Source organism: Pelodiscus sinensis, chromosome 30 (assembly GCF_052426305.1).
Source record: "Pelodiscus sinensis isolate ZL-2025 chromosome 30, ASM5242630v1, whole genome shotgun sequence".
In the NCBI taxonomy this organism is placed as follows: domain Eukaryota; kingdom Metazoa; phylum Chordata; order Testudines; family Trionychidae; genus Pelodiscus; species Pelodiscus sinensis.
Window position 1 is genome coordinate 12,594,047 of NC_143081.1, and position 69,384 is coordinate 12,663,430.

Sequence of the window (69,384 nt, forward strand, 5' to 3'; positions counted from 1 at the left end):
CATCGACAAGATAACTTTCCGGTCAAAAGCTGACAGAGCGATTTCAACAGAGAAAAGGATTATAAAAAGCAGGGCGCTTCGCTACGGAACTTGGGTTCATCTGCCACCGTCTTGAGAGGAGCATCGGATCGCGACCGACAAAGGCCCCGCTCCCCCTATGCTCGATCTAGCTGGCCACGAGATTGACACAGACGCTGGCCTGGTAACTGTGATATCATCTGGCAGAACTGTGTCTGCATGAGGAATTGTGTGTGTGATTGAAAAGCACGTGCGACTGTTGTATTCTCAATAAATGCGACGTACTGCCTTTTCCCCTATGAAAGATCTCACATGCTTCATTTAAGCATAACATGGCTGGAGCACCCACATCAGGGGCTGGAGGCCATAGAAATATTTCTTTCCCTTCTCCATCCTAACTCCAGTCAGCACCTCTGACTTTCCTCTCTAATCAGCCCCACTGGGCCTACCACCCCGCATCTCCCAGCAACGCTCCCAGCTAATGGCCTCCCGCAGGACCCTCCCAATCACCAGCAACTTTGTCAGATCTCCTGGCTGTGCCCGGGTCTCAGCTGAGCGGGACGCTTCTCTGAGCACCCTTCTCGGAGACACTTTGTCATCGTCAGTGTCTTGCTAGCGGGGATGGTTTTAATGAGCTGCAATTCCCACCGGCCTCGCCTGTGACATTAGCAGCAGCATGAGAAGCAGGATGCTCTGTTGACGTGACATCCTGATGTAGTTTTAATGGATGCCAGTGTCCACGATTGTGGAATTCATCCACTCATGGGGTGCCTGCCTGCCTGAGCACGTAAGAACGGCCACGCTGGCTCAGAGGAAGCGTCCATCTAGCTCAGGGTCCTGTCCTCTGATAGAGGCCAGAGCTAACTACATGAGAGGGAATGAACAGAACAGACCAGTTACTGAATAATCCATCTCCTACAGTCCAGCCCCACCTTTCTGTCAGCCTACGATGTAAGGACACCAAAGCACGGCGCTGTGAACCTGACCCTGGTGGCTTAGTTGCTATTGTTGGCCCAGCTCCATGAACTCACCTAGATCTTTCCTGAGTTCAGTTAGACTTTTGGCCTTTGCCCGTACCCGTATGGATATGTCTCCCCACAGTACCCTGAGAGTTCATTGGTGCATGGGCTAACCTAGGGACATGTGTAGCTGGAGACCATTGCTCCTAGTTCTGCCGTCTGCCACCAATGAGACCAGCCTCTTTGGAACCCCCTTCAAGAATTTGAAGGCTGCTCTCAAATCCCCTCTCACTCTTCTCTTTTGTAGACTAAATAAGCCCAAATCCCTCAATCACAGGTCACGTGCTCCAGCTCCCTAAACATTTTTGTTGCCCTCCGCTGGATTTTGGCCAGTGTGTCCACATCCTTTCTGTACTGGGGGCCCCAGAACTGGACGCAACACTCCAGATGTGGCCTCCCCAGCGCTGAATAAAGGGGAATAATCACTTCTCTGGATCTGCTGGCAATGCTCCTCCTAAAGAACCCTAATATGCCGTTAGCCTTCTTAGCTATAAGGGCCCCCTGTTGACTCATATCCAGCTTCTCATCCGCTGTAACCACCAGGTCCTTTTCTCCAGAACTGCGACTTAGTCAGTCAGTCCCCAGCCTGTAACAATGCTTGGGATTCTTCCTTCCAAGGGCAGGACTCTGCACTTGTCCTTGTTGAACCTCATCAGATTTTTTTGTCCAATCTTTCAATTTGTCTCGGTCACTCTGGACCCTATTCCAGCCCTCCAACATACCTACCTCTCCCCCTAGCTTATTGTCACCCGCAAACTTGCTGAGGGTGCAATCCATCCCCTCATTCAGGTCATTAACCAAGATGTTCAACAAAACCATCCCTAGAACCGATCCTTGGGGCACTCTGCTAGAAACCGACCACCAGCCTGACATTGAGCCATTGATCACTACCTGTTGGGCCTGACAGTCTGTCTAGCTTTCTCTCCATCTTACTTACATTTATCCAATCCATACTTCCTTAACTTGCTGGCAACAATGCTATGAGAGACCATATGGACAGCTTGGCTAACGTCAAGGTAGATCACATACACTGACTTCTACATGGCCACGGAGCCAGTTACCTCATCACAGAAGGCAATCAGGCTGGTCAGGTGGGACTTGCCCCTCGTGAATCCGTGTTAACTATTCCTTATCACTTTCCCCTCTTCCAAGTGCTGGGGCCAATGGGCTGTGATGTGATTAGAGCCAATGTGGCCAGCTCCCAATGGGTGTGGATCAGTGTAACTCAAGAGTGGTTCTCTTCTCTTCTCTTCTCTTCTCTTCTCTTCTCTTCTCTTCTCTTCTCTTCTCTTCTCTTCTCTTCTCTTCTCTTCTCTTCTCTTCTCTTCTCTTCTCTTCTCTTCTCTTCCAGCCTCACTCTAACGTCTCCCCTGCAGGTACGGACGTCTCCTGGTGGGAGATGGTAGGGTGGGAGGTTCTTGGGCAGTGGGGTTGGGGATTCCTCTCCTCTTTCATTATGGCTACGTCTACACTGGCATGAATTTCCGGAAATGCTTAAAACGGAATACATTCCGTTTTCAGCTTTTCCGGAAAAGGAGCGTCTACATTGGCCACGGAGTTTCCGCGATAACGATGCGCTTTTCCGGAAAAGCGCGTCTACATTGGCGGTGCGCTTTTCCGGAAAAGCAAAAAGCCCGGAACCATTTTGAAAAGGGCAAAGGCCACCAGACCTTTCCGGGGGCGGGGCCGGAGCTCCGTCCAGACGCGTGGTTAAAGGGGTCTCGCCGGGCAGCCGTTGGTCTCGTGCTCCCATGCCTTGTGACCTCTGCCAGAGACTGGCACCCTTCACAGGGTCGGTGGTTGCCCTGTGAGTTTTGGGGACACCACCCTTTGGCCCCCCAGCAGCTTTTCCTGGCATTTTATTTTTTCTGCTCTGCACTGTCTGCTATGGAGCCGTGGGTGGCCATGTACCTGCTCGGGCCCCTGTTAGACCTGTACAGGTGCCTGGAGCTCGTGCTGCAGGCTGGTGCCCTGGTGTTCATGTACCAGGAGGCAGAGATTGCCTTGGACTCCCTCACCAGGGAGGTCCTGGCAACCGCGTGGCATCAGCACCCGACGATAGACCGGCCCATTTGGACTTTGGAAACGAGCACCGACTGGTGGGACCGTGTGGTCCTCGGACGATGGGACGACTACCAGTGGGTCCGGAATTTCCGAATGAGAAAGCAGACCTTCTTGATGCTGTGCACCTGGCTGACCCCCGCACTGCAGAGAACCGCCACCCGGCTGCGGGCACCCATCCCCGTCAACAAGAGGGTTGCCATCGCGCTGTGGAAGCTGGCCACACCGGACAGCTACCGCTCGGTGGCACACCAGTTCGGGGTGGGAAGATCCACCGTTGGCGTTATCGTCATCCAGGTAAGTCCCAGGGGGAGTGAGATGGGGGGAGGGTGCTCCACTCCAGGCCCAGGGACACCCAAGACTCCAGGCTGGGTCGCTCAGGGGTTTCGACCGTCCCTCCCTTGCACCGGCCCACTGGTGGGGGGGGGGCGTGGGGCGAGGGGGGCCCTGGGTGTGTGTGTGTGTGTGTGTGTGTGTGTGTGTGTGTGTGTGTACAGAGGGAATCAAGGGGGGGACCCAAGGGAGCGCACACTCACCCCTGGCTGTATGTAATGTGTTCCCTTGTGTTTCTCTGCACCCTTCTGCAGGTCGTCCACGCCATCAACGACGTCCTGCTGCCAAGAATCATCCGCCTGCGCGACGTCGATGAGACCATGGCCGGCTTCGCTGCTCTCGGGTTCCCCAACTGCGGGGGAGCCCTGGACGCCACCCACATCGCCATCCGGGCCCCGGAGCATCGAGCAGCCCACTTTATGAACAGAAAGGGGTACTGCTCCATCGTCCTGCAAGCCCTCGTGGATCACCGGGGTCGCTTCCTGGACATCTACGGCGGCTGATCCGGCCGGGCACACGACGCCCGCATCCTCCGGAACTCAGGACTATTTCAGAGGTTGGAGGCGGGCACCTACTTCCCCCGGCGGGACTTGACTGTCGGGAATGTGCCGATGCCCATCTGCATCGTCGGGGATGCGGCCTACCCCCTGATGCCCTGGCTCATGCGGCCCTACATGGGGCAGCCGGACCAGAACCGGGCCCGGTTCAACGACCGCCTCAACCGGGCCCGAAACCCAGTGGAGCTGGCGTTTGGACGGTTAAAAGCCCGCTTCCGTTGTTTGCTCACCCGTCTCGACATGGGTGAGCAGAATGCAACGGAAGTGCTGGCCGCGTGCTGCGTGCTCCACAATATTGTGGAGCGCAGTGGGGAGGCCTTCCTCCCTGCATGGGTGGCAGCTAAGGCACAGACCTTGGACCAGCCCGCCACAGCTGCCATCCACCAGGCGCGCCAGGAGGCGGTGCGCATTAGAGAGGCCCTGGTGGACATGTTTGCCCAAGCCCCGTAGCAGGGTCGCTTGGGTCACCCCAGAGTACTCCGTCCCAGCTCCTACCCTTCCCCACCTCCTCCCCTTACCTCCCCCCCCCCAATAGTATAGTAAAGCGTCGGGTCACAGCACATCGCGGCCGTCATCGAGTCTGTTCGTCGGGTGCGTCGGGTGTAGTTAGGGTTTTTCTTTTAAGTTAGGCTAGGGTTTAGGCCACCATCGCCGTCCTGAGGAACAGCCAACAGGATTTGGGACTTGTGTGGAAGGCTTACATCAGTGCCATCTTCAGTGGATCTCCTGGCTGTTCCTCTCCTGAGGCCCTGAAGGCCCAAAGGACTGACATGGCCAGGAACACCACAGTCATCCGTCGAGGGATCTCCTGGCTGTTCCTCTCCTGAGGCCCGGAAGGCCCAAAGGATCGAGGTGGCCAGCAACACCACAATCGTCCTCCCTGCGCCTAACTTATGTTTTTGAATGTGTACTGTACTGCATATTGTAACCATTTTTTTCTGCTTGTTTGTTGCTATGTAAATATAGTTTCTGGTTTACATCTTTACTGAAAAGTCTCAGTATTTCTTTATGCGCCGCGAACCAATGACCACTGAAAAAGCCCCCCCCCCCCGGTGATAGAGTCATGAATTTGTTGTCCACAGTTGTAACCCTCTTAAATTGAAGTGGCTAATTGGCATCTCACATAATTTCTGTACAGTTACTAGAGGAACACAATAACCACACAAGATTGAAATGAAAACAGAACTTTTTATTTACAAAGGAGGGGGGGGGGGGGACCTTTAACTGCGAGAAGGACGGGGGGGACCTTTAACTGGGAGAAGGAGGGGGGGGACCTTTAACTGGGAGAAGGAGGGAGGGGCAGTTACTGGGACGGGTGGCCCCTGCGAGCGCCCCTCTGGGGGCGGACCTGCCCACGCTGGGCAGACCACATTGGGGCAGCCTGCACGCTGAGGTGCCCACGAGTAGGAGCACGAGTAGAAGCACGAGTAGGAGCACGAGTAGGAGCACGGTCTTCAGGGTCAGGAGCAGGAGCAGGAGCATGAGCAGGGTCAGGGTCAGGAGCATGAGCAGGGTCAGGGTCAGGGTCAGGAGCATGAGCACGGTCAGGGTCAGGAGCATGAGCACGGTCAGGGTCAGGGTCAGGAGCAGGAGCATGAGCAGGGTCAGGAGCATGAGCACGGTCAGGGTCAGGGTCAGGAGCATGAGCACGGTCAGGGTCAGGGTCAGGAGCAGGAGCATGAGCAGGGTCAGGAGCATGAGCACGGTCAGGGTCAGGGTCAGGAGCATGAGCAGGGTCAGGAGCAGGAGCAGGAGCAGGGTCAGGAGCAGGAGCACGGTCAGGGGCAGGAGCATGAGCAGGAGCAGGGAGAGGAGCAGGGATAGGAGGGGGCATGGGCTGTGCTCCCGGAGGGATGGCGGGGGCATGCGGTCCGGCCATGCCATAGTGGATGGCATGTATTAAATGTGCCGTCAGGGTGCCCATTGTGGCACGCATCTCGCGGCATTCCTCCAGGAACGCAGCCCATCCCTCCTGCCACCAGTCCTGGTCCCCCTGCACACGCTCCGCAATGGAGGTCTGGATCCCCTCCACCGTGGTGACATGACGCCGAAGCAGCTGGTCCCGGTGTCGGAGCCTGGTCCTCCGGGCTTGGGCAGCTGGGGGTGCCGCTGCTGCTGGAGTCGCGGGTCTGGTGCTGGGTCCCGCTGCAGGGAAGAGAAGAAAGGACGGGTCAGTCAGGCAGGCCATCCACTGTCCCCACACCTCCATGCCCTCCACCCCAGAGCCCCAGGTGACCGCACAGTTGTGGCTTGGGCCCACTCAGTTCCCCTCCTGCTCCCGGGGGGTGTTGTATGTTGGCAAGAAGGACCACCCCTGGGAGTAGGGTCCTCCCTGCAGTATTGTAAGCACCGGTCTGTATCCTGGCTCCGTGCAGGGCAGGAGGGTGCTTGTGCTGCGTTTACCTGTGGAACTCCCTGCCGGTGGACACTGTGAAAAGCTTAGGGCTAATCAGTGGTGTTTGACAGGGAGCGAGATGCATCCCCACGCAGTGCCTGGGAGCACACCTGTCAGTGGCGGTCTGGGCTCTCAGATCCCATTGCGTGCGATATCTCCTGGTCAGAACCAGAAAGGGTGACTGGGTGGGGGGATGTCCCATCCTTGCAGCAAAACTCAGGGGCCCATCTCCCTCCCACTATCCCTCCCGCAAGCCTGGTAGCCCAGGGACAGGTGTGGCCGCAGTGGGGACTTCCCTCGGGGAACCTGCCAAGGCACTGGGAGCAGGTGAGCGGCTCGGTGGCGGTCCACGGTCACAGGACTGTGACGCTGCACTTATCCCAGGAGCAGCTGGCTGTGCCTCACAGCCAGGCCTGGGACAGTGTGCCATTCCCTGTGCTGCACCCCTTGGTGGAGCAGCAGGCTCTGGGCTGAGTCCCTCGGGCCCTGGCCGGTTCCAGCCGGCATCCACCCTTCCCCCTGATCCCGCTGAAATGTGTGTGAGAAGCACGGTCCCAGCCGTGCCCGCAGCTGCCTGCCACGGCCACCTGCCGCTCAGTCACCAGGCTGCACGTGGTTGCACGTGCTGCTAACTGCCGCATGCTATGTAGCGTGCAGCTCACGTGGCCTGAGTGACATGCTCTCCCCTTCCCCCCTCCGGACACTTGGGTCTCGCTCCCCCCGCCCTCCGCCCCCCGCCCTTTGGGGAGTGTAACCTGCAAAGACTCACCAGTGGGTTCCTCCCCGGCCACAGAGGAGCTGCTGGAGGGGGCCTGCTGGGTGGCAACGCTGGCCTCCTCTCCCGAAGCGCCGCCGCTCTCATCTTCCTCCTCCGGTTCGGTGGGACGAATGATCGGGGGGTGCTGGCAGGTGTCAACGGGGACAGCTGGGCCTTGCGGGGCTGGCTCGCCCAAAAATGAGTTCAGCCGCTCAAAATAGGGGCAGGCATCAGGCCCTGCTCCCCTCCCCTCCGTGGCCCGCACGTACCCCAGCCGCAACTCCTTGACCTTCGAGCGGACCTGCTCGCAGTTGCGGCTGGGGTGCCCTTGCTGGGCGAGGTTCCGGGCCAGCCGGGTGTACAGGTCTGCATTCCGGCGGCGGGACTGGAGGTCATGGAGACCCTCCTCCTCCTCCTCGCACAGGTCCAGGAGGGCCTCCAGCTCCCTGGGGGTCCAGGATGGGGCCCTGCGCTTCCGGCCCCTGGGGGCTTCCTCCTCTGCCCCGGGTGACGGTGGCTGACCACCTCGAGCTGCCATGCCTCCGCTGAGGTGGCTGGGCAGCACACTTGCCACGTCGCAGAGCTGGGAAGGGAGGTCTCTGAGGGCCTCCTGCCACGTGCGGCCAGTAGTGTGCGTGCTCTTTAAGCCCTCGGGTAATGCGGAAGTCCATGGCTTCTATGGGGTCTCCCGCCGTCCAAACCGCTTTTTTACGTTTCTTCTGCTTTTCCGGAAAAGCTGTCTACACTGGCCCTTTTCCGGAAAAGCTTTTCCGGAAAAAGGACTTATGCCCGAGCGGGAGCATCGTACGGTTTCCGGAATAGCGGCTGATTTTGTACAGTAGAGCATCGTTGCTTTTCCGGAAATTCAAGGGCCAGTGTAGACAGCTCGCGGCTTATTCCGGAAAAGCGGCTGATTTTCCGGAATAAGTGGCCCAGTGTAGACACACCCAACGTGTTTGGAATTGCCAGGATGGGGAACTTGATGGGTGGCCCATGTCATGCCTTGGGTGGGTCAGGTGGCCCCATTCATGAGTGCCTCCCATGGAACCTGCCCCTGGGGGCATCAGCTCCAGTCCAGAGCCACATACCTGGGGGTCCAGAACGATGCCTGATTGGGGATGACCTTTGGTAGGGTCCAGGCCAGGCCAGAGGGGACGCCCCCGTTCCCATGGGCACTACGCTGGCTGTTATTGGCAGCCTCAGAAGAGAGAGTCATGGTGGATTGTCCACGCTGGTGATGAAGCTGAATGTGTTTGTCAGAGCTCTGCTCTCGGTCATAGAGGGAGCAATTCAGGGCAGCCCCACAGGGATGGAGAAAGCCACGGCCTGGTTATTGGTTAGGAGGTATTTCCCTCCAGGCAGGGAGATGGGGCTGAAATTTGGAGACACTGCACCAAATTTCAGAAAATCCCTCCTTTTGGAAAATCCCTTCTTCCTCGTGGAATGAGGAAGGCAGGGCTTTCGAAAGAGCGTGCTTGCACTTCCACAAAGAATAGCAGAAGAGCAAACCTGTTCCTTGGACGTGGTGGAGTTTTTTCGGGGTACCTTCAGTATCCCAGAAAACCCCTGCGGTATAGACGTATTGCAGATGTGTAGGTTATACAGTAACCACAGAATGTGGACATCACAAGTGGGGCCAAAAATAACGACTTCGGGAAGTGAGATAATCAATATTAAGATGTTGGAATATGTGGCGTAATACGTTAACTTAAAGAGTAAGTGTCCTTGAAGAATTTTTAGGGTGAGGAGATAAGATTTGAGCATGGTAAGATAGGTTTGGATTGAGCGGGGCTTGGACCTCATAAAACAAACATTCAAGGAATCACTGTGGCTTCTACTTCTTCTACCAGAATTTATATTTGTTTGCCATTGGTCACGATTGTCACTAGAGGAGGCTCTCAGATTCCTTTCACCAGAAACCCTTAAACTATCAGAGCACAAACTGTCATTTCACTTTTGTCCTTCTCTTGGAAAAGCCTGCGCTGCTATCGATGTAGGCTTGGGTTTTCCAGGAAGCCTATAGAGACTTTAGTTGCACAGCAAATCTATAGAGATGGAGTGCCTAATTACCTTAGCGGTGTGTCTACACTGTGGTATTATTCCAGAATAACGGCAGTTATTCTGGAAAAACAGTAGTAGTGTTCACACAGTTATTGCGTTATTTTGAAAGAAAATCAAGATCAAGATCAAGATCAAAATAAAAATAAAAATGAGGGGCTCTTTTAGTGGCACAGTGGATAAAGTACTTGCCTTTGGACCCATGGGTTGACGGGGTGAGCCCTGCGTTTGACCAACCTGGACTGGGTCCCATTGGGACACAGGATGGATAAGGGGGTCTTGGAAGGTAGTGATGCTGGAGACCTTCTCCAGTGGAACAGAGGATAAGGTATCTGCCTCTGAAGACACTGGTTGTGGGTTCCTTGACTGACCTGACACCCTTGGGATGGATAAGGGGAGCACAGAGTGTAGGGAGGTTGTGCAGCTCCTGCAGTGAATCAGGTACCTGCCTTGGGAGCCACATGTTGAGGCTTCAAGCCCTGCCCTGGCACCCTTGGGATGCAGGACAGCTAAGGGGGTCCTGGGAGGTTAGGGAGCTGGTACAGTGGATAAGGGACTCACCTCTGGCCCCAGAGGAAAATGGGGGAGGGATAGCATTGGCCTGCTAAATCCAGGGTTGTGAGTTCAATGTTTGAGGAGGCTGATCTGGGGCAAAGCTGTCAGGGATGGTACTTGGTCCTGCGGTGGGGCAAAGCTGTTAGGGATGGTACTTGATGACCGCTCAAGGTCCCCTCTTGTTCTAGGAGACAGGTAAAGCTCTGTTAATATTTAAAATAACTGAGGGCTTCTCCAATCTTTCGGAAGGTGTTTGTGGACACTCCACTGCTGCTATGTCAAAATAGCCCCTCCCTAAGGCCATTCTAATTTACCCCTCTGCAGTGTCTCCTGAGGCTCGAAATGGAGGTTGTGCCTCCACATTAGTGGAGCCGACCTTGGACTAAGTTTGAGGCTTCCCTGCAGTATGGACGCTCTATTTTGAAATAAGCTATTCTAGAAGATGTCTCCCGGAACAGCTTTTTCTGAAATAAGCCTGCAGTGTAGATGTACCCCACAACTACACTGAAAACTCAGCTCAGATTTCGACTAGTTGAGTGAGACCAGTTCTTGACATTGAGGATGGGATTTTGCTGCAGTTATCACTGGGAGAAATACTTAGGAAAGGAAGACAGCCATGGTAGAAAGAAAGGGATGGTATAGATGAGAGCTGGGGTTAACTCCTGGTGGGTCTCCACACCACCGTATTTACCTGTACCTCCACAGGTATGGAGAATGAGAGCTTCCATTGGCTGCACTTCTCCATTCTGGCTAATGGGAGCTGCGATTGTCCGTACCAGTGAAGGTGCTGGTAAATATGGTGACAGCGAACACCAGCTGCTAACCCTAGTGAACCACCGCCATTGCATTGTCCATCCCTGGTCTATATGGTGCTTAGTCCTGTTGTGAGGGCAGAGGACTGGACTCGATGACCTCTCAAGGTCCCTTCCCAATCTAGTATTCTATGATCTATGAAAGCTGTATTCTTCAGCCTTGAGACCTGCTCTGTTAATTGCAGAATGCAATCAATTCCCCTACGACAGTCATTTAGAATAATTGTCGTGAGCAGTCCCTGTGAGGAGTCATACATCAACATGAACCAAGGGGGTTATTTCTCCTACCGCATTGACAGGAACCCAGAGAAAGGGCAAAGTAGGTTTTCTGGAATGTGGTGTAGACAGATCCAACCAGCCTGACAATAACAAAAGACAGTGGAGGGAGGCTGGATCCTGGCTCACAATTCCCACAGCCGGCCGCCATCAGAACACTCGCTGCTTTCACGTGAACATGGGACTCAGGGCTTCACAGTTACGACTGAAGGTAGGAAGGACTGAAAAGTCTCCCCCAACATTTTATCAAAGGAAATGAGAAACATTTTCTGGGGAAAGGGGCTGTTTGCCTCCTATGAGGAAGCTGTGAAGGTTCTCCAGACACAGCGAGCTGTTCAACATTTTGTCACTCCCCTGTTCTGAACCCAGTGTGGCTTCCCGATACCATCAGCCCATTAGCCTTGAAACATCCACCATGGCTTGGCATGCTCATGACAAACGCTTGCAATGGAGACTTCTTCTGCTGTCATTTGTAGATAAATACAACCAAAGCAGTTTGCTAGGTGGAGCGAGTTTGTTACTGATCAATGACCCCCATGGAGTGGTTTTTAGGTTCCCAGCGCATCTAGGAAAGGGTTAGGATTAAGAGTAGACTCATAGAATCATAGAGTTGGAAGAGACCTCAGGAGTCATCGAGTCCAGCCCCGTGCCCAAGGCTGGACCAACCCAACTCAATCATCCCAGCCAGGGCTTGGTCAAGCCAGCACTTAAACACCTGTAGGAGATTCCACCCCTCCCTAGGGAACCCATCCCTGTGCTTTTCCTAATATCCAACCTAGACCACCCACACTGCAACTTGAGACCATTGCTCCTCGTTCTGCATCTGTAACCACTGAGAACAGCCTCTCTCCAGCCTCTCTGGAACCTCCCTTCAGGAAGCTGAAGTCTGCTCTCAAATCCCCCTCACTCTTCTCTTCTGCAGACTACATAAGCCCAAATCCCTCAGCCTCTTCTCGTAGGTCATGTGATCCAGCCCCCTAATCATTCAGGTTGCTCTCCACTGGACTCTGTCCATTGTGACCACATCCTTTCTATAGTGGGGGGGCGAGGAATCCAGAACTGGTTTGCCGATATGCAGTTATTAACTAAAAATCTCTAACCTTTATGGAACCGTGTTTCCTCCTCACATCATTCACTCCAGATGTCTCACCAGAGCTGAATAAAGGGGAATAATCACTTCTCTAGATCTCCTGGAAATTCACCCCGATATGCTGTATTAACTAAAAATCCCTAACCTCTATGGAACTGTGTTTCCTCCTCACATCATTCACAGTTCTGCCTCCGCCCATTAGCTGCTCAGACGTCATCTTCCCGCCAGGTGTACCAAACTTCCCACTGGTGAGCAGACAATGAGAAGCCGCTATCTGTATCAATTAGCTAATGTCCTTATCCAGCCAAGCATGTAGGGCCATGTGTCTTTAGGCACCTTGTGAGGTTTTCAAGGGCACCTCGGCACCCAAACCTAACCAATTTCGATAACGGTCGTAACTGCCTTTGGCACCTGCCTGCAGTTTTAAGCCCTTGCGGCTTGGGGAAATCAGCTCTTAGTCACTGGCTTGCATCGGGGCTTCCCACTTCTGCCTTTGCGAGTCTGCCTGCGACATTTTGCATTTCTCTGTTTACCTAGAAGACCCTCAGGCAGAAAGCAGAAGTGGCCAATCGAACAGTCATCGGTGAATTCATCCTCTTGGGATTTGGGAATGATCCTGAACTGCAAACACTTCTCTTCCTGGTGTTTCTAGTGATCTACATGGTGACCATGGTTGGGAACATCCTCCTCATGGTGTTAGTGGTGGCAGATCGGCGCCTCCACACCCCCATGTACTTCTTCCTGGGGAACTTGTCCTGCTTGGAGACCTGCTACAGCTCCGCCATCCTGCCCCGGCTGCTGGCCAGTCTCCTGACGGGGGACGGGACTGTTTCCGTCCCCGGCTGCATGGTGCAGTTTTATTGTGTTGGGTTCTTGGTCTGTACAGAGTGCTACCTCTTAGCAGCCATGTCTTTCGACCGGTATCTAGCGATTTGTAAACCTCTGCGTTATGCAGCACTGATGACCAGCAGGTTCTGCCTCCGGTTCGCAGCCTGGTCGTGGATATTGGCATTTGTGGCGAGTACCTTGACTTTCAGCTGGATGTCCCAATCAGCATTCTGTGGCCACAAAGAAATCGATCATTTCTTCTGAGATTTCAACCCACTGATCCAACGTTCTTGTGATGACTCCAGCCTGATCACACGGCTGAGTATCATAATCACGTCCATCGTTGTTCCTTTCCCATTTCTACTGATCCTGATGTCCTACATTTGTATCATCACTACCATCCTGAAAATCCCTTCATACACCGGGAGGAAAAGGGCCTTTTCCACCTGCTCCTCCCACCTCATTGTGGTGACCATTTTCTATTCGACCCTCACTGTTGTCTATATTTTACCGGAGGACCACATGCTGAAGGACCTCAATAAAGTTCTCTCTCTCTGCTACACAGTCCTCACTCCCCTGGCCAATCCACTCATCTACAGCCTGAGAAACAAAGAGGTCACGGAAGCACTGAGAAAGATCCTCCATGGATTCATGGTGCTCATGGGAATTCAGAAGTCATGACCGGTCTGGCTGAAATAGCAACGGCGATCTGTAGGTCATGGGGAATGTGAGGGCACACTAAGTTTGGGGTGGCTACTTTCCCATTAAATATCACGGTTCTTATCGGCTACTGCCCTGATGGCAAACATAACTGTCATGTGCTCTGTGCCCCACACAGCCAAGTTCTGGATTCTGGTTACGTATTTCATCTGTTTTTCTGCTCTAGCAGTGTTGGGAAAACACATTTTGTAGAGTTCTGGTTTGGGATTCCTATAGGGGGCTTGTTACAATAGTTGGTCTTCCCTTTGTATCCTGGATTCCTAAATGCCCTCTCATTTTAGATCTGGGAACACTGTATTTTCTTACTCTGTGCTCTTTTTGTGACGATTAGAAAGTTTGAGGAGTCACCGAATGGATTCTTAGGTATCAACAAATAATCAACAAGTGTTATAATTGATTTTTGTTAAAGCTTCTCTTTCTAACAGCAACAAGATGACATTGTTACGTTAAAAAAACAGGCGTGGAGAAAATATTACTCAATTCCGTGTTTGTGAAATACCAAGATCTGTTCTTTGGAAGCACATTGGGTAAAATTATCGAAGTGCCTAAATGTCTTAGCAACAGAAATCCCATGGACTTGCAGTGAAGCATAGATTTCCAAGGCCCTAGTTCACTTTTGAACTGAGTCGCTCAAGGTCTTGTCTACACTATGGAGAAGACCGACCCTCTGGAAGTCGATCTTCTAGTATTCAATATAGCGGGTCTAGTGAAGACCCACAAACATGAACTGAAAGGGCACTTCTGTTGACATCAGTAGTCCTGCTCCTCACGAGGAGTAACGGAAGTGGACGGGAGTGTTTTCCCCCGTCGACCTCCCACTGTGTGGACAGTGCAAAAATGCGATTTAAGATACTTCGACTCCAGTTATGCAATTAACATACCTGGAGTTGTATATTGTAAGTCGACTTTCCCCTGTAGTGTAGAGCAAGCCTCAGAGGTTTTGCAAATTCTACCCATTGTGGAGACCATGTGCCCTAGCCTCCCATTCAAGGAAACATACAGGATCTGATTCAAGGAATGAGAACAGAGGAAGCCAGACATGGCAAAGACCACACTGTAATTCGGTTCACCCTGCTGGTTCCAAAAGCGATTGTTTGGGGTAGGGGGAGCTGAATGTTAGCTGCTAGCGGCAGCGTCTCATGACTGAGATTTATAAGCCAGCCACTGTATAATTCAGCCCTCGTGAATGAGTACTGGGTAAAGTGCCTTTCTCACGACAGGATGGACCTTCTTCATCTAGCACGCTCAGGACCTGACCAGTCGCAAAGGAGGGAGTTTGCCAGAGCAGGGGAGGTCAATTATGCCCCCCTGTGCATGGGCCCTGGGCTCTTCCTGGTTCATCAGCAGGCTGGGCAGGGCACCCTCGCCACTGCCAAACACAGCCAGCCCCACCACCATGGCTCCTCTGCCCCAGGACCACTGGGGCTCTGCTCCCAGTGTCTGCTCTGTGTCTCGGGGCTGCTGTGACCAGTCCCATGGGCCCCAGCTCTATAGTCCAGGGGCTCTCTGGCCTAGCAATCTCCGTGGTCATGCCGGACAAGAGAGTCCTGAAGAAGAGCGTTTCCACCTGTATTACTACGGTAACGTTTCACCCCGGTGATGAATCTACCCTGCGGTGTCCTCCCTTGGGTGACTGGTGACTTTCAGATTCTCTTCCATAGAGGCCCTGCCCCATTTCTACTGACCCTGCTCACCGCCGTCCTAAGAATCCCTTGTCCGGCCACAGGCAAAAGGCATTTTCCACTTGTTCCTCTCACCTCATGGTGGTGACTCATTTTCTGGGGGGCCTGGCAGCTGGTTTTCTGCCAAACACTGTTGGGAGCCATGAGACCTGGCCAATGAGTTCTCCACCTTCCGGGCTCCCCCCCATGCTCAGTCCCTTCAGGGAAGCAACAGATGGTAGGAGAAAAAGCCAACAGGGAATCTGTGGACATCAGCAAAACTCAGGCCAGCTCGAGAAAATAGAACAGTGCATGGCTGTTCACAGGGAAAGCAGATGGCAGAACAAGGAGCAGTGGGCTCACGTTTTAGTGGGGGAGGGAGAGGACTCTCCATCCCTTGTCCCAGCTTGACCAAGCCCTGGCTGGGATGTTGAGTTGGGGCTGCTCCTGCTTTGGGCAGAGGACTGGACTCGATGACTCCTGAGGGCTCTTCTAGCCCTGGGATTCTAAGGAGAAGATAAGGTCACCCCTTGGGTGCAGCTAAGTCTAGTGACCTTGACTTCGATTTTCAGAGGCCTAAGTGAGGTTTAGGACTTCACTGAGGGTATGTCTACACTACAAAGTTAATTCTAACTAACAGCCTTTAGTTCGAATTAACTTTGATAGGCACTACACATACAAACCGCTAGTTCGAACTTAATTCAAACTAGCGGAGCGCTTAGTTCGAACTAGGTAAACCTCATTCTACGAGGACTAAGCCTAGTTCGAATGAAGCAGTTCGAATTAAGGGCTGTGTAGCCCCTTAATTCGAACAAGTGGGAGGCTAGCCCTCCCCAGCTTTCCCTGGTGGCCACTCTGGGCACCACCAGAGAAACTCTTCTGCCCCCCTCCCGGCCCCGGAGCCCTTAAAGGGGCACGGGCTGGCTACGGTGCCCGTGCCAGGTGCAAGCCTGCCAGCACCCAGCCAGCAGACCCTGCACCTGGCACAGCACAAACCAGCTACCCGCTGCCACCAAGCCCTCCGCCTCTTCCCAGGACCAGGCTGGTGGCTCCCGGGAGCCTGCCCGGGTCCGCAAGAGGCGGGCGCCCACCTGGGCTAGTGCGGACATCGTGGACCTCATCCACGACCTCCGCACGAGGCACAGGAAAGTGGCCATCTAGGGCAGGAGAGCTGCCAGCCTGGCCACCCAGGAGCAGGTTTGCATGAAAATCAAGGTGGTCCAGTGAGACCCCCGACCCTGAGCCCTGAGCTTACAATGGCCGTACTTGGTCAGACCAAAGGTCCATCTAGCCCAGTAGCCTGTCTGCCAACAGCAGCCAACCCTAGGGACCCTGGAGGGGATGGACTGAAGACAATGACCAAGCCATTTGTCTTCTGCCATCCATCTTCAGCCTTCCACAAACAGAGGCCAGGGACACCATTTCTACCCCCTGGCTAATAGCACTTCATGGACCCAACCTCCATGAATTTATCTAACTTCTCTTTAAACTCTGCTATAGTTCTAGCCTTCACAGCCTCCTGCAGCAAGGAGTTCCACAGGTTGACTATTTGTTTTGTGAAGAAGAACTTTCTGTTATTAGTTTGAAGCCTGCTGTCCATTCATTTCATTTGGTGTCCTCTAGTCCTTCTATTGTGGGAACTAATGAAGAACTTTTCTTTATGCACCCTCTCCACACCACTCCTGCTTTTATAGACCTCTATCATATCCCCCCTCGGTCTCCTCTTTTCTAAGCTGAAAAGTCCCAGTCTCTTTAGCCTCCTTCATATGGGACCTGTTCCAAACCCCTGATCATTTTAGTTGCCCTCCCCTCTCCCACCCTCTCTCTTCCTCTCTCCCACCTCCTTTTCCCAGTCTCCCCAAGTTTTGTTCAATAAAGAGAGATTCTATTTTTGAACACACGTATCCTTTATTTTGTACATCAGGAAGGGGGGCTAGGGAGGGGTAAGTGGAAGGAGGTGAGGGAGGAATGGGGTACGAGCCCCCAATGGGGAGGACTGGGGTGGCTCTGCAGGCTCCTCGGGATGGAAGCTCTCCTGCAGCCCCCCAATTGATCTGCCCCCGGATGGCAGCCTGCGGCAAGTGCAGCCGGTCTGATGGCCGAGTGCTGTGATGTGCCAAGTGTGGGCACTCAGGGCACTCCAAGCCAGGACTGCTTTGCAAGCGGGGAACCCCTGAGAACTGTCTGTCCGGGGTGGGGGTCGGGTCCCTTTAAGCACAGCCCTCAGCTAGCCTGAGACAGCAGCTCCACTCTCTAAGTCCTAAGCTGATGCCCTGCCGGCACTGCTTCCGGCCATCCTTAACCCCGGTTCATTGTCCACTCAGTGTGGACATGATAGTTTGAATTAGCAAAACATTAATTCAAACTAGTTTTTAGATCTAGATGCACTAGTTCGAATTAGCTTAGTTCGAATTAAGTAATTCAAATTTAGTTAGTTCGAATTAGTGCTGTAGTGTAGACATACCCTGAAGGGTTTTGTAAAGCAGCTTGGTGATTTAATTGGATGAACAGAGGGTATGCCTACACTACAAAGTTAATTCGAACTAACAGCCGGTACTTTGAATTAACTTTCATCGTGTCTATGCATGCAAATTAAGTTAGTTCGAATTAGTGCTGTAGTGTAGACATACCCTGGGTTAGATTTAAAGGGGTTAAAAACCCAAGGTGATGTCATAGAATCACAGAACACTAGGACTGGAAGGGACCTTGAGAGGTCAACGAGTTCAGTCCCCTGCCCTCATGGCAGGACCAAATACTGTCTTCATCATCCCTGATAGACATTTATCTAACCTGCTCCTAAATATCTCCTCAGATGGGGATTCCACAACCTCCCTGGGCAATTTATTCCAGTGTTTCACCACCCTCACAGTTAGGAACTTTTTCCTAGCGTCCAACCTAAACCTCCCTTGCTACAGTTTAAGTCCATTGCTTCTTGCTCTATCGTCAGAGGCCAGAAAGAACAAGATTTTCTCCCTCCTCCTTGTAACACCCTTTTAGATATTTCAAAACTGCTATCGTGTCTCCTCTCAATCTTCTATTTTCCAAACTAGACAAGCCCACTTCTTTCAGGGTATGTCTACATTAGCTCGTTAGTTTGAGCTAGGTAAGCAAATGAGGGCAACCGGAGCTGCAAATGAAGCCTGGGATTTAAACATGTTCCCAGGTGCTGCCATTTTTAAATCCCCCTTAGTCCAAACTAACTGCCCACGGCTAGATGCAGCAGTTGAAAGTTAATTCGAACTAACTCCTTAGATCGCATTAACTGTTACTCCTCGCGGAATATTGTGCAGCAGATGTAACCGGTTGTACGCCATAAGGGTCAGCAAGAGTGAAAACTAGAGAGAAAAACTTGGGTGCAGAGTTTCCTCTAGGGGGCGCACTTGTATGGGTGTGAAGAAAGTCCCGCCCACCTCATTAGCAGAGCTGTGCAGCAGCAGGCAAACTGGGGAAAGTGGGATTTGTGGGAGGAACGCGGCTGTTTAAAAAAAAGGTCTACACTGCAATGCTATTTCAGGATGCCTATGGTTTCCCGAAATAGCTACCTCACGTCTTCTCAATGCATCTGCTATTTCAAAAAATAGCAGATGTGCAATTTTGCCATCCGTATGAACCTCATTCTACGTGGAGTAAGGGACGGCTCGAAATAGCTGTGTAGATGCACCCTATGTCTGTAGAAGAGACAAGTGAGGGGGGATATGAGAGCAGCCTGCAACTTCCTGAGAAGGGAGGTTCGAAAGAGGTTGGAGAGAGGCTGTTCTCATTGGTGGCAGACGGCAGAACGAGGAGCAATGGGCTCACATTGCAGTGGGGGAGGTCTAGGTTGGATGAGGAAAAACTCTTTCCCTAGGAGAGTGGGGAAGCACTGGGATGGGTTCCCTAGGGAGGGGGTGGAATCTCCATCCCTAGAGGTGATTGAGTCCCGGCTTGACCAAGCCCTGGCTGGGCTGATTGAGTTGGGATTGGTCCTGCCTTGGGCAGGGGGCTGGACTTGATGACTCCTGAGGTCTCTGCCAGCCCTGGGATTCTGTGATTCTATGATTCAGCCCCTCTCCCCCTCTCTCCCATCTCCACGATCTAGACTCACTGAAATGCTTGTGTGGCTCAGCCCCTGTGGCCAAATCCAAACCACCCTTCCAAGTGAAAGGCTGAATCCCAACTCTTGGGGATGCCCGGTTAGAACTGCACGTCTGGGCCCTCAGGTCTCCCCGTGAAACGGCCCCTCTCCTGGTGTGGAGTCCCCTGGCTGCCCCCTCCAAGGACCGTCCTTCCCTACCACGACTACTGTGGCCACCGGCAGGGATTTCTGAACAGGCCCTGACACGGGTGGTCCCCGTAGCTCTTCCCTCAGCAATAAGTCAAGGAAGTTGAGTGACCAGCCAGTCTCCATCTTATCCAGTACCATTGGGTGGCCACAAGCTGTGACAGACCGGGCCACGTCTGGGCATGGCTGAGGGCATCTCCTCAGGGCAAATTGCTCAAACTCGGGGCTCCTTACAATCCCGGACTAGAGACCTTCCCAAACAGGCCACAAACCAGTCCCACCAAGCGCTTTAGCTGCCAATCTGGCCAGCCTTAGGTAGGATGTAGGGTCTGCAAGTGTAAATTTATAAAATGATACTCAGATGTGTGGAAGGATTTATGGAAACACACACAGACTCTGATCTCATTCACACTGGAATGATCCTTCCTTAAATAACTAGGATTTCACTCAATGGACTTAGTCTGGATTTTCCTACTTCATGAACCGATTGCACCTTGCGCTCTTATTGATGCTATTTGAACAGAGGGGGAAATCACAGTGAAGGACGTTTCAATTCTTGGACAATAATCTCCACAAGAAGAGTTTCTTCAGGGGAGCTTTGAGCTCCTTGTTCCTTAGGCTGTAGATGACGGGGTTCAGCATGGGAGGTGCTATGGCATAGAAAACACCCACCACCAGGCCTGAAGGAGAGCTGGAGGGGGGTTTCAGGTAGGCAAAGGATCCAGTGCAAAGGAACAAGGAGACCACAGCGAGGTGGGGGAGGCAGGTGGAGAAGGCTTTGTGCCGGCCCTGCTCCGAGGGGATCCTCAGCACCGCTCTGAAGATCTGGGTGTAAGACACAATGATGAAGAGAAAGCAGGTTAAATATAACAAGACACCAAAGACAATGACCCCAATTTCACTGCGGTAGGAGCTGGAGCAAGCCAGCTTGAGGAGCTGGGAGATATCACAGAAGAACTGGTCGATGACATTGGAGTGGCAGAAGGGTAACCGGAAGGTGTACCCAGTGTGTATAGCAGAGTAGATAGTAGCGGTGATCCAGGCACTGAGGAGGAGTAACGGTAGTTCGGACTAGGAAGCCTAGTCCGAACTACCTAGTTCGTGCCGCGTGTAGCCGCGCGGCACGGGGTTCGAACGAGCAGGGATTTAAAAATGGCGGCGCCCAGTTTATGCAAATGAAGCCCGGGAAATTCAAATCCCGGGCTTCATTTGCAAGTGCGGTATGCCTACATTACCCTCCTAGTTCGAACTAGGAGGGTAGTGTAGACATGCCCTGAGAGGCTTCATTTGCCAAATCCAAACGAACCCATCCAAGTGAAAGTCTGAATTCCAACTGTTGGGCTAACCAGGTTGCAACTCCACATCTGGGCCCTCAGGTCCCACCATGACCCTGCCCCTCTCTTTGTGCAGACTCACCTGATTGCCCCGCTCCGGCACCGCCCTTCCCTACCACACCAGCCTGGGCTACCATCACAGAAAAGTTGAGTGACCAGACGTTCTCCCCCATATCCACTACAATTTGGTCACCACACGGAAAACCAAGCGCAACAGCTGAGAAAATGTGACACACAACAACAGTTTGGTGGGACACACTCTTGGTTTTATTACCCGACCTCAATGTGTCTGAAGGAGACATCGCCAGAGCTTCCTCTTCCTAACAATCTTTCCACTGGACAGGCATGACACTGTGTTTATTCATTCATAGACCTGGCTCTAACTCCCCTCCCACATCTAAAATAGCATAGAGCAGTCCCTTCCACAATCGCATAACTGTGTGAGTGGGGACTAGGAACGTCCCTCCTTCACACACAGACATCTATCCAACTCATCCTCACGGGGAAAAGCAAAACTTCTCAGCCCCCCAAAAATCCCAGTCAAGAATGGAGGAGACAGCATCCCAAATCAATAATCAATGGATACCCCTCCTGGATCAGACATATTCCAACCTCCTGAATGCCTACCCCCAGTAAACTCACCTAGAACAAATCAGGAAAGCAACCAACCAATCAACAAACGGAAAGAAAACAAAAGAAGAAACCATCCAGCTAACACAACCCAAACCTCCCATTCCACAGGCACCAGTTTTACATAAAACCAGGAGAAGAGGCGGCGACTTCGTCAGGTTCACTAGGGATGTAATTTGGGTGTTGAGGTTCGGTGCCTTGCGCTCAGAGTAGGATGCAGGGTCTGCAAGTGTAAATTTATAAAACAATCCACAGATGTGTGGAAGGATTTATGGAAACACATGTAGACTCTGATCTCACTCGCAGCGGAGTGATCTCTCTCTAACTAACAAGGATTTCATTCAATGGGCTTAGTCTGGATCTTCCTACTTCATGAACCAATTGCATCTTGCAGTCTCATGGATGCTATTTGGTGACCAGCTGATAAGAAGGAAACACAGGGGGGAAATCACAGTCAAGAACCAATGAAGGACGTTTCAATTGTTGGAGAATAACCTCCCCACAAAGAGTTTCTTCAGGGCAGCTTTGAGCTCCTTGTTCCTCAGGCTGTAGACGACCGGATTCAGCATGGGAGGCACCACGGCGTAGAGAACACCCACCGCCAGATCCAGTCCTGACAGAGAGCTGGAGGAGGGCTTCAAGTAGGCAAAGGACACAGTGAAAAGGAACAAGGAGACCACAGTGAGGTGGGGGAGGCAGGTGGAGAAGGCTTTGTGCCGGTCCTGCTCCGAGGGGATTCTCAGCACCGCTCTGAAGATCTGGACGTAAGACACAATGATGAAGAGAAAGCAGGTAAAAAATAACAAGACACCAAAGCCAATAACACCAACTTCACTACAGTAGGAGCTGGAACAGGCCAGCTTGAGGAGCTGGGGGATTTCACAGAAGAACTGGTCAATGACGTCGGATTGGCAGAAGGGTAACTGGAAGGTGTTCCCGGTGTGCAGGGCAGAGTAGACAATGGCAGCGAGCCAGGAACTGATGGCCATATGGATACAAGCTCTCCTGTTCATCACTCTCTCGTAGTGCAGCGGCCGGCAGATGGCGACATGTTGATCGTAGGCCATAACAGTGAGAAGGGCAAAATCAGTTGTTGTGAAGACGACATAGAGAAAGACTTGGGCGACACAAGCAGAGTAGGAAATCGACCTGGTGTCCAGGAGGGAGTTGAACATGAATTTGGGGACGCTGACAGAGATGGAGCCAAGGTCAAGGACAGACAGGTTCCCCAGGAAGAAGTACATGGGGGTGTGAAGATGATGGTTAAGGATGATGGCTGAGATGATGAGAAGGTTCCCCACCATGGCTGCCAGGTACATCACTAGAAACACCACAAAGTGCAAAACCTGCAGCTCCCGGACGTCAGAGAACCCCCGGAGCAGGAACTCGGTCACGGTGCTTCCGTTGGACATTTTCTTCCTCAGTTCCCAGTGTGGTGGCTTCAGAGGACACAGAAGGGGTGGGGATCAGAGTGAGACATGGAACAGCCTGGATTCCCGCACCAATCTCTCATGCGGTAGGTGTCCCCCATGCCCAGCACCCGTCCCAGCTCCTCCCAAGGGGCGGTGACTTACCCCCTGTTGTCTCTGGGCCTGGCTCCTGAACAGTCCCTGGAGCCGTGTCCGACTGCCCCTGCGAAGATCTGGGGGAGACTCAGGACGGGGCTGGATGAAATGCTGTTGGAGCAGGGAGTCAAGTGAAATCCCAACTCAATGGCTGTGACAGAGGAACCCCTCCGGGCACGAACCTCCGGCTGTGACCCTTGAACGAGAATCTCAGTGTGTCCGGGCCAGCTTCAATTCCAACGTCTCATGGCAGGTGGGGGCCATATCGCCCCATTTAAATTCCTTCAAAGGAAAGGGAGTTTCCTGGGGACCCATGTGTCTGGGAGGGGACCGTCACGTGAGGCAACTCGGCACAGACACTGGAGAGGGGGAAACGTTATGGCCACAGGTTTCTGCAGCTTTTTCATAAAATCACAAGAACAGAAGAACATGAGAATGGCCATACTAGGTCAGAGCAAAGGTCCATCCAGCCCAGTAGCCTGTCTGCTGACAGTGACCAGTACCAAGTGCCCCAGAGGGGGTGGACCGGTGAGAAGAATCAAGCAATTTGTCTCCTACCATCCTTCTCCAGCCTTCGGCAAACAGAGGCTGGGGCAGCATTCCTTCCTCCCTGGCTAATAGCCTTTTATGGACCTAACCTCCATGAATTTATCTAGCTTCTCTTTAAACTGTGTTATAGTCCTAGCCTTCAGAGACTCCTCCGGAAAGGAGTTCCACAGGTTGACAGTGCGAAGAAGAATTTTATTTATTAATTTTAAATCTGCTCCCCATTAATTACTTTTGGTGTCCTCTAGTTCTTCTAGTGTGGGAACAAGTGAATAACTTTTCTTCATTCATCTTCTCCATACCACTTGTGATTTTATAGACCTCTATCATATCCCTCCTCAGTCTCCTCATTTCTAAACGGAAAAGTCCCAGTCTCTTTAGCCTCTCCTCATAGGGGATTCATTCCAAACCCCTCATCATTTTAGTTGCTCTTTTCTGATCCTTTTCTAATGCCTAATTGTCTTTTTTGAGGTGAGGAGACCACATCTGTACGTAGTATTCAAGATGTGGGCATGCCGTCATTTTATATAGGGGCAGTGAGATATTCTTCGTCTTATTTTCTATCCCTTTTAAATAATTCGTAGAATCCTATTTGCTTTTTTGACTGCCTCTGCACACTACGTGGCCGTTTTCAGAGAACTATCCATGATAACTCCCAGTTCTCTTTCCTGATTAGTTGTAGCTAAATTAGCCCCCATTATATTGTATGTATAGTTGGGGTTATTTTTTCCAATGTGCATTACTTTACACTTACCCACGTTAAAGTTCATTTGCCATTGTGTTGCCCAATCACTCAGTCTGGTGAGATCTTTTTGAAGTTCTTCACAGTCTGCTTTGGTCCTGACTATCTTGAACAGTTTAGTATCATCTGCAAACTTTGCCACCTCACTGTTCACCCCTTTCTCTAGATCGTTTATGAATAAGTTGAATAGGACTGGTCCTAGGACTGACCCTTGGGGGACACCACTAGTTACCCCCTCCATTATGAAAATGTGCCATTTATTCCTGCCCTTAGTTTCCTATCTTTTAACCGGTTCTCAATCCATGAAAGGACCTTCCCTTGTATCCCACGACAACCTAATTTACATTATTTGGTGAGGGACTTTGTCAAAGGCTTTCTGAAAATCTAAGTATACTGTATCTACTGCATCCCCCTTGCCCACATATTTGTTGACCCCTTCAAAGAACTCTAATAGCTTAGTAAGACATGATTTCACTTTACAGAAACCATGTTGACTTGGCCCAACAAATTATGTTCTTCCTCGTGTCTGATAATTTTATTCTTCACTGTTGTTTCAACTAATTTGCCCGGTACTGACATTAAACTTACTGGCCTGTAATTGCCAGGGTCGTCTCTAGAGCCCTTTTTAAATATTGGCGTTATGTTAGCTGTCTTCCAGAAACTGATTTAAAGGAGAGGTTACAAACCACAGTTAATAGGTCCTCTATTTCTCATTTGAGTTCTTTCACAACCCTTGGGTGAATGCCATCCGGTCCCGATGATTTGTTAGTTAAGTTTTTCTATTTGTTCCAAAACGTCCTCTAATGACACGTCAATCTGGGGCAGTTCCTCAGATTCATCACCCACAAAGTATGGTGTAGGTTTGGGAATCTCCCTCACATCCTCAGGCGTGAAGACTGAAGCAACGAAATCATTTAGTTTCCCCTCAATGGCTTTATCATCTTTGATTGCTCTTTTTGTATCTCGATTGTCCAGAGACCCCACGGGTTTTTTAGCAGGCTTTCTGCTTCTAGTGGACTTAAAAAACATTTTGCTATTCCTTTTTGAGTTTTTGGCTAGCTGTTCCTCAAAATCATTTTTAGCTTTTCTTATGACATTTTTACACTTAATTTGACAGTGTTTATGTTCCTTTCTATTTACCTCACTAGGATTGGACTTCCACTTGTTCAAAGATGCCTTTTTATCTCTCACTGCAGCTTGCAGGGATTTTACTCTGGTTACTGAACCTTTTAATTTCTGTTTAACAAACCTCCTCATTTTTGCATAATTCCCCTTTTTGAAATTAAATGCCAGAGTGTTGGACAGCTGAGGTGTTCTTCCCACCACAGGAATGTTAAATGTTATTATAGTAACATCTGAGGATCTGAGGAAGTGGGTCTGGCCCACGAAAGCTCATCACCTAATAAACCATCTTGTTAGTCTTTAAAGTGCTACATAGTCCTGTATTTTGCAAATGTTATTATATTATGGTCACTACTCCCAAGTGGTCCTGTAATAGTTCCCTTGTGGACCAGATCCTGTGCTCCACTCAGGACTAAATTGAGAATTGCCTCTCCGCTTGTGGGTTTCTGTACCAGCTGCTCCAAGAAGCAGTCATTTAAGGCATTGAGAAATTTTATCTCAGCATCTCCTCGGGAGGTGACATGTACACAGTCAATATGGGGATAATTGAAATCCCCCATTATTATTGAGTTTTTTATGTTTATAGCCTCTCTAATCTCCCTCAGCATTTCAACGTCACTATCGCTGTCCTGGTCAGGTGGTCGATAATAGATCCCTACTGCTATCTTCTTATCAGAGAAGGGATTTACTATCCATAGCGATTCTATGGAACATGTTTGATGAATTTAAGATATTTACTTTATTTGATTCTACGTTATCTTTCACATACAGTGCCACTCAGCCACCCGGACTAACTGGTCTGTGCTTCTGATGTATTTTATAGCCCGGTATGATTGTGTCCCACACTGATTGTCCTGATTCCACCTGGTTTCTGTGATGCCTATTATGTCAAACTCCTCCTTTAATACGAGGTACTCGAGTTCACCCATCTTATTACTTAGACTTCTAGCATTTGTGCTGAAGCTCTTTAACTTGCCACTGTTTATTTTTCTGCCCTTCCCCGATGTATTAGACTCTTGTATTTGTGACTGTTTCTTGTCTGATCTGGCCCATACTTTATCATCTCCCCTCCTCTCTTTCCGACTAACACCTAGAGAATCTCCATCAATGGACTCCTCTAAGAGACGTCTCTGTCCGATCCACATGCTCCTCCACACCAAGCAGCTTTCCCCCATCTCTTAGTTTAAAAACTACTCTACGACCTTCTGAATGTTTAGTGCCGGCAGTCTGGATCCACCCTGGTTTAGGTGGAGCCCGTCCTTCCTGTGTAGGCTGCCCCTCACCCAAAACTGTCCCCAGTTTCTAATAAATCTAACTGAGTGTTCCGCACTTGTCGGCTGACGCCGGTGGCGTTTCACGGACTGAGACTGAGTGCGATCGGTTCCACGATTTCCACGAAAAGCCCATTTTGCCCTGGCTGGGGAAGAGGACACCCCGTGCCGTGCCGGGTGTGCGATCGCAGGTCACCCCGAGCTTCCCTTCCAGACAGAGTCACACCATGTACCCAGCATGTGAACCCCTCCCCACATCCCATCGCCAAACTCACCGGGCCGGTCGTGGGGAGGTGTCCGGGCGTGGGAGGCATTTACAAGTCCAGAGTCCTCAGCCCTGGTCCCTCGCTGCTTTGTGCATCTTCCGTGTCTCCTGGCATGGCTGGGTCTCTGGCAGCCCCTGCCAGATGGGGACCTGCTCCTGAGACGGGCTCCCTGCACCCCCGCGGACAGGCTGGGTGGGAGGGGAAGTACCAGGGATGTGGGACTAAAGTCCTTTCCGGCTCTGGAGCTGATCCCGGTTTGTGCAGGGAGGGGATCCTGGCTGGGCTGGATTCGATGGATAGTCACAGCCCGGCCTGGTCTAGAGCAGCCGAGGGCTCCTGTCCCTTCGCTGCCTGGAGCAGCCTGGTGCTTCGTCAACGCTGCCTAATTATCTCACAGTGAGCCAACCCCTCCTCCCCCATCTCCACGTTGCATCAGCAGCTCTGGGGAGCAGCCACCAGAGGCCCCACCACGGGGCAGGCTCGGGGGTGGACCCTGCGACGTAGGGGCCGGAGGCGACAGGCTGGCAGTTCCAGGTCATCTTCTAAGCAGGTTCGACACAGACAGAACCATGCAGCCTGTGCCCAGAGGGGCCAGTGGCCTTTGGCACTGGAGGAAGGGTGGTCTGTGCCTGGGAGTTGAAGCCAAAGAGAAACGTTCCTCCCCTGCCTGTGCCCTCTGAGAAACTTCCCCAGGGGGTTCATCACCAGAGTGAAACTTTCAATGGCTAGACACGGATCCACTCCCCTGCAGACAGCGCTTCGGGGAGAGCCGGGTGCTGAAAGATTTGGGGTCTGATTTTCAACTTCTGCTGAGTGAAAGACAATTCCCTTTCTTTCTTTCTTTCTTTCTTTCTTTCTTTCTTTCTTTCTTTCTTTCTTTCTTTCTTTCTTTCTTTCTTTCTTTCTTTCTTTCTTTCTTTCTTTCTTTCTTTCTTTCTTTCTTTCTTTCTTTCTTTCTTTCTTTCTTTCTGAGAAAGGATTGGGTTCAATAACTCTTCCAATTTGAATTTTCTTGAGTCATTTAAAAAAGCCACCACATGGTTGATATGTCCTGGGTGCACGTGTGCAAACACAGAAGTATCCTTCTTCAGCCCACAAATGCATTTCTTTGGTTCAAGATTTCACGTGAAGTTCTACCCAAAACGTTGTGTAGACGGGAGGGGAAGGTCCAAATAAGAACAAGGCTTTCTTCTAAAGAGCCTTCTGCTGGGACCAGCTGGGTCTCCCTCAACTAGTCCGTTCTGTGCTGTCGAGGGGTATTGAGCATTGACGGTGCCTTAATCTCTCCTGTTCTCTGAATGTGGTACAGAATTCTTCCATCTACTGAAGGCAGAAAAGTGTTCATTTCTCAGATTGCATTGGGCTTAACTCAAGGACTTCGGTGAAATGTAATCCTACACGCATAGAACTAGGTGGAAACCTGAAAGGACGTCAAGTCAAGTCTACTATCCTCACGGCAGGACCAAGCACCATCTAGATCAGCCCTGACAGGTGTCTGTCCAACCTGCTCTTCAATATCTCCAGTGATGGAGATTCCACAACCTCCCCAGGCAACTTATCCCAGTGTTTAACCACTCCGGGTATGTCTACACTACAAAGTTAATTCGAACTAACAGCCGTAAGTTTGAATTAACTTTAATAGTTGCTACACATACAAACTGCTAGTTCGTACTTAATTCGAACTAGCGGAGCGCTTAATTCGAACTAGGTAAACCTCATTGTACGAGGACTAATGCCTAGTTCGAATTAACTAGTTTGAATTAAGGGCTGTGTAGCCCGTTAATTCGAACTAGTGGGAGGCTAGCCCTCCCCAGCTTGCCTTGGTGGCCACTCTGGCCCAAGCCAGGGAAACTCTTCTGCCCCCCTCCCGGCCCCGGAGCCCTTAAAGGGGCACGGGCTGGCTACGGTGCCTGTGCCAGGTGCAAGCCTGCCAGCACCCAGACAGCAGACCCTGCACCTGGCACAGCTCGAGCCAGCCACCCGCTGCCACCCAGCCCTCCCCCTCTTCCCGGGACCAGGCTGGCAGCTCCCAGGAGCCTGTCCGGGGCCATAAGAGGCGGGCACCCGCCTGGTCTAGTGCAGACATCGTGGACCTCGTCCATGACCTCCGCACTAGGCACAGGAAAGTGGCTGTCTAGGGCAGGAGAGCTGCCAGCCTGGCCACCCAGGACCACATTTGCCTCTGTTTATATGGGACCTGTTCCAAACCCCTGATCATTTTAGTTGCCCTCTCCTGAACCTTTTCCAAGGCCAAAATATCTTTTCTGGGGTGAGGAGACCACATCTGTACACAGTACTGAAGATATGGCATACCATAGTTTGATATTTCCCCTGGCTTCCCCCTTCCAGCTCCCTCCTCCCAGGTTTCTGCCTCCCCTCTCCCACCCTCTCTCTTCCCCTCTCCCACCTCCTTTTCCCAGTCTCCCCAGAGGTTAATCCCCACCCAGTTTTGTTAAATAAAGAGAGTTTCTATTTTTGAACATGTGTCCTTTATTTTTTACATCAGGAAGGGGGGCTAGGGAGGGGTAAGTGGAAGGAGGTGAGGGAGGAATGGGGCATGAGCCCTTGATGGGAAGGACTGGGGTGGCTCTGCGGGCTCCTCGGGGTGGAAGCTCTTCTGCAGGGCCTCCTGGATCCTGACAGCCCCCCAATTCAGAACCCTGGATGGCAGCCTGCGGCAAGTGCAGCCGGGCTGATGGCCGAGTGCTGTGATGTGCCGAGTGTGGGCACTCAGGGCACTCCAAGACAGGACTGCTTTGCTGTCCCTCATTGAGTTAGACAAGCGATCGGGGCACCCCTGAGAACTGTCTGTCCGGGGTGGGGGTAGGGTCCCTTTAAGCACAGCCCTCGGCTAGCCTGAGACAGCAGCTCCACGCTCTAAGTCCTAACCTGATGCCCTGCCAGCACTGATTCCGGCCAGCCTTAACCGCGGTTCAGGGTCCACTCAATGTGGACACGCTAATTCAAATTAGTTTTTAGGTCTAGATGCACAAGTTCGAATTAGCTTAGTTCGAATTAACTAATTCGAACTAAGTTAGTTCGAATTAGCGCTGTAGTGTAGACATACCCTTAGTTCGAATTAGTGCTGTAGTGTAGACATACCCTCTGACAGTTAAGAACTTTTCCCTAATATCCAACCTCAACCTCCCTTGCTGCAGTTTAACCCCATTGCTTCTTGTCCTGTCCTCAGAGGCCAAGGGGAACAATTTTTCTCCCTCTTCCTTGTAACGCCCTTTTAGGAACTTGAAAGCTGCTCTCATGTCCCCTTATTATCATTTGCCATTTACTAGTAATGGACCAATGGCATTTTTGGGGTTATTTTTGGTGCTAATAAACTTGAACAATTTCTTCTCATTGTCCTTAATTCAGTTGGCCATGAATTTCTATTTGTTTCCCTTTCTTCCCTTATCCATTTTCTTCAATTCCTAACTTCTGCATTATATTAAATATGAGAAACTTCCCCTTTTCTATAATAATAATAACAACAACGACATAATAATCCCTCCATGGCAAGACTGTGAATTTTAGAGCATCTACTGAACTCCCCATTATAATATACAATTTTCTGATAATTTTCTTCTAATGTTCTTCTTCCCAGCTGATTCATCTCATAATTCTTTCCCAGATTGGCAATCGAGCCCTTTTAAAGCAGCCAACATGTAACCACGGGTCTGTTTGTACATTGCCTGCGTGATGAACCTATTTGAAATACTCGTCTAACCATGAACAGAATTGGCAGTGGTTTGAATGAGGGAAATAGAACCCCGCTCTGACCCCAGGGAGATGTGCCAGTTGAAAATCCCATGCACACCCGCAATCAAAAGCAGAAAGTTTAAGCATTACTTTAATTACACCACTGATTGGCCTTCTCTCCTGTTTAAAGTTAAGCACTTGCCCACCTCTGTTCACCACTGTCATCAAAGTGCGGAATCTTTTGCATAAAGTATGAATTTTCAAGTTCCATTCTACAAGCCTGGCCCAGCTTGGCTTTCCTCTCTCGTTGGGTGGCATGAGCCATCGTGGTAAGAACAGGTTGGGACAGGGCCATCCGTAGGATGTACGGGGCCCTATGCAGTATGTACCCCTTGGTGTCCCAAGGGGGTGGGTATGGTAGCTTGTATAAACTGGGGGTTTATAATCTTCAGCGACCTACTGAGGACAGGTTTTGAAAGCGAATTTGAAACTAAGGTCCTGTCGACTCACCCAGTAAATTCAGAAGCTGACTGGGGTTGGCAAAAGCCTGTGAAGCCGCTGGATAACCACTGCAACGGCTCTTTCCCCTCAACACAGTCAGATGTTTGTGTGGATCAGACACCGTTGGTCAAATCCAAATCAACCCGTACAAGTGAATGGCTGAATCCCAGGTGTCGGGGTTACGAAGTTACTGCTACACCTCAGACACATCTCTGGGCCCTCACATCTCAACCTTGAAACTACCCCTCTATTAGAGTGGAATCACCTGGTTCTTCCCCATATCCAGTACAAATTTGGAGGCCACAAGGAAAACCAAGCGCAACATCTGAAAAAACTGGAGACACAACAACCGTTGTGGAGTCACAACAACAGTTTGGTGGGATAAACATTCAGTTTTATTAGACAGTCTCAGTGTGTCTGAAGGAGATGTTGCCGGAGCTTTCTCTTCCTAATGGATTTTCCACCATAGCAAGAGTGACGGGGTGTTTATTCATTCATAGATGTGGCTGTCGCTAACCTCACACATCTGAAATAGCGAAGGGCAGTCCCTTCCGCATTCACATAACCGCGGGAATAGGGACTAGGAACTTCCCACCCTCACACAGAGACTTTTATCCAGTTCATCTTCTCTGCGGAAAGCAAAACTTCTCGTCCTTCAGTCAATCCAAGAAAGGAGCAGATGGCACCTCGAATACATGATCGATGGACGCCCCGCTTGGATCAAGCATATTCCAAACTCCCGAATTCTGACCCCTGCAGAAAGCCACCCATTCCTAGCTCCTTCTGCAGTCTCCCTCACACCCCTTTGGGTGAGAGCCTGTCTGTCTCTCTGGAGCCAGGGGTCCTTCCAGGGCCGCTGCCATCACGGGGCACGTGATGCTGCTCCCCTCAGGGATTGAGGGCGGCAGGAGCAGCCTGGAAGGCGGTTTGCTGCTGGGTGAGATCTCCCAGCCCTGGAGACGGGAGTCGGCTATTTAGCCCCAGGACAAGCTGGGCCTGTTTGCAGCGTGCGCCGGCCGGGACCAGTTACAGACGGGGGGGAGGGGATTTCTGCCCCCAACCTGTGCTCCTTCGCCACTTGGCCCAGCCTGCCAGAGGGGGCGTCTGTGCTATAGGCACCGCAGAGACACCCAGCAACTACGGAGAGGCTGGAACGGCAGGGGAAGAGCGGCAGGACAAGCCAGAGACGGGGCGTTACGGGCAGGCCCATGGCTAGGCAGTGACTGAAGCCTCCGGCCGTGAAACCACCCTGCCAGGTCCAGCACGGTGAGTGTGTCACTTCCCTTACAGCTGCTGAGGGGTTCATGTAGCAGGGAAATGTAACCCTCGAGTGAGGCGTTGCCATGGGAACTCTTTAGGATTCTCACCTCATTTCATAGAGTCCTAGAGTCCCAGGATCGATAGAGTCCTCAGGACTCATCCAGTCCAGCGCCTGCCCAAAGCAGGATCAACCCCCACTCAGATCATCCCAGCCAGGGCTCTATCAAGCTGGGACAAGGGACGGAGATTTCAACCCCTAACTAGGGGACCCATCCCAGCGCTTCCCCACCCTCCTCGGGAAATAGCTTTTCCTAACGTCCAACCTAGACCTCCCCCACTGCAACTTGAAACCTTGTTCTGTCATCCGCAACTACTGAGAACAGCCTCTCTCCATCCCGTTCGGAACCCCCCTTCAGGAAGTTGAAGGCTGCTCTCAAATCCCCCTTCACTCTTCTCTTCTGCAGACTAAACAGCCCCTAAATCCCTCAACCTCTCCTCTTATTTCATGTGCTTCAGCCCCCCAGCCACATTTGTTGCCCTCCACTGGACTCTCCCCAATGCACCCACATCCTTTCTATAGTGGGGGACCCAGAACTGGACACAATACTCCAGATGTAGCCTCACCAGAGCCGAATAAAGGGTGAGGTTTCTAAGGCTTTGTCTACACAGCGCGGCTATTTCATGATTCCTCCAGTATCCCGAAGTAACCACCCCCGCATCTTAACCAGCCGCCCATTATTCCAAATGTTTTTCGAAGTTATGGGTACACTATTTCAACATCCCTGCAACCCTTGTTCTATGAGGGTTAAGGGATGCCTTGAAGTAGCATGTTATTTTGAAACATGCTGTGGAGATGCGCCAAATTTCAAAATATGCCATTTTAAAATGCAATCGAAATAAGATGCGCAATTATGCAAATTGTGTATCTTATTGTGAGTGTAGGGTGCTGTGTACACACACCCAAAGACGCCACAGGAGCACCTGTCGATTCTGAAGATACAGATGGCGCCCGCACTGAATCTGGTGTTTCGAGAATAATACGTTTTCCTGCGAAATGTTGTCCTGCTGGAAACTAAGAATTCCTTTGAAATAATTTGAATGCCATACCCCACATTGGAAAGTTAGAGTGAAACCGGGGTGGAGACATTAATCGTGTCCAATAGGACTGAAACCTGAACCCCGACACGCTCTAGCAACTGTGTTTAAGGCTGTTTCAAAGGGATAACAGTTGAAAGGTAAAGCTGAGTTGAGGAGAGATTAAAGAGACTGGGACTTTTCAGCTTGGAAAAGAGGAGACAAAGGGGGGATAGGATAGAGGTCTATAAAATCATGAGTCGTGTGGAGAAAGTGATTAAGGAAAAGCTATTTACTTGTTCCCATAATATAAGAACTAGGGGCCTGCAAATGAAACTCACGGGCAGCAGGTTTAAAATGAATAAAAGGAAGTTCTTCTTCACAGAGCACACAGTCAATCTGTGGAACTCCTTGCCTGAGGAGGTTGTGAAGGCTACGACTATAATAAGGTTTAGAAGAGAACAAGATAGATTCATGGAGGTTAAGTCCTTCAATGGCTATTAGCCAGGATGGGTAAGGAATGGTGTCCCCAGCCTCTGTTTGTTAGAGGGTGGAGATGGATGGCAGGAGAGAGATGGCTTGATCATTGTCGGTTCGATACACTCCCTCTGGGACATTGGCCACTGTGGGCAGACAGGACACTGGGCTGGATGGGCCTTTGGTCTGACCCTGTCTGGCCATTCTTAGGTACTTATAAGTAAGCCCACGTCCTGGTGGTCTTAACTCTGGAATAGTGAATGGAAGGCCACAGCCACAGCCACCCTGCCCATGGACCTAGAGCAGCCTAGGGAAAATACGGTCATTTTGTTATGAGCCCATTGGTGCCCGGAGGTGGAAGTGGGATCTTGTCTCCTCACTTCATTCGTAAGCAGGCAGCCGGGCATCCCTGCGGCGTTACAGAGGGAGCCGTCATGCCAGCTCCTGAGTGAGTCTGTCCGATTTCTGCAGAAAGCAGAGACCAATGACGACTGGCCTGGTAGCAGTTCAGTTCCATGGCTGAGCCAGGGGCCGGCTGTTCGTAGGAACAGGGGATCGTCTCGGCTGGAGCTATTGGGTCGGGATTGCGCTTTGCTCCATCCTTCATAGACAATAGTATCCAGCTCCATCCTGGGCCCGATCCTCAGATGGTGCAAACAGATGCAGCTCCATGGACTGCACGGGATCCAGGCAAATTAACACCCGTGTGATCACTCACCTAGCTGGGACGGGCGCTGCGCATGCTGGACACCCACCGCATGAGAGGTCACTGCAGGAAACCAGGGTCATTCTGTGTCTCACTCTGATCCCCACCAACGTCTGTGCCCTTCCCTCCGCAGCCACCACACTGGGAACTGAGGAAGAAAATGTCCAACCGAAGCACCGTGACCGAGTTCCTGCTCCTGGGCTTCTCTGATGTCCGGGCGCTGCAGGTTTTGCACTTTGTGGTGTTTTTGGTGCTCTTCCTGGCAGCCCTGGTGGGGAATCTTCTCATCATCTCAACCATCGTCCTCAACCGCTGTCTGCACACCCCCATGTACTTCTTCCTGGGGAACCTGTCCATCCTGGACCTCGGCTCCATCTCTGTCACCGTCCCCAAATCCATGGTCATTTCCCTCCTGAACACCAGGTCGATTTCTTACCCTGCCTGTGTCGCCCAAGTCTTTCTCTTTGTCGTCTTCATTTCAACAGATCTTGCCTTACTCACCGTCATGGCCTACGACCGATACGTCGCCATCTGCCAGCCCCTGCACTACGAACGGGTGATGAACAGAAGAGCTTGTGTCCACATGGCCACCGGTGCCTGGATCACTGGTATTGCCTACTCTGTCCTGCACACTGGGAACACCTTCCGGTTACCCTTCTGCCAATCCAACGTCATCGACCAGTTCTTCTGTGAAATCTCCCATCTCCTCAAGCTGGCCTGCTCTGACTCCTATCTCAGTGAAGTTGGGCTTCTTGCCCTCGGTGTATTTTTAGCTGTGAATTGCTTTGCTTTTATCCTTGTGTCGTATGTTCAGATCTTGAGAGCGGTGCTGAGAATCCCCTCGGAGCAGGGCCGGCACAAAGCCTTCTCCACCTGCCTCCCCCACCTCGCTGTGGTCTCCTTGTTACTTTTCACGGCCTTTTTTGCCTACCTGAAACCCATCTCCAGCTCAGCTTCTACTCTGGATCTGGCGGTGGGTGTTCTCTACGCCGTGGTGCCTCCCATGCTGAATCCGGTCATCTACAGCCTGAGGAACAAGGAGCTCAAGGCTGCCCTAAAGGATCTGATGGGGTGGAGGTTATTCTCCACAAAGTGATGTGTCGTTCAGTGCTCGTGATTGCAGCCTCAGTTTCTTTATGCAATGTGGACTAGCGCTGCTGGACTTAAATGGGTTAATTTAGCATTAGACCAGTGTAAACGGGAGCAGAATGTGCTCCTCACACACCTCCGTCTGGATACACACCTGTCCCTCTCTCGTAGGGATTTAATAGCACAGTTGCCCCACATTTTGCACAGAAGCTCACCAGCCACAGCTAAGTTGCTGGTGGTCTTTGTGAAGTCTCTGCCTCTTCTCCTTGTTGGAGAGACCTGCTCTCTACACTCAGGAACCCCACCGTCTTTGGGGGCAAACACGCCCAGCTCTCCCGGGGGCTGCACCAGGGCCACCTTCTCAGCCCCCTGCAGCAGCCGGGGATCGGAGATCCAGGAGCCATTCCAGCCCCTGTCTCTTGCCTACCCGCCCCCCGAGCCACAGCCCGGGGCCTGTCGCCCCCTCCATCCTCCTCTCCAGCCTTTCTGGCCTCCTAGGCCCTCTCCTCTGGCGCCAGCCAGCCCTGGCCTGCCCCCTGGCCTCTTGGCCCCCCTCCAGTCGCCGGAAGAGGGCCAGAGCTGAGCTATGCTGGGGGCCTTGATTCTCCATCACCCAGCGGGGAAACGACACCTCCAGCTGCATGCCTGGAACCCTCCCCTCCCCTCCGCAAGATTCGCGCTAGCACCGACGGGCAGGGGAGGTGGGGAGAGGAGCAAACCCTGAAGCCAGAGGTGGCTTGCAGATAAGTGCACGCTGCTGTGAGGAGGGGCAGAGGACAGGGGGGTGCCCAACATGCCCCCCGAGTGGAGGAGGAGAACCCAGAGCCATGCCCACCTCAACCTCTTCTGGAGACTCTGTTGCAGACGTGGGGGGGGGAGGTAACGGAGCTCAGGGCAGGAGGTGGAAGAGTAGGGGAAGGACTCAGGCTCTGGTGAAGAGGCGGAGCTCAGGGCCGAGTGTGTGTATGTGTGTGGGGATGGGACCAGGCCCTGGGGCTGAGGAGTGACTCAGGACAGGGGGAATAGGGTGTCACGGTGCACTCCAGGGGGTGGATGGTGCAGGACTCAGAGGAGGGGACATCAGACATGGACCTGGGCATTTGGGGTTGCTCATAGGGCTTGCTCATAACAAACAGATCATGTTGCGGTGTGGATCACCGCTCACCCAGCAGCCGAACCACTGTGATGCGGTGAGGGCTCTAGGCTGGGACGCAGTGAAGGGGGTGGATCTGCGTCCCCCCTGTTACTCCATTCCTGGCTGGCACTGTCCCCCCTCGGGTGCTCCTGGCCGAGAGCCTGCACTTGCTAGACCCCGAGCGAGGAGAGCAAAGAGTCTACATCTATACACCGATTAGGGCAACCAGGTCCTTGTATCATTTCATATTCTTTTGTTTAAATAAACAAATGAACGAACGAACGAATGAACATTCCCCTTAAGGTATGTGAGCAGATAAAACTATTCACTGTTTTAAGGACAAGATGAGTCTGGCTAATAAAACTAATTTTTTTCAACAAGACTATTCCAGTCATTTCATTGCTCGTATTTTCTCTCCCGTGATGCTTTGTTCCTACACTGGTCAGTAAATTGTCTTTTTTTGGGGGGTGGGGAGAAGCCAGCAAACAGGGCAATCAGAGTTTACTATTGGTCACAGCTCCTGTGGAAGGAACCGCAGGTGAAAAACGAGGCAGGAGACATCACGGTTAGAAGGGGAAGTGGTGTGGTCCAGGACCTAGTTAGAGAGGGAGAATCACATGGTTCCAGCCCAAGAGAGGGACAGGCGCACAAGACGATGTCGACTCTGCGCCCAGAGTCCACAGTTCTTCTTCCCTTCTGTGCTCCCTCTTCTCTCCTCTTCGTCCATGTGGCAGCCTCCCCACATTCCAGCCTTTCACCCAGGTCTCTGGAATCTGGACAGATGGGGGGAATTTCTCCCAGCCTCCGTCAAAGCCAGCCTCGCTAGCTTAGCTGGTCTGTATCCAAAGATACTGTCCCCTGCCTCGATAGATGGACCCCATTTCTGCTCAGCTGCCCTTCTTCGGGTGTGGAAAATGTGAATAAGGCAAAGTTCTTTACTTATTCCCACAGTATAAGAACTAGGGGTCACCAAAAGGTTCAGAAAAGAGAAACAAAATGATTGGGGGTCTGGAACAGGTCCCGTATGAAGAGAAATTAAAAAGACTGGGATGTTTCCGCTTAGAAAAGAGGAGACTAAGGGGGAATATGAGAGACATCTAGAAAATCTTGACAGGGGTGGAAAAATGAATACGGATCATTTAGTTACTTGTTCCCATAACATAAGAAGTGGGGTCACCGAATGAAATTAATAGAGAGAAGGCTTAGAACAAAGAAAAGGTAGTTTTTCTTCACACAGCGCACAGTCAACCTGTGGAACTCCTCGCCAGAGGATGTAGTGAAGTCCAGGAGTATAACAGGGTTCAAAAAAGAGCCAGATAGATCCATCGAGGATAGGGTCGTCAATGGCGATTCGCAAGGATGGGTAGGGCGGTGTCCCTGGTCTCTGTTTCTCTGGAGATGGGTGACAGGGGAGGGATCACAGGAGGATTCCCTGTTGTGTCCCCTCCCTCTGGGGCATCTGGTATTGGTCACTGTCGGCAGACAGGACCCTGGGCTGGATGGACCTTTTGTGTGACCCCGTCTGGCCGCTCTGACGTTCTTATGTTCTTGGAGCAGCATCCCCGGCTGAGGAAAGGAATCCCTCCTGGGCACAGAGCCAGGCATTCCCCTCCGGATTGTGTCAGTCTCTGCCTGGGGCCCTACCCTTGAGTGGGAGGCTGGACGACAGCCCCACCTGTGCCCACAGCTCCTTCCCCCTCCCGTGCAGAGCCCCCAGGCCCAAGTCCAGCTCTAGCCTGGAGAGAGGCCAAATGATTCCCCTCTGGAGCATCCCTGGGGCGTTGCTTTTGAACCCCACCCAGAGTTCATTCGGCAATCTCCTCCCCTCCCCTTTGGGCTTCAGCCCGGCTCTGCCTGGACCAGGGCCGCTGCCATCGTGGGGCACGTGGGGTGGTTCCCCTCGGGAGTTGAGGGGCGGCAGGAGCAGCCTGGCAGGGCGGTTTGCTGCTGAGTGAGATCTCCCCTCCCTGGAGACGGGACTCGGCTATTTAGCCCCAGAACAAGCTGGGGCCATGTCGGCAGCGAGCGCCGGCTGGGAGCAGTTTCAGAGCAGCGAGGGGGTTTCTCCTCTTTATTCCATCGCCTCTCGGAGAAGCCTGCCCGAGGTGGGGAGTCAGGAGCGGCCGGCTGAGGAGCAGGACCCTGCCTGCCAGGAGCTGCAGAGAGACAGCACTCACAAGACATGCTGGAGGGGCAAAGTGACCACAATGGGGCATCGCTGGCCGGTCCATGGCTAGACAGTGACTGAGAATCCTGGTGGTGAAATAGATCCCAGGCTGGGGAGCCCAGCACGGTGAGTGTGTTACTCCAATTCAATGTACTTAGGGGCGGCTAGCTGGGGGCCATTTCATACTAGATTTGAGTTACGAAGGGAACGCTGCAGGACTGGTCACAGCACTCACTCATCCTTTTAGAGCTTCACAGGGGGGATTATTTTTCTTCCCTCAGCGGAGAACAAGGGGCCTTGTCACAGCAATTGTGTGAAACCCAAAATTTTTTATTTGGGAACATCTTCATGTCAACCTTCTGCAGTCCAAAGTCACCAGCCAGGTTTAGTTCAGCGAGAACCGGCCCAGGGGAGATAAATTGTGGAACCCTGAAAAATGAACTGAGGTAAAAAATGTTTTGAATTTTCCAAGACACATCGTGTGATTTGAAACAGAGAATAGTCCTGTGGCACCTTAGAGACATAGATAGATAGATAGATAGATAGATAGATAGATAGATAGATAGATAGATAGATAGATAGATAGATAGATAGATAGAGGGGGTATGTGGGGATAGATAGATAGATAGATAGATAGATAGATAGATAGATAGATAGATAGATAGATAGATAGATAGATGGGGTATGTGGGGATAGATAGATAGATAGATAGATAGATAGATAGATAGATAGATAGATAGATAGATAGATAGATAGATAGAGGGTGTGTGTGGGGATAGATAGATAGATAGATAGATAGATAGATAGATAGATAGATAGATAGATAGATAGATGGGGTATGTGGGGATAGATAGATAGATAGATAGATAGATAGATAGATAGATAGATTCCCGTTTCATCTGAGGAAGTCGGTTTTGACCAAGAAAATTCATGATTCTCTAGCTATATATTTGTTAGTTTCTTAAGTGGCACAGGACAACATGTTGTTTCTAAAGTTACTGAGGAACACGACTGCCCCTCTGAAACTTGTGTTTCAAGAGTAACATGGTTCCCAGGGAAATGTCTTCAGTTGAAACCCAAGAACTCCTCTGAAATAATGTGAACATGATCCCCCAGACTGGGAAGTTAGGGTGAAGCCAGGGAGGGAACGTTCATCCTGTCCAATAGTTCTGAAATCGGAACTTGTCGCTCTATGCAAGTGTGAGTATTGCCCTTTCGAAGGGACGCCCATTGGATGGTAAAACTGAGCAAGCAGCAAAGTGGGCAGCTCACAGTGCAGGCGTTACACATCCTGGTGTGTTGACTGAAGAAGAGTGAAAGGAATCCCCTGGCCACAGCCCGTCTCTCTTAGCCGGGACCACACACACGGCAGAGCTTGGTGGGTTTAGAATTGACATCTCTTGCTTTAGCCCCATCTCCTTTGTTCCACGCTGCCGCTGGCTACACACACAAGCTGTGAATGGGGCACTGAACAGACACATAGAAAAAGGCAACGCGTGGTTCCGTGGCACCTCAGAGACTAACCAAAATACAGAGATGGGGTCATGAGTTTTTGGGGGCAAATCCCACTTCCTCAGGCAAATGGGAGTGGAAATAACAATACCCAAGAGTCCCTGTCCATGGTAGGACCCATGTTAATGAGGCTAATTAAGTGGGTTGGATGTGTCCCATACATGGCTTTTGATGTGGAAATGTGGTTGTTAACGGTAGGGGATATTGGCTTTGTAACGGACCCATCAATTAATGTCTTTGTTCAAGCCCAGGGTCACATCAGTAGATGAATTCAGGTTCAGCAGACCCTCTCTGTAATTGGCTGGTGACATGCCTTTGCAGAGGAATGGCTACTTATAAATCCATGAGTGACCAGGCAAGTTAAAATGTTCCCCCACAGGTTTATTTGTGTTCCCTGTTCCCGACGTCTGCTTTGTGTCCATTTCTTTTTGTCAGAGAGACGGTGCAGTTTGGCCAATACGGCAGAGGGGCCTTGCCGGCACTTGATGGCCTAGATCATTAGAAGATGGGCAGCTGTCTGAGGCTGTGATAGAATCACAGATCATAGAACACTAGAACTAGAAGGGACCTCGAAAAGTCATTGAGTCCAGTCCCCTGTTGTCACGGCAGGACCAAGCTCCATTTAGACCATCCCTGACAGGTGTCTGCCTAACCTGCTCTGAAATATCTCCAGAGATGGAGATTCCACAACCTCCCTGAGCAATTTATTCCAGTGTTTCACCACCCTGACAAGTAGGAAGTTTTTCCTAATGTCCAACCTCAACCTCCTTTGCTGCAATTTACGCTCATTGTTTCTTTTCCTATCCACAGTCCCACTGAGTGTAAGGGAGTGATACTGTTCACACCAGTGTGGTAATGCAGCCGAGAAGTCTCCATGTAAGCGGTGGTTGGAGTCCTGGCAGAAGGAGAGGTTGGCTGGTGTCACCACCGTTTGTCTCTCTAACCTACATAACAAGTGTTACTTGTCTCGCCTTGACTTGCCAAAGTCTGATTGTCTGCGCTTGGGGAGCTGACCCCTTCTTGTGCACATTTTACATTGGGACGTGAGAGTTTAGTGAGCCGGGAATCAGGGTGGATTCCTCTGACCTTCAAAGCCTGACTCTGCCCATCTCCTTCCCTCCGCAGCCCTCACAGGACGTTCTCAAGAAGAAAATGTCCAACCGAAGCACCGTGACCGAGTTCCTGCTCCTGGGCTTCTCTGACGTCCGGGAGCTGCAGATTTTGCACTTTGTGCTGTTTCTAGTGATATATCTGATGGGCTTGGTGGGGAACCTTCTCATCATCACAGTCGTAGCCTTCGACCATCATCTGCACACCCCCATGTACTTCTTCCTGGGGAACCTGTCCATCCTAGACCTCGGCTTCATCTCTGTCACCATCCCCAAATCCATGGCCAACTCCCTCCTGGACACTAGGTTGATTTCCTACCCTGCCTGTGTCTCCCAAGTGTTTTTATTCATGTTCTTTGGTTCAGCTGATATCGGCATCTTGACCGTCATGGCCTACGACCGGTACGTGGCCATCTGCCACCCACTGCACTATGAACGAACAATGAACCGGAGAGCCTGTGTCCACATGGCTGCCAGCACCTGGGTCTCTAGTTTGCTGTACTCTGCCTCGCACACTGGGAGCACGTTTGCCATCTCCTTCTGTGGCGGCCACGTGGTGAATCAGTTCTTCTGTGACATCCCCCAGCTGCTCAAGCTGGCCTGCCCTGACTCCGACCGTGGTGAAAACGGGGTTATTGTCTTTGGTGCCTGCTTAGTCTTCAGCTGCTTGGTCTTCATCCTTGTATCGTATATTCAGATCTTCAGAGCGGTGCTGAGAATCCCCTCGGAGCAAGGCCAGCACAAAGCCTTCTCCACCTGCCTCCCCCACCTCGCTGTGGTCTCCTTGTTTATTTTAACTGGTGCCTTTGCCTACCTGAAACCCACCTCCAGCTCCGCATCCCGCCTGGACCTCGCGGTGGATGTTTTCTATTCCGTGGTGCCTCCCGTGCTGAACCCCGTCATCTACAGCATGAGGAACAAGGAGATCAAAGCTGCCCTGCGGAAATTGACTGGGTGGAGATTATCCATGGCACAGAAAATGTCCCTCTTACGCCTCTGATTTTAATTTCATCCTGTGTTTCTTTTTGAATACATGAAATGATGAGAGTAATGTCTGCATGAGAGCAGGGTTTGCCATCTTGTTATGCACAAAGGTGTATTTGCAGTGGCAAAATGGAAACACCAGTCAAGTCAAAGGAGCAACTGTAGATTTATACCACTGTAAATAATAACAAAATCTATCTATCTATCTATCTATCTATCTATCTATCTATCTATCTATCTATCTATCTATCTATCCCCACACACCCCCTCTATCTATCTATCTATCTATCTATCTATCTATCTATCTATCTATCTATCTATCTATCTATCTATCTATCTATCCCCACACCCCCCTCTATCTATCTATCTATCTATCTATCTATCTATCTATCTATCTATCTATCTATCTATCTATCTATCTATCTACTTCAGGATACTATAATGCATCCCAATGCTATCTGAGAACCTTGGATAGAAAATCGATATCCGTAACAAGGTCTTAGTGGACCCCCTGGATCTTGAAGTAAATAAATGCAGTATCTGTGCAGTAGCTATTTTGTTTTTTGCTTCTCCTTCATATTTCAGTGGGCAATTTTTTTAACGAGTAGGCTGGTGGGTGGGTCTGTTGCTTCCATCCGTGTGTTTTCGATTTGGGGTTGTATGGGAGACGGTCAGTGTTCACTCAGGCAGCATGGTTAGTATTTTGTCCTGTACAGAGGTGCCTGGTTCACAGGTTACTCTTAGGTGACACAGAAACTTGGCCCTAAGATGCAACCGGGTTTGCTCCAATCACACAGACAGAGACAAACACCTACAAGATCTATATCAAGCATTCTTTAATCTAAAATAAAATCAAGCATTCTTAAAACTAAAATTCTTTCCAGCAACCACACAGAGCACCTCTATCCTATTCACCCTGGTACCCAGCCCCGCAATCAACTTCGGTGCCAACTCTGTCCACGCATCTGCACAAGCCACATCATCCCAGGGACTAACCACAAAAACCACCAGACCAGAGGCTCATACAACGGCACAGACACGAATGTGACATGTGCCGTCAAGGTGCACACAGAAACCCGTTGGGAACCATTTTAACTTGCCCGGGTGCTCGCTAATGCATCTCAAACCACCATGAAAGAGAAGCTGCAGAACTTAATGTCATTTCCATTTCTATTCCTACAATTGAGTTTTAAACAAAGACCTTAAGTGGATTACCCGCTACATACCACATCCTAATGACATAAACAGCCAAACACCAGGTACTTAAGAGTACTTAGAACCCTCTCTATCAGCTTCATTTTGCTTGGACAATCTAACTGAGTAGTCTTTTCCCATGTTTTCGCCTTTCCTTTCCTTCCCATCCCCTCTCTTTCTCTGCTATTGATTTGGAACCTGGACCCCTTAAACTCCATTATCTGAAGAAGTGGGTTGTGCCCACGAAAGCTTATGATGCCATACGCAGGAGGGTCTCAACTTGCGACGGGATTGGTTTTTGAGGAAGCGTCGCAAGTTGGGGGCGTCATAACTTCAACCCGCATTGATGGTAGGTGTCTTGCGCCATAGTCAATGTGGGCCGAGGACATAAGTCGGGGGTGTCTGGCCCCTTCCGCAATTACAAAAATAGTTGTGAGTGCGGGGGGTCGGAACTCGCGTGGGTGCATCTCGGGGGCCTCCTAGACATTTTTGGTTAGTCTCTACGGTGCTGCAGGACTATTAATTGTTTTGTGAGTTTTTTCAATCTGAGTCCAGGCCCGTCCCACTGTCCTCGCACAACCAAATCAAATTTGGGAGGCAGCTTCCTCTTCTCTTAGCTGAAAGCAAGGTCGGGGTGGGGTTGTGCAAGAGCAATGAGAAGTGCCTGGAATGGGATTGTGTTCCATCACATGGAAAGGCAGGGGGGTGACCAGAGGAACAGCGATACTGCAGAGAGAGCACAGGGACTGGCCACACCAGCAAGAGAGTGGCCAACTGGGCATCAAGCTTTCCACGTTACCAGCCACTGGAGCCCCACTGCTCCAAACTGTGCAGGAAGGGGTGGGGCTTGGGAAGCACCCCACCCATTGGTCATGCTAGAAGCCCTGCATACTGGTCCTGCCACCAAAACCTCTGTCCCCAGGAGACCCTCCAGCCAGGTCCCCATGAGGGACACTCCCCGCCCAAGGAGGGGCTGGGAACCGTGGCTCACCTTCCCTGACCTTGCTTTGAGTGAGGGTAAGAGGAAGCTGCATCCCAAATATGGTTTGGTTGTGCCAGGAGGATGGGATGTGCCTGGAATCCGAGTGTGTTCCACAACAGGGAAAGGGAGGGGGTTGATAGCTGGGATAGTTACACTGGAGAATGACCACAGGGGGCAGGGAACGGGAGGCTCAGGGCAGCGAGCTGGGAGGTGGGGGAACTGAGGACAGGAGTGTGGGGATTTTAGGGCAGGGGGCTTGGAGGTGAGCCGGGGCTGAGGGCAGGGGCTGGCAGGCTGGGGGGTTGGGGGTCTTACTAGGGTCACCTGTGGCAATGAGGCTGGCGTGGCTCTGGCAGCTTTTCCTCGCGGAGGGGCAGGGTTGTGCGGACCAGCCTTTTCCTCTGGCTTCTCCCGGGGTGGGGTTGGGGCTGCAGTGCCCTGCTGGTGGCACACCCAATGGGACCACAGTGGAGGGGTCAGCACTGCCCGAGGGGAGACAGCACCAAGGCCGTGTCACTGTGACCCCTGGAAGGAACTTCCTCCAGAGCAGCACAACCGTCAGCACCACGGTCAGCTCCAGTACCTCCCATCACCTCCTGAGCCCTCCACCCCATCCCCTGCCTTGAGCTTTGCACCCCCTGCCCTCACTCGTACCCTTCACCTCCCTGCCTTAAGCCCCCCCACACCTCCCAGCCCCCAGCCCTCACTCCTGCAGCACCGCCCCTGCCCCTGCTGTGCCCTTCCCAAAACCTTCCCTGATTCCTCCACCTCATCCTAAATCCTGCATCCCCTCCCAGGCCTTTTCTTGACTCTTGCACCCTCCACTCCTGGCTCTGAGCACCCCACACTCTCTGCCCTGACCCCCCCCCCCCACACAGCTTCCCCTCTCTGCCCGCCCCCCTCCACTCCCTTCTCTGAGTGCCGTCATTGAAATAAAGCACAGACATTTTCCTTTTAATTAACATTACCACAGTTGAACTAATCATTGAAAATGGAACTCAGCCAGACCCTTTCTAATCTTTTATTGCTAGGAAAAGGAAAACATCTTGGCTGTGTCGACACGGGTGTGTTATTGTACAAGTAGGGTCGTTTTTTCCGGAAAGTGTCCACACTGCCCACCCGCTCTTGCGCAAGAAGATTTACAGAACAGTGTAGCAAGAGAGGGCTTCTTGCACAAGAGCAATACGTTCACATCCTTTCTAAAGTGGGGGCCCAGAACTGGACACAATACTCCAGATGTGGCCTAATCAGAGCTGAAGAAAAGGGAATTATCACTTCTCTAGATCTGCTGGCAACGCTCCTCCTAATGCACCCAAATATGCCGCCGGGCTTCTTGACTACAAGGGCACCCTGTTGATTCTTGTTGTGCAACTGTGATATTAAATCCCTGCGCAAGAGGGATAGTTGTGTATCTAGACTGAGGCATGCTCTCATTTCCACGGCTATAATTCTAACTCATTTAAATTCAGCTGCGCTAGTCCGCATTGCATAAAGACACTGAGGCTGCAATCACAAACACCAAAGGACATTTCACTTCCTGGAGATTATCCTCCTCCCCGTCAGTTTCTTCAGGGCTGCTTTGATCTCCTTGTTCCTCAGGCTGTAGATGACCGGATTCACCATGGGAGGCACCACGGCGTAGAGAACACCTACCGCCAGATCCAGATTAGATTCTGAGCTGGAGGGAGGTTTCAGGTAGTCAAACACACCGGTGAAAAGTAACAAGGAGACGACTGTGAGGTGGGGGAGGCAGGTGGAGAAGGCTTTGTGCCGGCCCTGCTCTGAGGGGATTCTCAGCACCGCTCTGAAGATCTGAACGTAAGACACAAGGATGAAAGCAAAGCAATTTGAACCTAAAAGCACACCAAAGGCAATAAGCCCAACGTCACTGAGGTCCAAGTCAGAGCAGGACAGCTCAAGTAGCTGGGGGATATCGCAGAAGAACTGGTTGATGACGTTGGACTGGCAGAAGGGTAACCGGAAGGTGTTCCCAGTGTGCAGGGCAGAATAGACAATACCAGCGATCCAGGCACTGGCGGCCATGTGGACACAGGCTCTCCTGTTCATCACTCTCTCGTAGTGCAGGGGCTGGCAGATGGCGACGTGTCGGTCGTAGGCCATGACAGTGAGAAGGGCAAGATCTGTTGAAGTGAAGACGACAAAGAGAAAGACTTGGGTGACACAGGCAGGGTAGGAAATCACCCTGGTGTCCAGGAGGGAGTTGGCCATGGATTTGGGGACAGTGACAGAGATGGAGCCGAGGTCAAGGATGGACAGGTTGACCAGGAAGAAGTACATGGGGGTGTGAAGTTGATGGCTGAGAATGATGGCTGAGATGATGAGAAGGTTCCCCATCAGGGCCACCAGGTAAATCACTAGAAACACCGCAACGTGCAAAATCTGCAGCTCCCGGACGTCAGAGAATCTCAGGAGAAGGAACTCGGTCACGGTGCTTCGGTTGGACATTTTCTTTTTCAGCACGTCGTATAATGGCTGCAGAGAGAAGGGAACAGACGGGGTAGGGATCAGAGATGGAGACTGAGTGTGAGTCCCAGAGGCACACGGCACTCCTCACTGGCAGTCACCAGGAGTGGTGAGTTGCCACAGGGTATCTATTGGCCTGCCTCCTCAACAATCTACCGAGCATCCATCTGTCCCATCTGACGATTGGGCTCAGGAGGTGGCTGAATAAAATGTAGAGTGGAGGAAAGAGCAAAGTGCTATCCCAACACAACAGGTTGGGGTCATCGGAGGGTGACAATATTTCCCTTGGCTGAGGTTGGGGCGCCTCGTCAGATTTTTCTGATTCCAGTAAGTAAAACAGCAGCTAATCGCACAAACGTTCCAATATCAAGCTGTTCAAAAGAAAAAACGGTGTCGTTGGCTTCTTCTCATTTACTTTCTTATCTTTAAGGCATCAGGGTTCATAGATTCATAGACTTTAAGGTCAGAAGGGACCATTATGATCATCTAGTCTGACCCCCTGCTCAGTGCAGGCCACAGAATCTCAACCACCCCTCTTAGAATAATCCTCTCACCTATATCAAAGATATTGAAGCATTCAAATACTTTGAAGGACCCAACATGCAGAGAGTCCTTCAGCTGTGATCTGTGCCCAATGCTACAGAGGAAGGCGAAAAACCTCCAGGGCCTCTGCCAATCTACCCTGGAGGAAAATTCCTTCCCGACCCCAAATATGGCGATCAGCTAAACCCTGAGCATGTGGGCAAGACTCACCAGCCAGACACCCAGAAAGTTCCCTATAGCAACTCCTATCATCCCTCCATTGACCTATTTCCAACTGATAATGAATGGTCAATTAGTTACCAAGATCATGTTATTTCATCAAACCATCCCCTTATCATAGAATCATAGAACTGGAAGAGACCTCAGAAGGTCGTCAAGTCCAGCCCCCCGCTCTAGGCAGGACCAATCCCATCTAAATCTAAATCAAACACAACCCCCCACACTCCCAAATGCCTCTTTCCCTTGGGGGATGAGTGACTGACCCAGCCCTTCCTGCCTGCCCCTCTCTGCCCTCCACGCCCGGCTGGGCTCCCAGAACGCACCCACTTTTCCTGGTATCTGGCACAGCATCTTCTTGGGGCAACATGTGGGAGAGTGTGTGGGGCAGGTGCAGGGTCACAGGCCCCTGTCCCAGATGCCTGTCAGGGTTGTCACCAGAATGTGGCCGGTAGTGGCCTTTTTGGCCCTGTGTTGGTGGAAGGGATGGGCGCAAGCCCAGCCGCAGGAGGGGAGTGGAGGAGAGACGGGGGAAAGGACCATCGGGCAGAGCTCATCTGGAATAAATTGCCCAGGGAGGTTGTGGAATCCCCATCTTTGGATTATCATGCCAGACCGTATCAAATGCCTCACTGACGTCTAGGTATACCACATCCACCGCTTCCCCCTCATCCACGAGACTCCTTATCCTATTAAAGAAAGCTATCAGATTGGTTTGACATGATTTGTTCTTTACAAATCCATGCTGGCTGTTCCCTATCACCTTGCCACATTCTAAGTGTTTGTAGATGATTTCCTTTATTACTTGCTCCATTATCTTCCCTGGCACAGAAGTTAAACTAACTGGTCGGTAGTTTCCTGGGTTGTTCTTATTTCCCTTTTTATAGATGGGCACTAGATTTGCCCTTTTCCAGTCCTCTGGAATCTCTCCTGTCTCCCATGATTTTCGAAAGATGATAGCTAGAAGCTCAGATACCTCCTCTATCAGCTCCTTGAGTATTCTAGGAGGCATTTCATCAGGCCCTGGTGACTTGCAGGCATCTCACTTTTCTAAGTGATTTTTACCTTGTTCTTTTTTTATTTTATCTTCTAAACCTACCCCCTTCCCACTAGCACTCACTATGTTAGGCATCCTTCAGACTTCTCGGTGAAGACCGAAACGAAGAAGTCACTAAGCATCTCTGCCATTTCCAAGTTTCCTCTTACTGTTTCTCCCTGCCTTTGGTCTTCCTCTTCCTTCTAATGAACTTATAAAAAGTCTTCACACTTTATCTATCTATCTGTCTGTCTGTCTGTCTGTCTGTCTGTCTTAGTCTCTAAGGTGCACCAGGACTACTCGTTGTTTTAAATCACACGATGTGTCTTGGAAAATTCAAAACATTTTTTACCTCAGTTCATTTTTCAGGGTTCCACAATTTATCTGCCCTGGGCCGGTTCTCACTGAACTAATATTAGCTGGTATCTTTGGACTGGTTTCTCCCAGGATAACAGGGAGATGTTCCCAAATAAAAAAGTTTGGGTTTCACACAAGTCCTGTGACAAGGCCCCTTGTTCTCTTCTGGGGGAAGAAAAATACCCCTCCCCCCTTGCGAAGCTCTAAACGGTGGAGTGAGTGCTGTGACCAGTCCTGCAGCGTTCCCTTTGTAACTAGAGTCTAGTATGAAATGGCCCCCAGCTAGCCACCCTAAGTACATTTATTTGGAATAACACACTCACCGTGCTGGGCTTCCTAGCCTGGGATCTATTTCACTGCCAGGATTCTCAGCCATGGACCAGCCGCCGATGCCCCATTGTGGTCACTTTGCCCTCCAGCATGTCTTGTGAGCGGCTGGGTCTCTGCAGTTCCCGGCAGCCAGCGACCTGCCCCACAGACGGCTTCTCCCAGCTCTGCCATTGGGCAGGCTTCTCCGAGAGGCGACCGAGTAAAGAGGAGAAATCCCCCCCTGCTCTGAAACTGCTCCCAGCCAGCTGCAAACATGGCCCCGGCTTCTTCTGGCGCTAAATAGCCGACTCCAGTTTCCAGGGTGGGGAGATCTCACTCCAGCAGCAAACCGCCCTGCCAGGCTGCTCCCGCCTCCCCTCAACCGCTGAGGGGAACCACCCCACGTGCCCTGCGATGGCAGCGGCCCTGGAAGGACCCTGGTCCAGACAGAGCCGGGCTGAAGCCCAAAGGGGAGGGGAGGAGATTGCCGAATGAACTCTGGGTGGGGTTCAAAAGCAACGCCCCAGGGATGCTCCAGAGGGGAATCGTTTGGCCTCTCTCCAGGCTAGAGCTGGACTTGGGCCTGGGGGCTCTGCACAGGAGAGGGAAGGAGCTGTGGGCACAGGTGGGGCTGTCATCCAGCCTCCCACTCAAGGCAGAGAATGACACAATCCGGAGGGGAATGCCTGGCTCTGTGGGCAGGAGGGATTCCTTTCCTCAGCTGGGGATGCTGCTCCAAGAACATAAGAAAGTAAGAGCGGCCAGATTGGGTCAGACCAAAGGTCCATTGGCCCAGTGTCCTGTCTGCCCACAGTGGCCAATACCAAGTGCCCCAGCAGGAAGAGACACAACCGGGAATCCTCATGTGATCCCTCCCCTGTCACCCACTGAGGCCAGGGACACCATTCCTATCCATCCTAGCTAATAGCGATTGATGGACCTAACCTCCATGGATCTATCTAGCTCTTTTTTGAACCCTGTTAAAGTCCTGGTCTTTACAACATCCTCTGGCAAGGAGTTCCACAGGTTGACTGTGCGCTGAGTGAAGAAAAACTACCTTTTCTTTGTTCTAAACCTTCTCCCTATTAATTTCATTTGGTGACCCCGAGTTCTTATGTTATGGGAACAAGTAAATAACTTTTCCTTATTCATTTTTTCACCCCGTCAAGATTGTATAGCCCTCTTCTGAGCTGAAAATTCTAAGTCTTCTTCAACTCTCTTCATACAGGACCTGTTCCAGACTCCCCATCATTTTTGTTGCTCTTTTCTGAATCTTTTGGTGACCTCCAGTTCTTATACTGTGGGAATAAGTAAATAACATTTTCCGCACCAGAAGAAGAAAGGCTGCTGAGCAGAAATGGGGTCCATCTATCGAGGCAGGGGACAGTATCTTTGGATACAGTTCAGCTAAGCTAGTGAGGGTGGCTTCGACGGGGGCTGGGAGAAATTCCCACCATCTGTCCAGAACACGGAGACCTGGGTGAAAGGCTGGAATGCAGGCAGCATTCCACATGGACAAAGAGGGGAGAAGAGGGAGCACAGAAGGGAAGAAGAAGGTCTGCTCTGGGCATTGAGTGAACGTCCTCTTATGCGCCCGGCCTTCTTGGGGTGGAACCTCAAACTGGGTCACGGGCCACACCACTTCGCATTAGCTGGTGTGCCGGCTTTCTCCAAAATATGTGAAACGATATATGGGTCTCTTTGCCCTTATTTCTGTACATATGTAGCCCAGTAGGGCACTAGGAGGGGTTCCACACCCTCAGAATCATTCCCCAGTCAGTACCAACAAGTCCTGGCTGCCTACCGATGATGAGGCTGGGCCTAATGTCACTTTGCCCTGTCCTGGGCTCAAGGCAACAAAAGTTAATACAGGCTACAGGCCCAGGCCCTCATTCAGGTTGGGCCAGCCAATAAGTAATTCACGAATACCTGTCATCAGGCCCAGGCCCCGGTTCAGGGCGGGGCAGTGACTAAGCAGTTCTCAGGCCCAGGCCCCGGTTCAGGGCGGGGCAGTGACTAAGCAGTTCTCAGGCCCAGACCCCAGTTCACGGTGGGGCAGTGACTAAGCAGTTCTCAGGCCCAGGCCCCGGTTCAGGGCGGGGCAGTGACTAAGCAGTTCTCAGGCCCAGGCCCCGGTTCAGGGCAGGGCAGTGACTAAGCAGTTCTCAGACCCAGGCCCCGGTTCAGGGCAGGGCAGTGACTAAGCAGTTCTCAGGCCCAGGCCCCGTTTCAGAGCGGAGCAGTGACTAAGCAGTTCTCAGGCCCAGGCCCCGGTTCAGGGCGGGGCAGTGACTAAGCAGTTCTCAGGCCCAGGCCCCGGTTCAGGGCAGGGCAGTGACTAAGCAGTTCTCAGACCCAGGCCCCGGTTCAGGGCAGGGCAGTGACTAAGCAGTTCTCAGGCCCAGGCCCCGGTTCAGGGCGGGGCAGTGACTAAGCAGTTCTCAGGCCCAGGCCCCGTTTCAGAGCGGAGCAGTGACTAAGCAGTTCTCAGGAGGAGGCCCCGGTTCAGGGCGGGGCAGTGACTAAGCAATTCTCAGGCCTAGACCCCAGTTCAGGGCAGGGCAGTGACTAAGCAGTTCTCAGGAGGAGGCCCCGGTTCAGGGCGGGGCAGTGACTAAGCAGTTCTCAGGCCCAGGCCCCGGTTCAGGGCGGGGCAGTGACTAAGCAGTTCTCAGGCCCAGGCCCCGGTTCAGGGCAGGGCAGTGACTAAGCAGTCCTCAGGCCCAGGCCCCGGTTCAGGGCGGGGCAGTGACTAAGCAGTCCTCAGGCCCAGGCCCCAGTTCAGGGCGGGGCAGTGACTAAGCAGTTCTCAGGCCCAGGCCCCGGTTCAGGGCAGGGCAGTGACTAAGCAGTTCTCAGGCCCAGTCCCCGGTTCAGGGCAGGGCAGTGACTAAGCAGTTCTCAGGCCCAGGCCCCGGTTCAGGGCAGGGCAGTGACTAAGCAGTTCTCAGACCCAGGCCCCGGTTCAGGGCAGGGCAGTGACTAAGCAGTTCTCAGGAGGAGGCCCCGGTTCAGGGCGGGGCAGTGACTAAGCAGTTCTCAGGCCCAGGCCCCGGTTCAGGGCGGGGCAGTGACTAAGCAGTCCTCAGGCCCAGGCCCCGGTTCAGGGCGGGGCAGTGACTAAGCAGTCCTCAGGCCCAGGCCCCGGTTCAGGGCGGGGCAGTGACTAAGCAGTTCTCAGGCCCAGGCCCCGGTTCAGGGCAGGGCAGTGACTAAGCAGTTCTCAGGCCCAGTCCCCGGTTCAGGGCAGGGCAGTGACTAAGCAGTTCTCAGGCCCAGGCCCCGGTTCAGGGCAGGGCAGTGACTAAGCAGTTCTCAGACCCAGGCCCCGGTTCAGGGCAGGGCAGTGACTAAGCAGTTCTCAGGCCCAGGCCCTGGTTCACATTGCCGGCCACTGGAGCCCCGATGCTCCAAACAGTGCTGGGGGCGGGGGTGGCACCATCCCACTGCTCTTGCTGGAAAGCCTCCATAACCTCTCTCCCCAGGAGACACTGTGGCCAGGAAGCATGCCCCTGCCCCCTCTCCCGCCCCCCCTCCTGCCTCTGGGAGGGGCTGGGAACCGTGGCCCACCTTCCCTGACCTTGCTTTGAGTTAGGGCAAGAGGAAGCTGCATCGCAAATGTGGTTTGATTGCGCCAGGACAATGGGATGTGCCTGCAATCCGAGTGTGTTCCACAGCAGGGAAAGGGAGGGGGTTAATAATGAGCAGTTATAAGATAATAAGGGATGATGCTTGGTCCCGCCATGAGGGCAGGGGACTGGACTCGATGACCTCTCGAGGTCCCTGTCAGTTCTATGAGATGGTAAAACTCCATATATTTACATTTGATAGCTGGGACAGTTACACTGCTGAATGACCACTGGGGGCAGGGGATGAGAGGCTCAGGGCAGTGGGCTGGGAGTGGGGGGGGACTCAGGACAGGTGTGAGTTCGGGGTTAAGGGCAGGGGGCTTGGAGGTGAGCCGGGGCTGAGGGCAGGGGCTGGCTGGCTGGGAGGTTGGGGGTCTTACTAGGGTCACCTGTGGCAATGAGGCTGGCGCTGCTCTGGCGGCTATTCCCTGTGGAGGGGCAGGGCTGGTGGTCCAGCCTCTACCTTTGGCTTCTCCCGGGGTAGGGACTGGAGCTGCACTGCCCTGCTGGTGGTGCGCCCTGTGCGGCCACAGTGTGAGGATGGCACTGCCCGGGGGGGAGACAGCACCAAGTACATGTAGTTGTGGCCTCTGGAAGGAGCTGTCTCCAGAACAGCACAAACCTCCCCACCACAGTCAGCCCCAGTAAGCCTGGGGAAAGGAAAACCTCCCGTCTCTCAGAGGGATCTTGGATAGATGACAAAATAAACTGATACCCCCAAATTCCTCCCCAGAAATCTCATTGGAACAAAGAAACAAGTCAGCGAAGGGACATACAGCAAGAGGAAAAGGTAAATACATACGCAAAACCTCCCATACTTCAACCACAATGTTATTCCGAAAAAGGAGAAGAGGCCGAGATTTCATGAAGACAACTAGTGACTTAGCTGTGGCTGGGGATCTGTTGTGAATTCTAGGGTTGGAGGAGACCTCAGGACTCATCGAGTCCAAAGCAGGACCAACCCCAACTCAATCATCCCAGCCAGGGCTTGGTCAAGCTGGGACTTAATCACCTCTAGGGATAGAGACTCCACTACTTCCCTAGGGAACCATCCCAGGGTTTCCCCACCCTCCTAGTGAAATCGCTTTTCCTAATATCCAACCTAGACCTCCCCCACTGCAACTTGAGCCCATTGCTCCTCGTTCTGCCATCTACCAACACTGAGAACAGCCTCTCTCCAGCCTCTTTGGAACCTCCCTTCAGGTAGCTGAAGGCTGCTCTCACATCCTCCCTCACTTTTCTCTTCTGGAACGTAAATAAGCCCAAATTGTTCAGTCTCTCCTCAGAAGTCATGTTCTCCAGCCCCCTAATCATTTTCATTGCCCTACACTGGACTCCAGTGCATCCACGTCCTTTCTATAGTGGGGGCCCCAGAACTGGACACAATACTCCAGATGTGGCCTCCCCAGTGCCGAATAAAGGGGAATCATCACTTCTCTAGATCTGCTGGCCATGCTCCTCCTAATGCACCTTAATATGCCGTTGGGCTTACTGACCACAAGGGCGCCCTGTTGATTTGTGTTGTGCCACTGTGCTATTAAACCCCTGCGAGAGAGGGACAGGTGTGTATCTAGACTGAGGTGTGTGAGGAGCACATTCTGCTCCCATTTACACTGGTGTAATGCTAAATTAACCCATGGAAGTTCAGCAGAGCTAGTCCACATTGAATAAAGAAGCTGAGGCTGCAATCACAAGCACTAAAGGACATTTCACTTCATGAAGATTAACCTCCACCCCATCAGCTTCTTCAGGGCTGTTTTGATCTCCTGGTTCCTCAGGCTGTAGATGACCGGATTCAGCATGGGAGGCACCACGGCATACAGGACACCCACCACGAGATCAAGATTAGATGCTGAGCTGGAGGGGGGTTTCAGGTAGGCAAACGCGGCCGTGAAAAGTAACAAGGAGACCACAGCAAGGTGGGGGAGGCAGGTGGAGAAGGCTTTGTGCCGGCCCTGCTCCGAAGGGATTCTCAGCACCGCTCTGAAGATCTGAACATAAGACACAAGGATGAAAACAAAGCAGTGTAAACCTAAAAGCACACTAAAGGCAAGAAGCCCAACGTCAATGAGGTCCGAGTCGGAGCAGGCCAGCTTGAGGAGCTGGGGGATATCACAGAAGAACTGGTCGATGACGTTGGACTGGCAGAAGGGTAACCGGAAGGTGTTCCCAGTGTGCAGGGCAGAGTTGACAATACCAGCGATCCAGGCTCCAGCGGCCATGTGGACAAAGGCTCTCCTGTTCATCACCCGTTCATAGTGCAGGGGCTGGCAGATGGCGACGTGTCGGTCGTAGGCCATGACGGTGAGTACAGCAAGATCAGTTGAAGTGAAGACTAAAAAGAGAAAGACTTGGGCAACACAAGCAGGGAAAGAAATTACTCTGGTGTCCAGGAGGGAGTTGGCCATGGATTTGGGGACGGTGACGGAGATGGAGCTGAGGTCTAGGATGGACAGATTCCCCAGGAAGAAGTACATGGGGGAGTGCAGACGGTGGTCGAGGACGATGGCTGAGATGATGAGAAGGTTCCCCACCAGGGCCGCCAGGTAAATCAATAGAAAGATCACAGCGTGCAAAATCTGCAGCTCCCGGACGTCAGAGAATCCGAGGAGAAGGAACTCGGTCACGGTGCTTCCGTTGGACATTTTCTTTTCAGCACATCGTGTAATGGCTGCGGAGAGAAGGGCAGAGTCGGGGTAGGGATGAGAGCTGTAGACTGAGTGTGAGTCCCAGAGGCACACGGCACTCCTCACTGGCAGTCACCAGGAGTGGTGAGTTGCCACAGGGGTGTCAATTGGCCTGGCTCTACGACAATGTGCCGAGAAGGGCTGGGCGCAGACCCAGCCACAGAGGAAGAGTGGCGGGGGGAGGAAGGGATAATCGGGCTCATCTCTCCTCCACCCGCCACCTCTGCCCTGTGGTTGGACTCCTCTTGTCCCTTCCTTCCCGCACAGTGTTGAAGGCAGCTCAGACCTCCAGGTTGCTGCTGGCCACCGAGATAACCCAGCCGCCTCCTCTCCCCTGGCGCCAGCGTGGGCAGGACGGGGTTAAGCCCTAAGGATGCCTTGGGCACCAGGACGTCTGGTCGCACAAGCTAGTAACATCACTCAGCAACCTCTCTGCTGCGTCATTTACCTCAGCCGCTGCCTGCCTGCGCGGGGCCGTGGGTCTGAGGACAGGCCCGATGAGGAAGAGAACAGAACATCTCTGGTCATCCCCGACAGCGCCCCCAGCTCACACCCCTCCAGTGCATCATTGACAATCTGCAACCTGACCTTGAATACCAGCCCCCCGCCCCCCGACAGGCCTTGGGGACAGGCCAGTCCTCGCCTGCAGACACTCCTCAGCCTGAAGCAAATTCTGTCCAGAAACCACACGGCACACCCCCATCGTACTCACCCAGGAACCCAGCCCGGCAATAAACCCCATTGCCAACTCTGCCCAGACATCTACACAAGCGACCCCATCACGGCTCCTCACCACGTCAGCTACCACATCAGGGGCTCAGACAACTGCACATCCCCCAATGTGATCTATGCCAGCAAGTGCCAGCAGTGCCCCTCGGCCGTGTGCATTGGCCAAACCAGTCTCTCCATCAAAGGAGCAATAGAAACACATCTGACGTCAGGAATAGGAACGCACAGAAACCTGTAGGGGAACATTTTAACCTGCCTGGGCACTCAGTCCTGGATTTAAAAGTCGCCTATTCTACAAAGGAAAGTCACCAGCCAAGTACAGAGAGGGGCTACAGAACTGAAATATATTGACAGTTTTGACACCACTACCTGGTCAGGACATGACCTAGTCAGTGCATTCGACTCCTGCCTTTAACAACCACATTTCCACATCAAAAGCCAAGTATAAGACACATCCAGCCCACTTAATTAGCCACAGTAACATGGGTCCTACAATGGACAGGGACTGCTTCCGTTGTTCTATAGATCTCTTGGCTTCTCTCATTTCCACTCCCATTCACCTGAGGAAGTGGGTTTTGCCCACGAAAGTTCATGACCCCATCTCTATATTTTGGTTAGTCTTTAAGGGTGTGTCTAGACTACAGGCTTTTGTCGACAGAGGCTTTGTCGACAGATACTGTCAACAAAGATTCTATTGTCAAAGGGCATCTAGACACCATCCAAGCCATTTTGTGGACATAAGAGTGTAGATTCAAAGCACAGTGTAGATGCAATAACGCCTTCTGTTGACAGAACTCTGTTGACAAAATGCATTTTTCCTCGTAGAATGAGGTTTACCGCCATCGACAAAACTGCAGGGTTCTGTCGATATTATGTCAACAGAATTCGGCGGCAGTGTAGATGCAGGTACAGTTTTGTTGACAAAACCCTGTAGTCTAGACGCACTCTGTGGTGCCACGGAAGCACTCTTTGACTCTTAATATGTGCACGTTCAGTGCCCCATTAACAGCGTGCGGAACAAATGAGATGGGGTAACGCAAGAGATGTCGATGCTAAACCCACCGAGCTCCGCTGTGTCCACAGGCTGGGCTAAAAGAGATAGATGGTGGCCAGGGACTTCCATTCGCTCTTTTCCAGTCAACACACCTGGATGTTAATTACCTGTGAGGTGAGCTGCCCTCTTTGCTGCTTGTCAGTTTTACCACCCAACGGGTGTCCCTTTGAAAGGGCAATACTTTTGGTTGTATAGCGTGGTGGGTTCCGATTTCAATATTATTGGACCATATGAACGTTTCCACCCTGACTTCTCCCTCACTTTCCAGTTTGGGGGATCGCGTCCATATTATTTCAGAGGAGTTCTCGGGTTTTAGCTGAAGACATATTCCTGGGAAACGCCTGATTATTGAACCACAAGTTTCCGAGGGGCTGTCGTGTTCCTCTGTAACTTTAGAAACAACGTGTGGTCCTGTGGCACCTAAGGCTACGTCTAGACTGCAAGCCTATTTCCGAAATGAGCATCTAGACTACAACCAGTACTTCCGAAAAAGCAAGACGCATTTTTTGAAAGAGAGCACCCAGGCAGTCTGGATGCTCTCTTTTGAAAAAGCCCAGTTTGTATTACATAGCGCCTTTTTTTGAAACAGCACTTTCAAAACAAGGCGTTCTTCCTCGTAAAACAAGGTTTTCCGCAGTCGAAAAAACTGCCATGTTCTTTCAAATTTTTTGGCAGTAACCAGCAGCAGTCTAGATGCAGGGGAAGATTTTTTGAAAAAAGATCCTGTAGTGTGTGTGTGTGTATCTATCTATCTATCTATCTATCTATCTATCTATCTATCTATCTATCTATCTATCTATCTATCTATCTATCTATCCCCATACACCCCCTCTATCTATCTATCTATCTATCTATCTATCTATCTATCTATCTATCTATCTATCTATCTATCTATCCCCATACACCCTATCTATCTATCTATCTATCTATCTATCTATCTATCTATCTATCTATCTATCTATCTATCTTAGTCTGTAAGGTGCCACAGAACTACTTGTTTTGAAACACAAGACACGTCTTAGAAAATTATAAACATTTAAAACATTTTTTTCCTCAGTTCAGTGAAAATTATTCAGGGTTCCACAATTTATCTGCCCTGGTCCGGTTCTCGCTGAACTAAACCTGTCTGGTGTCTTTGGACTGGCGGAAGGGTGACATGAAGATGTTCCCAAATCAAAAAGTTTGGGTTTCACACAATTGCTGTGACAAGGTCTCCTGTTCTCCAATGGGGGAAGAAAAATAACCCCGCCTACGAAGCTCGAAATGTTTTCGTTTGTGAAGTGACCAGTCCTGCAGCGTTCCCTTTGCAATCGAGTCCAGTATGAAATCGCCCCGAACTAACCACCCCTCAGCGGGGTTAGCGGAAGTCACACACTCACCATGTGGTCCCCAGCCTGGGATCTATTTCACTGCCGGGATTCTCAGTCACTCCTAGCCATGGAACGGCCAGGGATGCCCCATCACGGTTGCTTTGTCTCTCCAGCATGTCTGTGAGTTGCTGGGTCTCTGCAGTTCCTGGCAGGCAGGGACCCGCCCCACAGTCGGCCTCTCCCGGCTCCTCCTCGGGCAGGCTTCTCCGAGAGGTGACGGAGTAAAGAGGAGAAATCCCCCCTGCTCTGAAACGGCTCCCATCTGGCGCTCGCTGCAAACAGGGGCCCAGCTTGTTCTGGGGCTAAATAGCTGACTCCGGTCTCCAGGGCGAAGAGATCTCAGCCCCGCAGCAAACTGCCTGTGACGCTGCTCCAGCCGCCCCTCAACCCCCGAGGGGAACCGCCCCATGTGCCCCACAATGGCAGCAGCCCTGGGAGGAGCCTGGCTGCAGACAGAGCCGGGCTGAAGCCCAAAGGGGATGAAGGAGATTGCAGCATGAACTCTGTGTGGGGAGCAGAGATGTGACCTGCTGCAGCTCAGAGCCCGGTGGCCTGACAGCCCCGGATGGCCTGGAGCAGCCTGGGCCTCCCTGAGCCCCACAGAACCCGCTCTGGGGGAGCAGAGACGTTTGGTCTCCTGCGTTCCTGGAATCCCTGAGTGGGCTGAGAACTCAGGAGTCACCGAGTCCAGCCCTCGGCCCAAGGCAGGACCAACCCAACGCAATCATCCCAGCCAGGGCTTGGTCAAGCCAGGACTAAAATCCTTCCTCTTGGGGCTGCACCAGATGCTCATGGGATGCAGCCCCCAGAGGACCCCACAGGCTGGCCAATGTTTTGACGATGGCCACTAAGAAGCAGCTGGAGAAAAACTCCACGTCCTAAACTGGTGTCAACTGATCCAGTCCCATTGAGTTCTGGGCAATCTGCAGGTTCCTCCTTGGTTTCAATGGAGCTGCTTGGATTTCCGTTACCTGGGGATCTGGCCCTAGGACTCCCCAAAGACCTGACACTGAATCATAGATCCCAGGGCTGGCAGAGACCTCAGGAGTCAGGGAGTCCAACCCCCTGCCCAAAGGGAAACCTCACCTCACCGGAGCAGCTGCTGATTTGCACCACCTCTGGTTCTTGACCTTCTTTGCAAATGGAGCTATGGCTGGGTCTCATTAATGATAATTCCAATCTATTTTCTCTGCCTCTTCATTGGAGCCAAAGAGTAGGCAGCCGGTTGATGTTGGGATGTTGGGTGAACTTGGTTGGGCTGTGGGGATGGTCTACATTTGTGTAGGGGAGGAGAGGAAGTTGAGGAGATCACCAAGGAGAGACGACATGTCCACCAGGTGTCTCTCTGCTGATATAGTCAGTGATCTGCCAAAAGTTTGAGAGCCTGCCCTCGAAAGGCATTCCCAGGAAGGCAGAAATCTAGAGAGGGCAGGGAGGGGCAAATTTCAAGACTGAGGCCTAAAAAGGGAGGAAGAAATTTCCATTATGGGATGACTCCAAGTCTGCTTTGACGTCTCCTCACAATTTTGGTTGGGTTCCTCAGAAATTTCCTCCGACATTGTGGGTGTGTCTAGACTACAGGGTTTTGTCGACAAAAGTGGACTTTTGTTGACAAAACTATACCTGTGTCTACACTACCGCTGAGTTCTGTCGACATAACGTCGACAGAACTCAGCAGTTTTGTCGACGCTGGTAAACCTCATTTTACGAGGAATAACGCCTTTTGTCGACAGAGTTCTGTCAATAGAAGGCATTATTGCATCTACACCGTCCTTTGCGTCAACACTGTTATGTCAACAAAGCAGCTTGCTTTGTCGACAGAACTGGCTGTAGTCTAGACGCTCTTTGTCGACAGAAGCTTTGTCAACAGTATCTGTTGACAAAACTTCTGTCGACAAAACCCTGTAGTCTAGATGTACCCTGTGAAAATGGGCCCGATCCTTTCTTTTGGGCACCCAGCTCTCGTCATTATTTACTGGTCCCCCAACTTTTCTGTCATGCACAAACATTATGGCTGTGTCTAGACGGCAAGTTTTTCTACACTGGCTATTCGAATTTTCACAAGAACACTAACGATCTCATGGAAGAAATCAGTGCTTCTTGCAGAAATACTATGCTGCTCCTGTTCGGGCAAAAGTCCTTTTGTGCAAAAGGGCCAGTGTAGACAGCTCGTGAAATTGGCGATCAGGGCTTTTTTTGCGGAAAAGCGCGTCTAGATTGGCACGGACGCTTTTCCACAAAAAGTGCTTTTGCGGAAAAGCGTCCGTGCCAATCTAGATGCTCTTTTCCGAAAATGCTTTTAACGGAAAACTTCTCCGTTAAAAGCATTTGCGGAAAATCATGCCAGTCTAGACGTAGCCTATTGGGCATGATTTCCTTTCTTCTCTTTTTATGTTTCTTCCAGATTATCAATAAAAGGTTAAGCAGAAAATGGCTAAGTGCTTATTCCTCAGGGACCCCATTAGAGAAATGCCCATTCAGTGAAAGCCCTTTAAGTGACCGCTCTGTGTGTCAGCTTTTGAGCCAGTTACTGGGTGCCATGTGCATTTTACATCTTTCGAGTCTCTTTTTTTAATCAAATTATCATGTGACACCCAGACAAAGGCCTTGTAGAAGTCTATTGCCTTTATCAACCAAACTTGGAATCTCTATAAAAATGGCAGGATCTATTTTCCACTAATTCCTGTTGATCAGTATTAATTATAGTATCTTCCTTTATTAATCGAGGCCTGTATCAGCCTCTACCCTTGCCTTGCCTTGTCCAGAGTCAATGTCAGACTGACGGAGTTAAAATGACCCTCGTTGTTCTATTTAACCCTTGTAAGGATTGACCCAACATCAGCTTTCTTCTCCTCTTCTGGAACATCTCTGGTGTTCAAAATGTATTAAAAATAAACATTAACTCTGCTCGTTAAATTTTGAGTTCCCCAGTCGGCTCTCTTCAAACACTTGGACGCAACTTACCCTGCCATACTTATCGATGTTATTTCAGTACTTGTTTTTAACATATACTTGGCATACTACAGAAATGGGGAGCATACCACATAATATGCCTACGTCAAACGGTCCCTGCCAAAACAGAACAGAAATATTTATTCTATAGCTCTACCTTTTCTGCATTATCACTAATCATTTTGTGGTTTCCACCTAGTAATGGACCTATGGTGTTCTTAGGATCCTCTTTGGTCCTAATATTCTTTAATAACGTCTTCTCATTGTCTTTATTTCAGCTGACCATACCTTTCTATTTGTTTCTTGGTTATTCCAGATCCACTTGAATAACTCCTAACTTCTGAATATTAATTACTATGAACTTCCCTTTTCATTATTATTATAATTATTGTAATTATTATTACTAGTAGGAGGAGGAGTAATTTTAAACCAGCGTAACTTTATTCCTCGATTGCAGGATTGTGAAGTTTGGAGCCTCTACTGAATTCCCCATTATAATACACATTTTTCTGACACTGTTTTTGTAATGTTTTCTTTTGAGCTGATTCAGTTTAAAAATCTTTCCCACTCTGGGAATCAAGCCCTTTTAAAGACGCAAGTACGTACCCATGAGTCTGCTTGTACATTGCCCGTGTGATGAGCCAGGTTGAAATACCCGTCTAATCGGTAGTGGTTTGGGTGAGCCAAATACAACCCCGCCCTGACCTCATGGAGATGTGCTACTCGAATATCCCATTCACACCCCCAATCAAAAGCAAAAAGCTTGAGCATTCATTTAATTTAGTCATCGATTGGGCTTCTCTCCTGTTTAAAGTTAATCACAGTTGGGAAACTCTTGCCCACCCGTGTTCACTTTGCATGAAGTATGAAGTTTCAGGTGTCATTCTACAAGCCTGGTCTGGCTTCGCATTCCGCTCTTGTTGGGTTGCGTGAGCCATCGTGGTATGAACAGGTTGGGACAGGGCCATTCGTAGGATGTACGGGGCCCTACGCAGTATGAAATTGGTGTCCAACAGGGGTGGGTACGATGGTTTTTTAGGGCTGGGATTTTATAATCTTCAGCAATGCAGTGATGAACTATTTGAAAGCAACTTTGAATCTACGGTCCTGTTGATGCACCCAGTCAATTCAGAACCTGAGAGGGGTTGGCAAAATCTGGATAACCACTGGAACAGTGAGATGCTTGTGTGGTTCGGACACCGTTGGCCAAATCCAAATCAACCCATGCAAGGGAATGGTTGAATCCCAGTTGTTGGGGTTACCGGGTTACAGCTGCACCTCGGACCCGACTCTGGGCCCTCAGCCTGGAACCGGCCCCTCTATTAGTGTGGAATTGCCGGGTTGCCTCCCTCTATAGTGGGGTCCTTTCCTACCACACCGACTGTGACCATCAACAGGGATTTCTCCCCAGGCCCTTCCATGTGTGGTCCCTGCAGCTCCTCCCTCAGCCGTAGGTCGAGTGCCCAGCCGGTCTCCCCCATGTCCGGTACAATTTGGTGGCCACACAGAAAACCAGACACAACATCTGAGAAAATTGGAGACAACAACAGTCTGGTGGGACAAACATTCGGCTTTATTACCCGGCCTCAAAATGTCTGTAGGAGACATCCCCAGAGCTTCCTTTTCCTACAGGTCTCCAGCAGAGCAATGTTTATGCATTAATATATGTGGCTCCTGCTACCCTCCCACATCTGAAATAGTGCGTCACAGTCCCATCCACATTCACAGAAATGTGTATGTGTGTGGGGAGGGGAGACTAGGAACTTCCCAACCATTCACAGAGACTTTTTTCCAATTCATCCTCACTGCAGAAAACAAAACTTCACGTCCATCAGACAATCCCATCCAAGAAAGGAAAAGATGGCACCTCAAATCAATGGTCAATTGACACCATCATTTGGATCAAGCATATTCCAACGTCCCGAACTCTGACCCTCTGTAAAGCCACCTGGAAGAAATCAGCAAATGAACCAACCAATAAACAAACTGAAACAGAACAAGGAAGACATGTCTAAGGCAACACAAGCCAAACCTCCCATTCCGCAGGCACCAGTTTTCCACCAAAACAGGAGGAGACAGAGATGTCATGACGTTCGCTAGGATGTAGTGTTGGCTGCTGAGGTTTGGTGCACTGGGCTCAGGTAGGGTCTGCAAGTGTAAATTTATGAAATGATACTTAGATGAGTGCAAGGATCTATGAAAACACACATAGACTCTGATCTCATTCACACCAGCGAGATCTCTTTCTAACTAGCTAGGATTTCATTCAATGGGATTAGTCTGGATCTTTCTACCTCATGAACGGATTGCACCTTGCGGTCTCCTTGATGGTATTTGGTGACCAGCTGATTAGAAAGAATCACAGGAGGGAAATCACAGTCAAGGACCAATGAAGGACGTTTCAATTCTTGGAGAATAACCTCCCCACAAAGAGTTTCTTCAGGGCAGCTTTGAGCTCCTTGTTCCTCAGGCTGTAGATGACGGGGTTCATCATGGGAGGTGCTACGGCGTAGAGGACACCCACTGCCAGATCCAGACCTGACTGAGAGGTGGAGGCAGGTTTCAGGTAGGCAAAGAATGCAGTGCAAAGGAACAAGGAGACCACAGCGAGGTGGGGGAGGCAGGTGGAGAAGGCTTTGTGCCGGCCCTGCTCCGAGGGGATTCTCAGCACCGCTCTGAAGATCTGAACATACGACACAATAATAAAAACAAAGCAATTTAAACCTAAAAACACACTGAAGGCGATGACCCCAACTTCACTGGGATAGGAGTCGGAGCAGGCCAGCTTGAGGAGCTGGGGGATTTCACAGAAGAACTGGTCGACGACGTTGGCCTGGCAGAAGGGTAACGTGAAGGTGTTCCCGGTGTGCAGGGCAGAGTTGACAATACCAGCGATCCAGGCACTGGCAGCCATGTGGACACAGGCTCTCCTGTTCATCACTCGCTCGTAGTGCAGTGGTCGGCAGATGGCGACATGTCGATCGTAGGCCATGACGGTGAGAAGGGCAAGATCAGTTGATGTGAAGACAAAAAAGAGAAAGACTTGTGCAACACAGGCACGGTAGGAAATCTCTCTGGTGTCCAGGAGGGAGTTGACTAGGGACTTGGGGACGGTGACGGAAATGGAGCCGAGGTCCAGGATGGACAGGTTTGCCAGGAAGAAGTACATGGGGGTGTGAAGATGATGGTCAAGGACGACGGCTGAGATGATGAGAAGGTTCCCCATTAGGGCTGCCAGATACATCACTAGAAACACCACGAAGTGCAAAACCTGCATCTCCCGGACGTCAGAGAACCCCCAGAGCAGGAACTCGGTCACGGTGGTTTGGTTCGGCATTTTCTTCTTCAGCAGGCGGTGTGACGGCTGCAGAGGGTAGGACACAGATAGGGGTGGGGATTAGATTGATACATGGAACGGCCCTGAATCCCCTTGGCCACCTCTCGTGCTGTGGGTGTCCACCATGCCCAGCCCCTGTCCCTGCTACTCACTGAGGGTGGAGAGTGACCACACGGGTGTCTATTGGCCTGGCTCCACTACAGTCCATGGTGCTGCCTCCGTTTGCCCCTGTGCAGATCGGGGGCTGGCTCAGGACGAGGCTGGATTTAATGCTATTGGGGCAAGGAGCCAAGTCAAATCCCAACACAACAGCTCTGGCGGAGACAAACCCCCTCTGGGCTCGACCCGCCGGCTGTGACCTTGGACGTGAAACACGGAGCTGCTGTGTGAATGTGGGCCAGTCACTACCCCGCCCTCTGCCTCAGTTTCCCCTCTTCCCTTGCTCCGCCTTGTGTTTAGTCTGGCAAGCCTTGTGGGGATGGGCTTTGCCTCATCGTGTGTCCGCACTGTGCCCTTGCCGGCAGCGGGTGCGTCTCTGGCAGCAGGGTGGCACAGAGGACACCGACATGGAAGAGGAGGTCTAGGTGCTAACAGCGTTGGCCTTCTCCGTGTTCTCGGGCAGAGTCAAGACGCACAGTCCTTGGCTGGGGGTTTTCAACCCCTGTGCCCGGCTGGAAAGGTCTGAGGTGGCTGATACATCCGCGGTGGGACTGCAACTTAGCTGCACAGTCCAAGATCGAGCAGCCTGACAGGGATGCTTTGAAACAGAAGCAAACAGAATGGGCTCAACACGGCGCCATTGGTGGGCAATAGGCATGTGACCTTAAGGGCTTCAAGTGAAATGTCTCGTGTCGTTGGGGCCTGTATCGTCCTCCTGAAATTACTTCAAAGGAAAGGGGGTTTCCTGTGGCCCGTTTTCCTGGGAGGCGTCTGTTCCGTTAGGAACACGCTAGTGACATCGGGAAAGGGAAGACATCGGGTCGTACGTTTCAGCCACGTTTTTCCTGAGCGTTCTGCACTTTTCCGCGGATGCCGGCAGCGTTTCAAGGCAGGAGACCAAAGGGTTTCACAACGTCTATGGAAAGCCCGGTTGTTTCCCAGCGGGGTAACAGAACTATCCGCCCTGCCCCGGGGGTGAGATGGCACGGCCGTTCCTCCATGTTCCCAGCATCTTAACCCGCCCACCCATCTCATCGCCAAACTCACCGGGCCGGTCGTGGGAAGGTGTCCCGGCGTGGGAGGCATTTACCAGTCCTGGTTCCTCACTCCTGGCCCTTCTCCGTGTCCGTCTGTTCTGCCCCGTCTCTGCTTTGTCCATCGGCCGTGTCTCCCGGCGTGGCTGGGACTCTGGCGGTCCCTGGCAGACAGGGACCCTGTGCCCCTGCAGGCAGGCTGGGTCGGAGGGGGCAGTCACAGGGATGCAGGAAGGAAAACTCTTCCCAGCTCTGGAGCTGGTCCCGACCTGTCCCGGCCTCAGACCCCGTCCCTGGCTGTGCTGGATTCGATGGATAGTCCCAGCCTGGCCTGGCCTAGAGCAGACGAGGGCTCCGGTCCCTTCCCTGCCTGGAGCAGCCTGGTGCTTCGTTAACGCTGCCTAATTATCTCTGAGTGAGCTGCCACCCCCTCCGCCCTCCCGCATTGCATTATCAGCTCTGGGGAGCAGCCACCAGGGGCACCGGCTCGGGGCTGGCCCCAGTGACATTGGGGCCGGAGGCGACAGGCTGGCAGCTCAGGGCAGGATCCCAAGTGGAGTTGACCCAGACAGCGCCACGGAGCCTGTGCCCAGAGGGGGCCGGTGGCCTTGGGAGCTCGGGGGGAGGGGGGGCGACATTTATCCCCATCAGCCGGGAACTGGCCCGGGAAGGAGTCTGTGCCTGGGAGTCGGCGCTAGAGAGAAACGTTCCTCCCCCGCCTGCACCGATTCCCCAGGGGGTTCATCACCAGAGTGAACTGTTTAATGGCTAAGGACGGACCCTTTTTCTTGACTCTTTTTTAATGATTCCTCACATTCTATTTGCTTTTCGGATGCCACTGCACACGGAGTGGATGTTTTCACAGAACTCTCCACAATGAGTCCAAAATCTCTCTTGAGTACTTGTAGCCAAATTAGTCCCCATCACATTGTGCACCTAGTTGTGATTTTTTTCCAATGGGCATTACTTAACATTTATTACAGGGGATGAGAAGCTGGATGTGAGTCAACACGGCGCCCTTGTAGCCGAAAAGGCTAATGGAATATTAGGTTGCCTTAGGAGGAGCATGGCCAGCAGATCTAGAGAAGTGATGATTCCTCTTTATTCAGCTCTGGTGAGGCCACATCTGGAGTGTTGTGTCCAGTTCTGGGCTCCCCACTACAGAAAGGATGGGGACGCACTGGGGAGGGTCCAGCGGAGGCAACCAAAATGATTCGGGTGCTGGAGCACATGACCTATGAGGAGAGGCTGAGGGATTTGGGGTTGTTTGGTCTGCAGAAGAGAAGAGTGAGGGGGGATTTGATAGCAGCCTTCAACTTCCTGAAGTGGGGTTCCAAAGAGGCTGGCGAGAGGCTGTTCTCAGTGGGGGCAGATGCAGAACGAGGAGCAATGGGCTCAAGTTGCAGTGGGAGAGGTCTAGGTTGGATATTAGGAAAAACTATTTCCCTAGGCGGGTGGGGAAGCGCTGGGATGGGTTTCCTAGGGTGGGGGTGGAATCCCCATCCCTAGGGGTGATGAAGTCCCGGCTTGACCAAGCCCTGGCTGGGATGATTGAGTTGGGTTGGTCCTGCTTTGGGCAGGGGGCTGGACTCAATGACTCCTGAGGTCTCTGCCAGCCCTGGGATTCTGTGATTCCATGATTAACCCCCCCACCCCATCTCCACGATCTAGACTCACTGAAATGCTTGTGTGGCTCAGCCCCTGTGGCCAAATCCAAACCACCCTTCCAAGTGAAAGGCTGAATCCCAACTCTCAGGGATGCCCGGCTAGCACTGCACGTCTGGGCCCTCAGGTCTCCCCGTGAAATGGCCCCTCTCCTGGTGAGGAGTCCCCTGGCTGCCCCCTCCAAGGACCGTCCTTCCCAACCACGCCTACTGTGGCCACCGGCAGGGATTTCTGAACAGGCCCTGCCACGGGTGGTCCCCGCAGCTCTTCCCTCTGCCGTAGGTCGAGTGACCAGCCGCTCTCCCCCGTATCCAGTACCATCGGAGCAATAGCTGAAGAAATATCAGACAGCAGGAGGAGGCAGCAAGAACTGCTGGGACACATCTTTGGTTTTCTTCCCCAGCCTGTATGTGTCTGAAGGAGACATCTCCAGAGCTTCCTCTTCCTATAGCTCCTCCCGCCGGACAGGAGTGGCCCGGTGTTTATTCATTCCTAGACGTGGCTCTAGGTCCCCTCCCACATCTGAGCTAGCGCAAGACCGTCCCATCCGCCATCGCATCGCTGTGTGAGTGGGACTAGGAACGTCCCTCCCTCCCACGCAGACTTTTACCCGATTCATCCTCGCCGGGGGAACATGAGAGCGGCCAGACGGAGTTAGACCGAAGGTCCATCCAGCCCCGTGTCCTGTCTGCCGACAGCGACCAATGTTAGTTGCCCTAGAGGAGGTGGGCCAAAGACAATGGCCAAGCAATTTGTCTCCTGCCATCCTTCTCCAGCCTTTGACAGACACTGGCCAGGGCACCATTCCTACCTGTTGGCTAATAACCTTTTATGGACCTAACCTCTATGAATCTATCTAGCTCTGTTTTAATCTCTCTTATAGTCCTAGCCTTCACAGCCTCCTCTGGCAAGGAGTTCCACAGGTTGACTGTGCGCTGTGTGTAGAAGAACTTTCTTTTATTCGTTTTAAACCAGCTGCCCATTATTTTCAGTTTGTGTCCTCTAGTTTTTATATCATGGGAACTAATAAATAACTTTTCTTTATTTACCCTCTCCACACCAC

At 51.7% G+C, this 69,384-nt stretch overlaps 7 protein-coding genes and 1 pseudogene across 7 annotated transcripts; 4 read left to right on the top strand and 4 right to left on the bottom strand.

The window, feature by feature from the left end:
- The first annotated feature begins 2,507 nt into the window (after positions 1 to 2,507).
- On the top strand, positions 2,508 to 4,712 carry LOC149521240 (uncharacterized). Its single transcript, XM_089774473.1, has 2 exons — positions 2,508 to 3,395; positions 3,686 to 4,712. The coding sequence occupies exons 1-2, from the start codon at positions 2,514 to 2,516 to the stop codon at positions 3,932 to 3,934; spliced, it is 1,131 nt and encodes a 376-aa protein (XP_089630599.1). The 5' UTR covers positions 2,508 to 2,513; the 3' UTR covers positions 3,935 to 4,712.
- Positions 4,713 to 9,901: 5,189 nt separating this feature from the next.
- On the top strand, positions 9,902 to 13,440 carry LOC102449612 (olfactory receptor 10A4-like; annotated as a pseudogene).
- Positions 13,441 to 19,950: 6,510 nt separating this feature from the next.
- LOC102449663 (olfactory receptor 14C36-like) lies at positions 19,951 to 22,777 on the bottom strand. Its single transcript, XM_075912278.2, has 2 exons — positions 21,861 to 22,777; positions 19,951 to 20,446 (listed from the first exon to the last, which is right to left on the bottom strand). Exons 1-2 carry the CDS (start codon positions 22,775 to 22,777, stop codon positions 19,951 to 19,953), a joined length of 1,413 nt encoding a protein of 470 aa, XP_075768393.2.
- An 11,971-nt stretch (positions 22,778 to 34,748) lies between these two features.
- On the top strand, positions 34,749 to 35,684 carry LOC102444633 (olfactory receptor 14C36-like). Its single transcript, XM_075912217.2, has one exon. The coding sequence runs from the start codon at positions 34,749 to 34,751 to the stop codon at positions 35,682 to 35,684; it is 936 nt and encodes a 311-aa protein (XP_075768332.2).
- Positions 35,685 to 41,634: 5,950 nt separating this feature from the next.
- Positions 41,635 to 42,600, top strand: LOC142821300 (olfactory receptor 14A16-like). Its single transcript, XM_075912155.2, has one exon. It carries the CDS (start codon positions 41,644 to 41,646, stop codon positions 42,598 to 42,600), a length of 957 nt encoding a protein of 318 aa, XP_075768270.2. The 5' UTR covers positions 41,635 to 41,643.
- A 3,690-nt stretch (positions 42,601 to 46,290) lies between these two features.
- On the bottom strand, positions 46,291 to 47,226 carry LOC102457134 (olfactory receptor 14C36-like). The gene has a single exon (XM_014575626.2). It carries the CDS (start codon positions 47,224 to 47,226, stop codon positions 46,291 to 46,293), a length of 936 nt encoding a protein of 311 aa, XP_014431112.1.
- Positions 47,227 to 55,043: 7,817 nt separating this feature from the next.
- On the bottom strand, positions 55,044 to 55,979 carry LOC142821191 (olfactory receptor 14J1-like). Its single transcript, XM_075912012.2, has one exon. It carries the CDS (start codon positions 55,977 to 55,979, stop codon positions 55,044 to 55,046), a length of 936 nt encoding a protein of 311 aa, XP_075768127.2.
- An 8,548-nt stretch (positions 55,980 to 64,527) lies between these two features.
- On the bottom strand, positions 64,528 to 65,463 carry LOC102447243 (olfactory receptor 14A16-like). The gene has a single exon (XM_075912041.2). The coding sequence runs from the start codon at positions 65,461 to 65,463 to the stop codon at positions 64,528 to 64,530; it is 936 nt and encodes a 311-aa protein (XP_075768156.2).
- Positions 65,464 to 69,384: the final 3,921 nt, after the last annotated feature.

Coding starts and splice junctions, on each gene's coding strand:
- LOC149521240 (XM_089774473.1), top strand. CDS start 2,514: ATGAATTTCCGGAAATGCTTAAAACGGAATACATTCCGTTTTCAGCTT. Junction 3,396..3,685: donor TTGGCGTTATCGTCATCCAG/GTAAGTCCCAGG, acceptor ACCCTTCTGCAG/GTCGTCCACGCCATCAACGA.
- LOC102449663 (XM_075912278.2), bottom strand. CDS start 22,777: ATGTCCAACGGAAGCACCGTGACCGAGTTCCTGCTCCGGGGGTTCTCT. Junction 20,447..21,860: donor AAGAAACTCTTTGTGGGGAG/GTTATTCTCCAA, acceptor ACTCCTCCTCAG/TGCCTGGATCACCGCTACTA.
- LOC102444633 (XM_075912217.2), top strand. CDS start 34,749: ATGTCCAACCGAAGCACCGTGACCGAGTTCCTGCTCCTGGGCTTCTCT.
- LOC142821300 (XM_075912155.2), top strand. CDS start 41,644: ATGTCCAACCGAAGCACCGTGACCGAGTTCCTGCTCCTGGGCTTCTCT.
- LOC102457134 (XM_014575626.2), bottom strand. CDS start 47,226: ATGTCCAACCGAAGCACCGTGACCGAGTTCCTTCTCCTGAGATTCTCT.
- LOC142821191 (XM_075912012.2), bottom strand. CDS start 55,979: ATGTCCAACGGAAGCACCGTGACCGAGTTCCTTCTCCTCGGATTCTCT.
- LOC102447243 (XM_075912041.2), bottom strand. CDS start 65,463: ATGCCGAACCAAACCACCGTGACCGAGTTCCTGCTCTGGGGGTTCTCT.